Raw genomic sequence first — 72,089 nt, 5'->3', positions numbered from 1 at the left:
AGTACAACTATGCTAAAGATAAAATCTATGTACAATGTAACACAATTACACTAGAAATAATATTTATATTTTTAAAAATAAAATGTAAAAAAATGGAAAAGTATAAAACCAATAAAAAAAACAGTTGATCAACTGTTGAAAAAGTTTAAATTTCATGAACAACTTCTTTTTTCTTCAGTAGTCCAAAGACTGGTTTGTAAAATGCATCAGGGTTGTTTAGCTCATCTGCAAACATTTGATGAGGACACAGAAAGGTTTTTTTCCCCCCTTGATAACTCTTCCACAAAGGTCATATTTCTGAAGGTAAAGCAGAGCACCACCAATGAAGAGTCTGCTAAATGTTCTAGAAGGTGTTTTGCAGTCTTACAGGGGTGGTGATTTGTCTTTCTAGCAATCCTGGTTCTCCCTGACAGCTCTCTTGTCCTTCCAAACCTCAACTTGACCACCACCCTTACTGTTCAATGTTATTTATTGATTACATTGCAAACTGATGATAGAGTTATAGTACTTAAATGCTTCCTGGTCTGCTTATGATGCTTTATTGTGCTTTGTGAGGACAAAATATTTTTCATGCAGCAACTGTGCAACACAGTTTCAGAAGTCAGAGTGTTAATAAACCTTTGAAATTTACCCTTCCTAATGATGACTGTGAACAAGTCATAACCCTAACAAGCAAATTAAGGTTTGAGGCAGTTGTAAACTTTAGCTGAAAGTTGACATCTTTGGGGTGCCCAAACTTTTGCATAATGTTTTCCCCTTTTTTCTTCAGTTTTAAGTTGTAAAAAACAAAAATAATGCTTTAGTCTTGCTTACAAAAAGGGGAATGCTTCATTTTTAACTTTATGCCCTTTGAATTTATATATTAAACTCTTGTTCACTGAACTATTTACTGACTAAGGGCTTAGAGTTTTAATTTTGGAGTTTTTACCTGTGTCCAAAAGAGTTACCTTTATAGAGTCTCAAATCTAAAGACAGGAAACTTTGTTGTTGGTGCATATGCACCAAATAGCATTTTGGAGGAAGCAGGTATAGCAAGAGCTTAAAGTCTTGCCTCCTACTCAAGTCATTTGGCTACTGTTGAACAGTTTATTCTTACTGCTTTAGTTGTGCATAATAAGGACACTTGGAGGGGCATGATTCAAAATAACATTTCAGGGTTTCAATGTTTCAATGCAGAGGATGTTAATTACAGGTAAATGTCAAGCCATCTATTTAAATGTTGTTGATGTTCAAAAATGCTTTCCTTATTCAAATTATGTGGTGTTGCAGGTGTAGCTTGGGTGGACTTTTGTGAGGACATTGAAAGAAACTTACTGGTGGTCTCAAACATGTTCTGGTAAAAGGGTATGAGACCACATATAAGACCTAATAAGCAAAAGTAAGAAAGTATTGATCTCTACTTGGTATATTGTTAAGAAATCATTCCCTCCCTCAAAAAACAGTGACATCTCTGTTATTTTACAGTCCATCTCTGTGCCTGAGGTTATTATGATGGTTTATTTCGCAAGTAAGTGGAAGGCTACAAGGTGTAAGGGTTGTGTGATCTGGTTGTTGTATGAGCACAGGGAGAGTTTTCTCCACTTTCCTGGCGGTATGTCGAAATCTGTCATACGGTGGTGGTCAGACTCTGTCAAGGGTACATCTTATCTTCACTCATGTCTAAAATGATATTAAGATGCAGCAAGAACTTGAGGTAAAAACTTACTTATTTGATATTGTTGCTCTTTTTGCATCGCCTGATCTGGACCTCCAACATGTACTTAAACATTTAGCTGCAGATTGTGAAGAGCCTGGGATCAGTGCTTACAAGGCTGGGGGTCTGACACCATGGATCTCTGCCAGACAAGATGGATGCTCCCCACATGTAAAATTCCCTTCAGGGATACTTGCCCCTATCAAGGAGTTTATTTGTCTTGTTCTTTTATTAATGAGTTCTGGAAAAAAGAGAAGGTGAGACTGAAAAACACATCAGACCAAAGGAATCATTGTTACAGTTACTGAAACAGTTATGGTATGAGTCTTGGAGTAGTGCTGAGCTATGTGAAGTGATTTTTGGACAATATAATAATAACCCATGGTCGGGTCGTACCAGATCTGTATCAGAAATGTCCCATGGAAAACACAACCTGTGACAGTCTCAGTACCAACTAGGTGAGAGTATAAGACCCAGTTGGCTTATGAGTAAAGATATGGCTAGACTGAACTTCTAAACCTGTTGCCACTGCCATTCCCACCAGAACAAGCATGTATGTATATGTAATACAATATATGTATAAATAATTAAATATTTGGGTGTTTAATAGACAGTTCTTTGTAATGTCCATAGTCACAGCAGTGCTTCTTTACAATGTGTAAGATCTTATATATTAGTCTTTTTAATGGGGTAGCTACCAACTTAAACATTTATTGAACTACAATAATATTCTGGAAGCATACATATTCTGTATTTGCTTTCATTATTAACAAGGCGGTCATTCAATGCATACTGAATAACTTGGCCACAGGCCAAATCAAGCTTCAGAAGAGAGCATGTGAATGTCTCATTGGTATGCATATGCTTTAGCTGAAGAAGACTAGATATGAGAGTTGTATATGTTAAATTTAATATTTATCAAAAATGGCCTCTGGCTAATGATATTAAATCAAACATATGTGTATTTGGTGTTTGATTATTCATTTTTTAAGAAGAGGTTGCAGCAAACATGATCATAAAAAAAAATGAATCATTTTGATTCAAAGAATGATCATGTTATCTGCTTGGTATAGCTGCATGACCTATTGGTAAATATAAAAATAGAAGAAAAGTTATATACCTCTTCTTTATCAGATGCTGTTCTTCCACTGCAGTGAGAGGGTTATAATTTCCCGTAAGGGCACAGTGCCCAAAGATGCCAAAGGAATTCCCTCTTGAGGCAAAGCCAAATGTCACTTATAGTGAAGGGGTGACACTCTCCCCGGCCTCCCCCTAGTTTATAAACCTAAGAGCATGTAAGGCCAAATGTGGACTAAGGACAAGCAAAATGTTTGTGCTTGATAACTAGGACATACCAGGTCACCATTCATTAAACTGAAGTGGTACATCTGCTTACAGTATATGGGGGTAGTGTGGATTTATATGTGTTCATTGAGTGGTGAAATGTTACATTTAATTTTTTATGTTGCATTCATGTTATTGTAAGATTAGAAATATAGCTGAGTGTAAAACTGAGTTTGGCAATACATGTTTTTGTTGTTATTTCACAGTATTTTTGGCAGGGTCTCTGTGCATGTTGACACAGCTTGAATCCTTGCCATGTTTTTAACTCCTGAGAGCAAACCTTTTGTGTTTAATCATTAAGCAACACACGTACACACTGAGTGACATCTACTTGCATTACACTCTTACATTACGTCATGTCAAGAGTAAAAGAACATGTAATTGAGTCTATTTGGTTAACAGTGGAGTAGAATCGGGTGTAATAAAATGTCCTATTTTTCAATACTTACCTTTCTTGAATACATGGAAAACAGAATGGAATAAAATAGAATTTTTTAAATCTGTGTAAAAATTGCAGGGCGGAAAAAAACAAACACGGTTTGCTTAGGTAAGGCAAAGTCCATTAAGACTTTAGTATTTGTGGTGAAATGTGGGTTCAGGGGGCAATCTGGGGCAATGAACAAGCCTAAGGTTCACATCGAACATTCACACACAAATGTACAAGCTTAAAAGATAACCACATTTACTCACAATGATTAAAAGCTTGCTTCTCCAACTCCGGTGTTGGCATTACACACAGCTTTTTGCTCCAAACATGACACTTTATCTCAAAGTAGACGTTAAAGCATGTTATTATCATGACCCTTAAACCCATGACCCTAAAGTAGTTTGAAGAAAAGTGCTTATCTTACTGTATGTGCTATATTTCATCACAAAGAACTTCAGCGATAAGAAAACACTAATGAGGACAACTAGATTATAAAAATATTTTTGTCTAAAGAACAAAAAAAATCATTTTTGACTGGAACTTCTTACAAGTCTACCTGGGTCTTCAATAACTACCTGGACTCCATATTAACATCAATTAACATCAGCTATTATAGCTGAACTGCCTCCCACCCTACACACTGTATAAATGCAGATCATTTACTGCTTTCTGTTTCACCCAAATGAGGATGGGTTCCCTGTTGAGTCTGGTTCCTCTCAAGGTTTCTTCCTCTTACCATCTCAGGGAGTTTTTCCTTGCCACTGTCGCCCTCGGCTTGCTCACCAGGGACAAACTGACCATTTTGATTCATACAAATTCACATTTCATACAAACTTAAATAATTCTTTTGACTGTGTAAAGCTGCTTTGCGGCAATGAAAATTGCTAAAAGCGCTATACAAATAAAATTGAATTGAATTGAATTGAATTTTAGGTGGAACTTTTTTCAAATGCATAGATTGACTTCTGGTTGACTGGCAAAAAAAAGGTTAGTGTCTTACTATATATAAATAAATTTTTCCCACTTTTAGAGTTTTGATGTATCACACGGTGAATAAATAGGCGTTGAGATTAAAGACACTATATCTAACATGTTACCCATGCTAATTTTATGTGATTAGAAAAATCACATAAATGTAACAAACATTTTTTGACCTTGTCACTACATTTTTTACAGTACATATTTGAAAATAAAATAAAAAACTTTATTAGATGGTTTACACAGTGTGAGCTGACAAAGAAGTTTTGATGGTTGGGGCTGCTCTAAGGGGGCCTCTGACAGGCTCATTCCATGGTTCCTGAGCAGCAGTCCAGCATCGTCTCCATTTAAGGATGGTTACATAATATCCCTGGCATGTATTCTGTGGTTGTATTACAGAAACTTGCTTTACCACAACCAGTCATTACAAGTAACTGCGGCACCGAATGAGATTAGCATTACTGTATGGTTACAGAGGCATATTACAACATATAACATAAAAAATAATAATAATGTTAAACTTTCAGAATACAAAGTTAAAACATGCCACACCGTCTTGCACTATTAACCACAACACTTATTCTGCAGCTGTAATAGTTTGTGCTGAATCAGAATCCATGCATACTGCAATGTACTTATTTTCTTTGTAGTAAAACATAAAAAGTAATTGTTGCGCTTGAATGTCAGAGACCCAAAAGGAAATAGCTATGAAACTGATATATTACCAGTTGGGAAACTGATTTATCACCAAAATATACCTACCACCACCAGGTTTAGAGCCACAGGATGACTTGAGAGCAGAGGGGACAATAAATCTAAAAGTATGGTCTTAGATGTTATATGATGTATGTCTGGAATGTGGCCTTGTGCTCTTGAAAACTCATAAAGAGCAGAAAATTGACTAAGAGAAGTCAACACCAGCACAATAAAATCAGTGGTTAACTGGTACAAGACTTAACGTGGCATTAGTTTCACATAAACTATAGAAATTCAACACTGCTGATTTGACCTTTTGTATATAGATGTCAGTGCATGAAAGCTAATGTCTGGCATTCCAATCCTAAGGATCAAGCATAATATGTAAGGGGGGGTGGGGGGGGGGGGAGAGCAAGCGCAGGTTTATATGTAGAGGAACTAAAAAGCAAAATGCTTTTTATTAGTAACTTGCTCAGTGGTAACAGGAATGTAATTGCCAACACAGAAAAATAGAGGGCTATAAATTTAAACTAAAAGCTCAGTGGAAAAAAAAAGGATACTATGGAAAAGGTGTAAATTAAATTCAGCATTTCCAAACAACACAAATTTAAACTAGTGAACTTGTTCAAAATAACACCTGCAGAAACACATTGCTCTGCTCAGACACGTGTGATTGTGAAATACATGTATTGTTTGGTCCTGCACTTTGTTTTATCCGTTTAAAGTTTAAATCTGGCTTTCTTAATACTTTCACAAAGTCTGCTGTGTGGGGCTGGACGCCAGGCAGCAGGATCCCAAATTGCATATTTCTTTTTTGACTGACTTCCCAGAGCTCCCCGTTGTTTTATTGCTTTGTATTCTCTTTCTAGGAATGGAGTCCATGTACTGGAAATTTTGTGCAACAACATATATATTTATCAGTGATAATGACGAAATATTACTTAATACTCAATTTTTTTTTAAGATTTCAGCTTATTCATCTGTGATACTATATTATAAGAGTAGTTTATAAAATATATACATACTGGAAAAATTTATAAATGTATAAAATAAAAATCGAAAGAATGCTGATGAATGCTTTTACGCAGATGTTTATTTGGTAAATCTTTTTATTTAATAGTTGCACAGTAAAACTTAGAGATCAAAAAAAAGAGCCAGAGAAAAAAAATAGATTTTATTGTATGACTGTTTAACAACTTAGTATAGCCAGTGGTGGAAGTGTAGAGATATAGTGTTATTATCCCTGCATTGTTTAATATGTGATTTCGGTCAGTTATTAATGTGATCTTTATTTCCTCAGTGACACTTAATTAAAACCATACACAAATTGCTTGCTTTAATCTATTGCCATTATGGAAAAAAAAAATCTTCCATAAAGTAGCCCTTTGGGTACTACTATAAGGTCATGCAGGATTACTCCTGTCTGCAAAGTGCATTAAATTGTAACTCATTTCAAAACAACACATTCCATGTGGTGTGCACTTGAATTTCACATGCATGTAACATTTAATTTGCTGTTTGTTTAACCCTATGTTACAAATAAAAAAAAACCTTAACAACAGTAAAATGCTATTTAAGTAATCAATTTAATTACTTAGTCATTAAAGTTAAAATACATAATTGTTGTAATTTCATAATCAAACCTGTGTGTGGTATGACATACACCAGGATAACAAAACACAAATAAATTATTTTGGCTGAACAGTTAAAGTACACTGTGTTGTGTCAGGGGCTAGGTTGTGGGGTTGTGGGGCCTGTCTAAACAGAGATGCCCAGACCTCCCTTATCCTATCCCCAACCCCCACTCCTGCTGCTCCACAGGGATATCCTGGCGCCTTTCAGGCCAGAAGAGAGATAACATCTCCCCATTTAGTCCTTGGTCTGCCCTGGGGTCTTTTCTCCATTTGACATACCCAAAACACTTCCATAGAGCTCCTTACATCCTCATCTTTAGAGCAATGCTCAGCCATCAACAAAAGAAGCTCATCTTCACTGTTTGAATCCAAAACCTTGTTCTTATAGTCACTACCCAAACCCCATGGCCATAGGTCAGGTTTGGGAGTTAGATTGATGAGTAAACTGATACCTTTCCCTTTGGGCGCATCTCTTTACCACAACAGACTGGTAAAATATCTGCATGACGGCTGACACTGCACCAATGGGCCTGTCAATATCTGTGAACAAGATCCCGAGCTACAGTATGTACACTCCTCTGCTTAAGCCAGTATCTCATTTTCAACTTGAATTGAACAACCTACTCTTGTTCTAGTTGAGAACTGTGGCCTCAGATTTGGGATGCTCATTCTCATCTCAGCCACTTCAGACTCAGACATGCAAACCAGACGTGCAAACTACCCCAGAGCACACTTGAGTTCACTACTTGATGAAGACAACAGGACCATGTCATTGAGTAAGAAAAAAGCAATCCTGAGGTCAATTATTTATATATTCTCTGCCCCATGACTGCAGATAAAAATTCTGTCCATAAAATTCATAACAATTGATGACCAACCTGACAGAGTCCACCCTGCAGCAGGAATAAGTCGGTTGTGATGTTATTTTTGTGGACCAGACTCTCACTTTGGTTACAGTACTGTGCAAAAATTAGTGCCCCATCTTTTACTTTTATGTGTTTTTTATGTGTAAAAACATAAAAAAGTCATTTGTCATAAATATTAGGAAAATATTTCCACAGACAAACCACAAATAACCTTTTTAATTGTGCCATTATTTATTAAACAAAAATTTCATTTTTGTTAAAGAAAAAACTGTGGGAAATACTAAGTACCCCATAATTCAATAACTTGTAGATCTGCATTTAGCTACAATACCTTATAATAATCTTAATAGGTCTTAATAGGTCTCTCACATCATTGTGGAGAAATTTGGCCCTTTCTTCTTTACAACATTGTTTCACTTCATTGAAGCTTTTAGGAATTTGCATATACACAGCACTCTTAAGGTCCTGCTACAGCATTTCAATTAGACTGAGGTCTGGACTAGACCATTTCAAAACCTTGGTTGTTTTGGTTTTCAGCCATTCTGATGTAGATTTATTGATGTGCTCTTTGTTCTGTTCCATGACCCAATTTCAACCAAGCTTTAGCTGTTGGGCAGATAGCTTCACATTTGCCTCTAGAATACACTGGTATACAGAGGACTTCATGGTTGACTTATTGACCGTAAGGTGCCTAAGTCCTGTGACTGCAAAACAAGCCCAAATCATCAACCCTCCACTGCCGTCCTTTACAGTGGGTAGGAGACATTTCTGCTGAAATGGCACTGGGGATTAAGGCTAAACAATTCCACTTTGGTCTTATCTGTCCATAGGACATTGTAACTCTTGTGTTTTTTTCTCTGAGCATTGTATGGTCTGACCTTGAGTTGAACTCCTAAGATGTGTCTTGAATGCTTCTCACCTGTGAATATTTTTTCTCACTGTAGAATGTTGAAATCCAAATTGTTTGAAAATGGTTTTGTAGCTCTTTCAAGATTGTAGTGCAGCAACAACTGCTTATGTTGTTCCCCCTTGGCATTGTGGTAACAAACACCTGAATACTCCAGATGTCTTTTATAGAGGTCTGCACACCTGCTAATGAGCAATTAATCAAGGTCAGATAGTTAGCAGAACCTGGATGCAACTTACCCTCTTTAATCTGATGAAGCAACAAGGGGGTATTTAGCATTGCCCACATGTTTTTTTTTTTTTTTTGTCTTTTTGGTTTAATTTTTATGTTATTCATCTGAGGTTGTATTTGTCTAATACAAAGACCCACTATGGTCAGATGATTTTTTAAATAAAAAAACAAAACAAAACAAAATAAAAACATAAAATTTTACCATTTTACCATTTTTTTTTACAACTTTAAAAAGACATTTTACCAACTGTGAACATGAGTGTATAAAGGGACCTACAGTATTGGCCATAATAACAGGCCTCCAGTCTGTACTCCTGAAGCATCCTCTCCTGGTTCCCACAAGGGACATGGTCTTATGGCTCTTTCAAATCCATAAAGTACCAACTCCCTTAAGCCCTCCATGAGCCTTTTAAGGGGTAAAGAACTGGTCCATTGTTTCAGGGCCAATATGAAAGCTGCTTTGCTCCTCCTGAATCTGAGAATTAGCTAACACCCAGACCCACCTCTCCAGTACAAGGAGGCTGAGTAGTGTGATTCCCTAAACTAGGAACGTACCTTCAAGTCCCCTTCTTAAATATAAGGTCCCCTATCCCAGTTTGCCAATCCAGAGGCACTGTTCCCTAGAATTCACTTAATGCTAAAAAGATGTGTAACCAGGACATCCCAACAACATAAAGAACTTGCAGAAACTCAATGCAGATTGGAAGCATCCCAGGCAGTTGTGTATACTACCTTGGTAACCTCAGCCCAAGTGATTGACAATTTCTTCTCTGGATCCTCCAGCTTTACTGTATGTTGGTGGGATTCAGGAGGTCCTCATACACTATTTATGTACCCAGGTAAGGTCAACAGTTGACCTCAATCCCTGCTATAAACAGGAATGCACTGCTTCCCCACCTGAGTCGCCTGATTGTTTACAAGAATCTGTCCAGAATCTTTATGAAACCTATTTGAGGTCAAACTAAAGTAATTTTCCAATGACCAATCAAATTCTTTCCATTCTTTTACTTCCAATACTGCCATTGGTGCACTCCAATATTACTGCTTCTGGAGTCTCACAAGCTTACCAAGATTGAAAGGCATCCGTCTTCAGCCGGATATATCCCTTTAAGCCTGGTGTTCACCAAGGGGCTCAGGGATTACCACAACAACAGGTACTTACAACATGACAGCCACAGCTACACATTAGCAGAACATCACCCATTCTGGTTTAATGTTTACAGCTCCTGTCAGAATGCAGGAGGGCCTCTGCCAGATACTTATAGCAATAGCTATTCCACATTTTCCCCTACCATCTGGTGGTGCTCATGTGACGGCTCAGCTCCCCTTTTCACCTCAGCATTCAGAGCATATGGTCATATGGTTCAAAGAAAGCTTTAATAGGTTCTGACAGGTTCTCCAGGTTCTAATACAAAGTATACTTAGGAACACCCTTATGTTCAAACACAGTGTTCATTATGGATAAATCTTGAATATTACAGAAATCTAATAATAATAATAATAATAATAATAATAATACACCACTCTGGTTAAGATTAGGCAGACTGTTCCTCCCACCTCCTGCACTAGTTCTGGCTCCTTTCCCATCACCACGGTAATTTTGCTAAAGCCAGTTTGAGTAGCTATGGATTTGTCTGGCAAAGCCTCTGACTTCAACTGCTGTCCACAAAGCACCAGACCCTTCCTACTTATTCTGCAGGTGGTGTGCCCACAGGAGTACTGGGTTCTGAATAAACACAAATAAAGATACAAACAGGAAGGGCACTATGTTGTTGTTTTCTGTAGAATGCTTGCCACAAAGCTTCATGTCAAGAATAGGTGTGTGCATCAGTCTCATGGGACAAAACCCAAAAGGTATATAACATTTTCTTCTTTTACAGTATGTGGACCTCCAATGCCAGGTATCAAACTTTTGAGTATGGTGGTTTTGCTAAACTCCTACCCTAATTAAAACTCAAAAATTGCCCCAAAATATTAGAGCTAGCCTCATAATTTCATGCATTAGACAAGTGGGATGCAACTTTGACCCTTTTCCCTGTTTTTGCCCATATAGTGAAGTTACCAGAAATTGCGGCCATAAATCTCTTATATACTGTAACTGTGTGCTATATTGTCAAAAGTAAAAAAAAAAAATTATCAGGAAATTTTTTTGGTTAACGTGAAGTCCAGTCAAGACATGTACAAACCATTACTAGCAATTTCAGTCCAAAAACTATTAAACCAGGGTATTAATAAAATGTTCTTACTATTATTTTTTATTTTTCTTAATATTAAAGTTTCTTACAAAAAAAAAAAACATTGATGTTTTTTTAGTAAAATGTAACATAATTAAAAAAATTACTTACCTGATTCCAGGTTTATTTGTAAACACACATAAAGTAATACCCCCCCATGAGGATATTGTAAGATTTTCCACTAGATTTTAAGCATGGCTTTGAGAATTCTTCTCTGAAGGAATTTTTACGTGGCACTATCACCCTAGCTTGCTCATCAGTGACAAACTGATAATTACTTTTTGCTAACATTTTTTCTATTTTCTATCCATGTTGTTTGCTTTGTGACATTGTCCATTTTGAAAGTGCTAAATAAATAAATCTGAATTAAAATTAAATTTATTCTTCTATTCAGCCACAAGAGCATTGAGGTCAGGAGGCCTGGGCTGCAGTCAGTGCAATTAATTTCGAAGGTCAGAGTCTGTGCAAGCTACAGTACTTGAGTTGTTTCACACCAACCTTGGCAATCCCTGTCTTTATGGACCTCATTTTATGGACAGGGGCATTGTGATGCTGGAACGTGTTTAAATTAGGCCCCCTTTAAATTCCAGTAAATGGAATTTTCTTGACACTTGAAAATACAAAGACATTCTAGACCACTGGTCCCCAACCTCCGGGCCGCGGACCAATACCGGGTGGTAGATGATTTGGTACCACGCCTTACAGTAAGACTGAAGCATATACATTATTTATTACAGTTTTTCTCGATTGCTTAAACACTATAACCAGGCTTTTAAACTAAAATTTCAAAACCGTAACGCTATTTTTCAAAAAGCTCACCCATTTTCCTGAACTATAAACACTATTCCCTGCTTTGACACATGAGTCAAATTTGGTGAACTGTTACTGCAAAACTCTACACACAAATCCCTACATTTTTCAGTGCTTACACCATGTAGTCATTTAGAAAGCACTAGCATTCAATAATGTTAACTTAAGTCAGCATAGCTTGAGCTCAATTAGCACACAATTAACCAGGTGGAAACACTAGGAGTCAAAATTTATCACACACCAATCAGAACCTTCGATGGATAGATAAAAGGGCCAAAGTCAGCTCATTCAGGTTTGAAACAATGGATCCGTAGAGATGCAAAGGAAGAGGATGTGGTGGAGAAAGAGGACGTGGTGAAGGAGGAGGACGTGGTGGAGGAAGAGGACGTGGTGAAGGAGGAGGCTGTGGTGGAGGAAGAGGACGTGGTGAAAGAGGAGGAGGAGGTGGTCTAGGACAACAGGAAGGTGGTGGAGGAGGAGGGAGAGGTGGAGGAGGAGGAGGACGTGGTTAAGGAGGTGGAGGTGGAGAACGACGGCGACAAGGAAGGGGAAGAGCAAGGGCAAGAAGACAGTCAGTCTCGGATGAAATTCGAGCCACTTTAGTTGACCATGTCCTTGTCCATGGGATGACTATGAGGGAGGCTGGGCAACGAGTACAACCAAATTTGAGTCGCTTCACTGTTGCCTCCATCATCAGAACCTTCAGGGAGGAAAACAGGTAGGTGTACTTGCAGTAAGACTGCTTTGTACAGTAACTTTTAAGTTACTGAACTTATGTTTCTTGAGTTTCAGTATGTTTCCATTATTTTCCTGTAAAAAGAATGTGTGACAGTTACAGTAATGAGTGCTTCTATTTTTGTAGGACACAGAGACGACCACCTGGTGGAGGCAGGTTAAGGCTTTTGTCGGAGGATCAAGAGAGGGAACTTGTAAACATGGTAATTGCAAATAATGTAATCCGCCTGCAAGAGATTCAAAGGAGAGTGATTGAGGATGATCATCTTTTTCGAGGCATAAATGCCATCAGCCTCTCCACAATTGACCGCATCCTCCGAAAGAATCAATTCCGGATGAAACAGGCATACCGAGTCCCTTTCGAACGAAACTCTGACAGAGTGAAAAACCAACGTGTGGAATATGTTCAGGTATGAGTTTTGATATTGTATAAAGTATTGTGTACCATCACAGCATGGCAGTTTATGCTGCCATTTCAGCACTCTTGAACTGTGGTTCAGGGTACCGATTGACTCTACTGTGTTATGTGTTTTGCAGAGAATCTTTGAGATTGAAGGACGGCCTGTTCCCCATGAAATAATCTTTGTGGATGAGGCAGGTTTTAACCTGACCAAAAGAAGGAAAAGGGGGAGGAACATAATTGGCCATCGGGCTATTGTAAATGTCCCTGGTCAGCGTGGAGGGAATGTCACTATGTGCGCAGCCATCAGCCAATGAGGGGTACTCCACCGCCATGCCGTACTAGGACCCTATAACACTATGCTTCTCCTTGCTTTTCTTGATGGTTTAAGACAACATATGTTCCAGCTGGACTACAGGGAACCAGCACAGCCAGAGCAGCCTCACTACGTTGTTGTGTGGGATAACGTCAGCTTCCATCGCGCTGCTCTGGTTCGTGACTGGTTTACCAATAACCCAAGGTTTTCTAATATCTTTCTGCCTGCATACTCTCCCTTTCTAAACCCGATAGAGGAGTTATTTTCGGCATGGCGGTGGAAAGTGTATGACCGAGAACCTTATGTCCGTGTTCACCTCCTTTAGGCCATGGAAGAAGCCTGCCTAGACATATCAGTAGATGCATGCCAGGGGTGGCTCAGGCATGCAAGAGGATTTTACCCCCGCTGCCTGGCTAGGGCCAATATAGCCTGTAATGTGGATGAGATTCTCTGGCCTGACCCAGACCAAAGACAAGATGCTGAGGTGGAATAATGTTTTTTGGTGTGTGTTGTACTGTATAGTACATGAATAAAAATGTGCCACTGTGCATACATTGGTTGTGTCTTTTGTGTTCATCATGTGAAAAGGTTTTTGAAGGGGAGAACCATAACCTAATTGTTTTGGAACTATTGTTTTGAATTAATTGTACCAGTGTGCAAAACTCTGTTGTAGTGTGTGTGTTTTTGAGGGCTTGTGTTTGATGTCTGAGGGCAAAGTTTGGTTTTTCAGAAAGAGTGAATAGTTTTGAATGTAGAGCTTCATTTTGACCTGAAAATAGGATGTTTGGGAAATTGAGTGAGATGTTATGGATTTGTGTTTACTGTTGTGAGAATATGAGGCATAGTTTCAAGAAATGTGTTTTAGCAATCGAGAAAAACTGTAATATATATTTGATTTTGTTTTCATTTTATTGACTATCAGAGTCTGCAGATTGTTTTATTTTGAAAAATGATCAGATCGTCTCCCATTCACATGCCCACTCTGTATAATAAATTTTGCCTTAAAAGTGTGTTTGAAGCAACTTCAGATCTGTTCTGGATTAAAATCAAGGTGGAATATCCTGAAATTTCTACAAAAGCACTAAAAAACCTGCTTCCATTTTCAACAACCTGTCTTAGTGGCATGGGGTTTTCTGCAGTGACAGCAACGAAAATGAAATTACGAAGCAGATCGGACATGAGGGATACACTTCGGGTGTCACTGTCCCCCATCACTCCTAAATAGGATCGTCTCGTCACAGGGAAACCAGCTCAGGGCTGATTCTGTGCTATGATATGTTATATATGTTATACATTTTATTATGCTTTGTTACAAGCACATGATGGCAAAAACATGTCCGTGGTGCAAAAAAGGTTTGGAACCACTATTCTAGACCACTGTGCCACTCCAACTTTGTAGTAAATGTATGGTAAGGGCTCACATAGGTGTGAACGTCAGCTGTCAAGGTATGTTTGGTCACAAAGAAAGATTGTCAGGATGTTCCACAGATTCTCTTGTTCAAAAAAATTTTTTTTTTCCCTCTGCCAATTGCTAATTGTTAATATTATTTGTGAATCATAAAAAAAACAGTTTTTCAGTGTTTCTGGGGCATAGTAGTAGTGTCCACATAAGTTCAAAAAAAGACCACAGAATTAAGCAGTTCTTTAGATCTGATTATTTGTAACCCAACTGTACTAAGAAATATGATCATGTATTATAATAATAATAATAATAATAATAATAATAATAATGACAACAACAAAACACAGATAATAAATCGTACAGTGTTTATTCAAATTCAAATTTAAATTTTATTTGTCACATACACAGTCATACACAGTATGAAATGTAGTGAAATGCTTATACGACTGCCATTGACCCTAAAAGAGAATTAAGTTTACAAATAAGAAATAAATATGAATAAAAGAAAATGATAGAACATTAAATAGAAAAATTAAATTAAACTGGAAAAAAATATAACTAAAAATAAAAATAGAAATGTGCTAGGAAAAATAGAACTAAAAATAAAAATAGAAATATGATGTACATAAAAATAGAAATATACTGTACAATTTGAAATATACTGTACTATATATATATATATATATATATATATATATATATATATATATATATATATATATATATATATTTGAAATATACTGTACTGTTTATCTGACTTTTCCTGTTATTGTTAATGTTATTGTTTCCTTAACAAGAAAAAAAATACATCAACCATAAACGCTTGGACCACAAATGGCAAAATTCTTACAGGATAAATCTTCTTTGTGCTACAACACAGCAGTTGGCAGTGTTACTGTGACAGCGCTACCAGGTCAAATGAGGACAACACAATTCCTCCTGAGGCAGTGCTCAGGAAAGACTAAGCATGTAAAGCATCCAGCACAAATGTTCTAAGTCAGTAACACTTTTTGCAAGGCTCGCTCTCTATCTCATCTTACAAGAGCAGTCAGGCGCTAATCAAACTAAAAGCTCTTCTCGGTCATGTACATTGGAATGTAGAGACTGTAAAAAAAACAAAGAAAAAAGGTTAGTTGAGCCTTTGGTATTCCATGTCTGACAACGGTTGCTCTCATATCAAGCTAGAGGAACTAGGGCAGAGTGGCTTTTGAAGCATTCACTTTGTCATTTTTAGCAAACATGAAGAGCAAAACATCCCTGGAGGTAAATGAAATGAAGGGGTTCTGCTTGCCTGGATCAGACCTTTCCATGGTAAAGCACCGTGCTCACTGACCCCATTTCCTCAAAGCTTGGTTAATTTTTTGAAGCGGTTCCACTCAAGTCATTTGGACAGTGACCTGAAATTACTCCAAATTAACTTGTGACAAAGAAATCCATTAAATATGCTTTGGTTTTCCAATGGTAAACTAGGGCAAATAGGGTGAGGAATTATGAGCTTTGTCATTGTTAAGAAGATTCAGGTCATCAAAAGAGGTGCATTCTTAGAGGGATTACCTAAAACAAAACAACAGAAAGTTAAGCTTAGTACGCCCACTGCCATTAGTTAAAATGTTAAATATATATTTTAACGAGTGTTAAAAGTATCATCCACAACTATCATCTATTTTTGTCATATTGGTATAGCTAAGAAATTCTTGGTTCACTGAATATCTTGATGCATACTTGTGTTTACTGTACTCTATGCCAGTGAAAAGTTAGTGTAGTTAAAAGAAAGCTTTAGATCATGTGTTTGTCTCCTTACTCTATCTTTTAAAATTTTAATAAAAACAAAGATTTTACTTAAAACAAGTACAGTAGTGATCATTACATTTATTATTATACTACTTTTTTAAAGTAAAATCTTTGTAAATTATTAAAAATAATACGTGATGTGGAAATAAACATATATAGAACAGTACCAGTACCAAAGCAAAATATCATGTTAACTTAATGAACTGAATAAAAACTTTTTGCAAAAAAATTGTTTGAATTTTCTGCATTGCATATTAATCTGAATTGGAAAAAATATAATACCTGAATTTTGGCAGCCTGAATTTGTGAGAAATAATAAAAAATAATAAAGATTATATATTACAATTTAATAGTTATTTTATTATAAGGTAAATATTTTGCATTTTAAGTGTTTAAAAATTCAATGACTTCAAATGCTGTAAGGATTTTTTTTCCCATTAAGATCAAAGTAAAATGCAGAAAAACATTTCCAAACATTTTTACTCAACAAACTTTAATTCAGATTATGTCACTCAACACACTACTTTGTTTTTACAATTTTTTGCCCTGTTTTACTTTACCATGCAATATTTAACTTTATTAAAATATAATGTATGCCTATGTTATTGCAGATGAATTCAGGAGCAGCACCCCCCCCCCCCCATTCAAAAGGTTACGAAAAAGTGACAGGAGGTTTGTTTTTGTTTAAATTTTGCTCTGAATGACTTTTTAATTAAGTCAATAGACCACAGACACTTAAAAAATATTATAAAAAAGCATAATTAAGTGTATTTTTATGAGTACTATTCTGGTCAGGGAATGTAAGTTTTGAATTAAACAATTGTATAGTTTAAATTTAATATCCATTATGTTTGAATAACTGGCCTATTTTTATCTTTACTAAGCAAAAACATGTTCATATTTCTGATTAATGTTCAAAACCAATTTTATTTGCAAATTTTCTCCTACTTGCTAGCTCTCCTATTACACAACAATTACAACCAGTCTGGATTCTTGTTCCATGATTAAATTTGATATTGATAAATTTCAGCACTGTCAATTGTCTGTTATGTGATAATTGTTCACTGATGGATGAGTTTGGCATGGCACAAAGGGAGAAAATGGGACATCCATTGGTGGCTTGTTAAATTGCTGATCTGCCTGTGACGTCATGCACTTAGGGAAGTAATAATCAGTCTTTGACAAACCCCAATAGTGGTGCCATGATATTTCAAAGCACCATTTAGCAGAAACAAAAAAGCAGATTTGAAAAAACAATCGTTACAAAGAAAGTCTTTGTTCTACACTATCTCTTTAGCAGTTAGAAGATAATGAATATATTTCAGTGAAGTTTTAATAAAACCACAAACCACCGCATTTAATATTGAACAGAATATTCTGGCAGTGACATGTTGTAGGAAGGCAAGAAACCTAAGCAGAAGTGGAAAGGAACCATAAAAATATAATATAATATAATATAATATAATATAATAGAATAGAATAGAATAGAATAGAATAGAATAGTGGTAGGTATTTCGCCTGCCAATTGACAGTGGGCAAATTTTTACAGCAGCAAAGAAAAAAAAACTAAAAATGTGCAAATATAAAGGTGGAAAAGTACATAATATAAATAAAAATATAAATACAATATAATAGTTACACTTTCAAATTAATTACATTTTGTAAAATTGCACAGTTTAAAATTGTGTTAATTCACCAATAGTTTCTATTCTACAAAAAATTTAAGTTATTGTAATATTAAGTTATATAATACTGCACAGTTTAAAATGGAGTTATTGCACGGTTGCCATTGCACAAAAAATTAGGTTATTGTGAAAAACAGTAATAACCATAATATGCATATCATGTGATTTCTGGTTACTGTCTGGTCAGATTATAAATTGATCTTCATTTGACTGCATGGGTTTTCTTCAAGTTCTACACAGTGTTCACTTACCTCCCTAAAAATATTGCCATTAAGTGAATTGTTCACTTCAATGTTGCCCTAGGGGATACGTTGTGACCAAAAGACTGGAGATAATTGTTTATTAATTATTTTTAAGTTTATAGACCTCCTAAGTATAATAACCAAAACTACTACTACTACTAAAACTACTACTACTATGACTACTACTATTACTAGTAATAATAATAAAGAAGAGCAAACAAGAAAGAAATCAAAGAAATATAAACCTCTAGTTTGACCTTTTTCTCCATATAATTGCGTAAAATTCAAATTAAATTCCTAAGTGTTAGGTCCTTATAGATCTCTTTTACATTATTATTCTTTTTTTTTACTTGTTTTTTACTTTTGCAAAAAAATGAAGTTATGTTAATCCCAATGTCACGTCAACGTGTGCCTTATCCTTTATAGAGGGTCACTCTGATCACGTAGGAGACCCTCTCTGTATCCTTAACTCTGACCTGCTGTTAAGGTTACAGAAGTTTTGAAATATTACCTTGACCCTATACATGTGACCCCACACTAAAACTCATGTTTACTTTTTCAGTGCGTGTGTGTCAAAGTTCTGTCATGTTAACAACCTCTGCACATTTACTTTAGTGTTTTGCTGTGGCCCCAGGTGACTAATATTTAGCTCACACAGCGTTCTGTTCTGTCTTGAGAGGCTGTATATAGTAATGTAGAAATCATTTGAACATAATGTACTGTACTAAAATGAACTACATTTAATATACATTTGTATGTGTGTGTGTAAACAGGTACAGTGCAAATACCATCGTAAAGATTAATATAGGAGAGCCGAATTGAGTATCTTTATTAGAATTAACAAGCAACCTTCACTTGAAAACAACTTGACCTAAAAAAAAATATTGAAAGAACACTTTATCGCAATATTTGGACTATGCTGCTGTGGTGTGTTTTCAAGAAGGCACTGTTAAATCACAATGCTGAAGGGCACAGAGAAAGAAATCCTTACAAAGACAGAAGAAACACATTCTTTCCCACTTTGCTATCCTATGAGAATATTTTAAAACATAAACAAGGTCTGTATCTCTGAAATGATAATTAGTTGAGAAGAGCAAAGCAGACAGTGATATCTTACTTTTCTGGGCTGTAAAACTTCTGCATTTAGTGGCATTGGATTTCAGACCAAGTTAATATACTGTACATAATCCCAGAATTGGAAACAACATGAAAGAAATGTCGAGTCAATGTATGTAAGTGAGTAAGACCCAGCTTACATCCCAGGCTTACTATAATTTATTTAGACTAACTGAATTTACTGTACATAAACTATACGTTTACTGTACCAGTTGTACGCATTGATGCAGGCATTACAGTTAAGCATTGTTTTAAATTCAAAGTAATACAATATATATGTACTAGATTGATTAGAAAGGTTAGGTTTATTTATATATTAATTAATTATTATGTGTTTTTCATGCCTTATCACAAGAGAGTATTTGCAAATAATGTAATATGGAAATATTATGGACACAAAACAATGAAATGAATTTGGAAGTTGGGCCAAGCTTTTAGTCTGCATGCCATGTTGTTTTTAGTTTGCCAGATTTATTCAATTATTAATCCAGAATCAGTGTCCAAATCAATGCTTTGTATCTTAGTCACATGCCATGTACCTGGACGTGCAATGTGGTTTTCATTCATGAAAAGGCACAATGTGTGCTTGGTAAAAAAAATACAAACCTAAGAAGCTCAGTACGAATGGTTATGATGCCTGCCCCACCTCCCCATAGGCATCTGGGGTGAATAACCCACACCAACCTTTAAAACGCTTAGAACATACATTTTCACAACTGCTTATTTATTTACATTTTCGTTAATGTTTCACACATTTTATTGGTCGCCCTTAGTCACACAGAAAGCTGTAGGTTGTACAGATTGATATGCTAGTGCCTTATATGGTTTGTCAATAAATCCTTAGTGTCAAATTACCAGCACCGAATGATTAAACTAAGACAAGTGCATGGTGGACAAAACAGCTACCAAAGTGAATCGTTAAGTTAGGTGCCAATTAGCAGTTTTGAAGCAATAATAACATACAAAATCCAGGTACAGGTACCTAAAAATACAGGCAAACAGGACAGCTGCTAAACACCTCTAAACCAAAGTCTTAGAAATAACATTGTGCGACTCAATCTCAGCAATGTCTAAATGACGTGCGCTTCATAAAGCTAAAATTTATGGCAACTACACCATTTGTTACTTTCTTGTATCCAAGCAACCTGAAACCCTAAGCATTGCATTTTTCAAATTTTTTCCCTACATCTGGATATATTTGTATTTGGTTAAGGGCCAAAGACACCTTTTGTCTGTTTGAAGTGCTTCACACTTTAGCGTTAGTTTTTTTTACTGAATTTCAAGGAATTTCTGAATAATTATTTGAATAAGCACAATAATCTTTTATGCACTGGCGGGATGAATATGGACAATTTTAAGTATTTAATCGATGACTTTGGCAAAAATTTGGATATGTAGACAGATCAAGCCTTGCAAAACAAAGCTGATGGGTACATAACTTCCGACTCTTTGATGATGTACTGCAAAATGAGTCATTCTACTCTGTTTCAACACTCCTTTTTGTTTTTGTTTTCTGATGTTATCTCACTCTTCAGTTGGCAGAAATCATACACACTCAATAAAATAGTTGTCATTTCACCTCAAGCTGAGGTCAGCCTGAGCTGGATGTGGTTGATTGACATCTGGTAGGAAGTGGAGTATGCACCATGTCCAGGACCATATTAAATGCATTTCTGCTATAGAAGCAGTAGAAACAACATGTTCTTTTTATGAAGTGAACACATTTTTGAAGACATACAGCCTGGAAAGGGTGGAGACCCAGGGAATACAAATTCAGCTGTGTTGTAATGTTCATAGGAATCGAAAGGTTCATTTCCATGCTGTACTGAGCATTCTGATTCCATCTTATTCAGGTCTGTGCTTTGTGTCACATCGACCTTGGCTGAACCCAGTTTGACAGTACAGGCTTGTCACATGGAGTAGTGGCTCAGGAGGTACAGGAGCACGGAGGGCACAGAAGGACAAGCAGCATGTGCCTTGCACAGCATGGCATCTCTCTGCTGTGGGCAACCAGACGCCCTCTCCTGCTGAGCACATGCTGCCCCCCACTGAGCGGATGGAGGCAGTGAAGGGACAAAATAATAATAATAATAATAATAATAATAATAATAATAGTATAGATAGATAAATGTATGTAACACAAAAACAGCTTATATATACATATACATTGAGGTCAATAAGTCTTTAATCACTCTGTAATTTTGCAAGTTTTCTTACTTAGAAATCATGGAGGGGTCTACAATTTTCAGCATAGGTGTATTTCCACTGTGAGAGACAGAATCTAAAAAGAACAAATCCGGAAGTCACATCGTATGATTTTTTTAACAATTTATTTGTAAATTACTGTGTCAAATAAGTATTTGATCACTTGCTTAACAGCCAGATTACTGACCCTCAAAGATTTGTTATTTTGCTGAAAATTGTAGACCCCTCCATGATTTCTAAGTAAGAGAACTTGCAAAATCACAGGGTCATCAAATACTTACTGACCTCACTATATATATATATATATATATATATATATATATGAAAGACCTTGATCAGAATATAAAAGACCTTGATCAGAAATCACTTGATGAACACTTGCTGAAGTTGTGTTATAAAAATAAATTGACAGGAGAAGTCACAGCATGTTTTATAATAAAAGCATACACACACAATGTGATAAGAACGCACAAGACTGGGAGTTTACAGCTGCGTGGCCATAAGAAAACCACATGTTAGATTAATTGTCTTCACTTGGCTAGGGAGCATAAAGATGGCATCAAGTGATGAAGGGCAATTTGTCAGGTCCAGGATCAGTGACGTTATTTAGCGATAAAAAAGCCAGAACGTACTGAATGACCAGGTTATCATATCAAATTTTTTCCATGGCATATTCTAGGACTCAAATCATGAAATACTAGCTCCGAGGACATGAATTGGCCACCAAATCAAAGCTAAAAATAGTAAAATGTCTGGACAGTGTAGTTTTACTTTTGAGTCAGTTATTGCTATGATCTTCCTCTCATATACTGTCTTACTCCTGCTATACACATGATTTTACTTCCCATCACATTACTCCCCACAGACTTAGTATGCATACTCTCCATTGATGCATCTTGGTTGTGTATATTCACATATTCACTTTATGGAACGGAAACAGCACCATGCCTTAAGCTGGGATTTTAAGCAGCACAAATATAATATATATTTCTTATTTTTGCTTCTCCTCTGAGTCAATGCTTTGAGTGGCAGTTGAAAGATCAGGTGAGGTAAACTAGAAATTACCACCTGCCACCAGCAGGGTGCCATGAAAAAAAGAAGACGGAAATAGCTCTACTTACAAGCTTCTGCTGAAGAGATAGAGAATTATTTCTGTCATAATGTATTTGTTTCGAGAAGTAGGCTAAGTCACATCCTCGATCTTTGATCTGGCGTAGAAACCATACTCTGTAAGGGGATTTCCATGCATATATGCACACTATGCTATTTTTAAAACGGATGAGACACACAGATACAGACAATGCAGATATAAGGTCTAGAAGCTTGTTTTTGTGTTTAGGCCACTGCATTAAGGAGAAATACACTTAGGCTTCAGCTGTGGAAAAAGAGCCAAAGAATGAACACCCATGTCTGTTTCATGTGACTGTGTAATGCTACCTTTCAAAAAGACCCAGATGTCTCTTTGTGTACTAACTCTGATAAACGTCTTTGGAGTGAAAGCACATTTTACATGATCCACTTGTTTAGCTCAAAAGCAGGTCTGTGAAAAAAAAAATCCCAGTGCGGGATACTCAAAGTTATAGCCTTTAGAAGCAATATTTGTAATTTATTATTATTATTATTATTATTATTATTATTAATAATAATAATAATAATAATAATAATAATAATAATAATAATAATAAAATAATAAAAAAATAAATAACTTGCATTTTAGAGGGGTAGCAGAGAAATATGGAGTTATTTACATAATATTATACAACAACACTGAACTCACTGAATTCTTAAATTCGGTTAGTTGGAAGGTGTTGATTAATGCTGTGTTCAAATGTCTCCCTACTCACTATTCCCTTCATTAGACACTGTGGCCCCAATCAGTCTACCATTAACTATCTGCAAGCTACAAAGTGACTGATATGAATTCATGACAATGATAAGTGGAAGACTATTTTTCATACTGTGTATGAGTTCTTTTAAAAACCCAGATGTTAATAAAATCCTTAGAGACATTTAATTTCATTAGATTTTCTAAGCAACAAAATCTGTCATTTGGCTGTCATTGAAAATACCCAGGGTCAAGATTTGTATGCTTTGTCATGCTTTTTTTAAGCGATTCATTATAAACTTTAGCTCAGTTGCTTCACCCTTATGTCATGTTTTTAAAAGGAAGGAAAAACAAACTATTTGCAACACACATGCCAAAATGTCATTTTCCTCCCTCATAAATGCACTTGCTACAGTCCCTATTCTTAAACACTCACCCTTCCATATGGCATCAAAATGAACAACCAACCAAACACAAACTCCTGTCAGTACAAAGAAACTATGATGCAGATATTTCCAGAATTTATACAGAATTTATACCTAAAGCCTCAAAAAATGGAATCACTTTCTCTTTTTTTTTTTTTTTTTTTGGGGGGGGGGGGGGGGCTGTAAATGAACTGTTTATGAATATGAAGTAACAAAATGTGATCCTTAGTGATCAAATTAGTCCCCGTGTCCCACAGATGTTTATTCCCTCGAACCTCTGTGGGCACATATTTCTCTAGCTATTGGTCACCCAGCAGTCACAGTCTAGCTGCCTGCTGATGGGTATTCATGCTCCATGGTAGTTGTTATTTTAGAAAATCATGCTCATTTTCATTTTAGGACTCTTCCTGCTGGCAAACTATTACCACTCTCAATTCCTCAACCTCCAGGGTTGCACCGTGACATAGATATCATTATAGCTCTACCCCTCTTCCAAGGCATGAAAATTACCCTGTTGGTTGTGAACTAATTTTCTAAATCCCTGCATCTGTTTATTTCCTGAAAACCCAAACTAAATGTCTTTAATTTATAACGTTCACTAATAGTCAGACTTTCTACTTGTATCATTTAGATAATATGTCCCTTTGGCAAGTCTGTTTTTGATGGGTTTAACCTGCATCTGCCATTTACGTCATACATATGGTGTAGTTTTGTATGCAACATAATCTTTTTATTAAATAGTGCACTTATTTGAACATATTATTATTCTATAGTAACAACTAATTCAGTGGGACTTGTGTAGCAGACTCTAAAAAGTCTAAACACAGATGTTGCTCTTATCGTCTTTACAAAGACCTGGACAGGGTGCCAGTTCATTGCAGGGCACACACACAAACACACAATACAGGCAATTTGGGAATGCCAATTTGCCTAATCTGCATGTCTTTGGACTGTGGCGGGGAAACCAGGGTACCCGGAGGAAACTCCTTAAGCACAGGGAGAACATGCAAACTCCATGCACACAGAGATGGAAATCAAACCTGGACCCTGAAGGTGCAAGGCAACAGTGCTAACCACTAAGCCACCTTAAACATTATTGTATTATTTAAAATTTGTAATTACTGTATTTAACAAATAAATACAATATTCTTAAAACAATGTAAATGTTTTTATATTGTTGAATTTTGTAAGGAGAACATTTGTTTAACATTTCCTTTTATGTCAGCACTTTAAAAGTTGTGCCTTTAATTTTTTCAGAATTTCTTTCTTGACTTGGCACTCTGCAGTTCAACATGAAAAACTGGATATTTTTAAGTCTTTAATGTTAAAGGCTTCTGAGGGAAAGGCTGTTATAGCTGCTATAGCACAGCTAATAACAGGAACCTTTTATTGTACATTCCTCAACATTCTAGCTATAACTGGGTAAAACACAATTTTTTAATACATGAAAAGTGGAATTGTTGGTAAATTGTTGTCTTACATTATAAGCGAAATGAAGCACTTTGTGACATGCTGTTATAAGAAATTGTTTAGCTTTGATATGGTGGTGTCACAGTACCACATTTGTTATTTCCTAATAACTATACATGTTTATTTGCACATTCTGTTTGCTGCATGTCACCAATTATCTTTTTTCTGAATAAATAAACACAGTGTGGTAAGCAAACTAATTTACAAGTTGACAAAGACAGCAACAGAATGCCATTTTTTGTTACTTTGCACTTAATTAAACAAAAATAATAATAATAATAATAATAATATTAATAATAATAATAATAATAATAATAATAATAATAATAATAATAATAATAGTAATGCTTAGCTATGCCATGCTGCTATTTACATTGTATCCATAAATTGGATGCACCTTATACAATACAATACAATTTTTATTTATAGAGCACAATTTAAAAACCACTGAGGTTGACCAAAGTGCTTTACAACACTATTAATAAATACGCAGTAAAACAGACACAAATTATAAAACATAATATCACACAAGCTGTAAACACAGGCGAAGTTCCTAAGGCCAAAAACACAGAGCAATAGTTCAAGAGATGTTGAACGCCAAGGAAAATAGATAGGTTTTAAGAGTGGACTTAAAAACAGACAAGGTTGGGGCAGTTCTGATGTGAAACGGGAGATCGTTCCATAACCTTACAGTAGTTAAAATAATAATTGCTATTTCTAATATTGTTAATCTCAAATGTCAAGAACTTTGAATGTATCTCACCAAGGCCATCAAATGCTATGATGAAACTGGCTTTCATGAGGACCTTCCTAAGAAAAGGAAGTCCAAGAGCCACCGCTGCTGCAGAGGATAAGTTTATTAGAATTACCAGCCTTAGAAACAACACCTCAGATTACAGCTCACATAGATGTTTCTCGGAGTTCAAGCAGCAGACACATTTCAACATCCACTGTTCAGAGGAGAATGCATGAGTCAGGCCTTATGGTTAACTTGTGGAAAAGAAACAATAACTTGGGAATGACTGTGCGTCCTACTCTCACCTTTTCCATTTTCCCGTAACAAGCCTTTCAGACAGGGGAGGATCCTTTGACCGCTCATAAAAAATAGTGTGGTAAACTTACTCATTTTCAAGTTGACATAGACAGCCACAAAATGTCCTTTTGTTTTGTTACTCTGCACTTAATTGTAGCATTAATAATAATAATAATAATAATAATAATAATAATAATAATAATATTAATAATAATAAATCTAGTCTAATAACACAATTTATCTGTTATTTGCATTGTACTGTATGCATAAATTGAATGCACCATACTTTATTTAAAATAATAATTGTTTTTTTAGTACTGATTTATAAGATATTGTAAGCTGTTCATTAGGTATATGTATTGTGTGTATATGTTTATGCTTTATGCTATTCTGTTTCTGTGGAACATAATCTTTTTATCTTATCCTTTCCTTATCCCCTATTGTAGGATTGTTTTGGCAGTGCTCTATCAGAACAGAGGGGGGAACATGAATGGTCATATATCTGCCACATGGGGGAGACAAAGCACAAATGATCGAACTCATTTTCATGTCAAGATTTACATTTCAACCCTTATTATATTTGCCATGTTTAACATAGATTTAAAATGTAAAATAGACTGAAATGAGAATTCATTACTTAGTAACTAAAAGCAGGATTATTTTTTTTTATTATGCCTGTTTATTATTTTAAACTGTCCATATAACACAGAACCTAAATTCATTTTATAACCCAGCTGACCATATGAAATCATACCTCTACATTACCACTCATAAGTTTGGACTCCTTCAGCGTTGTTTCTTTATTTCTATTATTATTGTTTTAGTATTTTCAACACTATTCTTCCGTATTTGTATGTACTGAGGAAAAAGGTGAAAAGGCTTGACAGCGTCTCTACCACCTCAGACGCTTGAGAGACTTCAGACTGCCCTACAAGGTGCTCAGGAATTTCTACTCCCGCAACATAGAGAGCATCCTGACCGGAAAACTCAACAACCTGGTTTGGAAACAACACCATGCAGGACAGGCGAGCTCTACAGAGGGTTATGCGATCAGCTGAGCGCATCATCCGCACCGAGCTCCCTGACCTGCACTCGATCTACAGCAAGCGGTGCTGGACAAAGGCCAGGAAGATTGTAATGGACCTCAGCCACCCCAACAACGAACTGTTCTCTCTGTTGCGGTCAGGAAAGCGATTCTGCTCCTGAAGGCCAACACAGAGAGACTAAGGAGGAGCTTCTTCCCGCAGGCGATAAGGTCTCTCAACCACAACACAACACAGGACTAATACCATCTTTTAAACTTCCAACATTGGATGGACAACCAAGGACACTATGGACACATTCATACACACTTGCACTATATATTTATGTTTTAATTTCTAGACCATTGCACAAGACACTTTAATATGTCACTTTTCATGCATATTTGCACACCCATAGTCACAATTTTTTTTTTTTTTTACAAATTTCTATTTTTTTTATATTTCTATATTGTAATATTTTTATTATGCCCTTATTTGTAGTTAAATTTATTTTCTTTTGTATTTCCTTTTATTCATATTTATTTCTTAGGTATATGCTTTTATTTTTTAAGGTCACTGGCGGTTGTATAAGCATTTCACTGCATACTGTGTATGACTGTGTATGTGACAAATAAAATTTGAATTTAAATTTGAAATTTAAACAACACAGAATATGTTTTATATTGTCCAAAGTAACTACATTTAGCTTTGGTGAAAGCTTGGCACACTCGTGGCATTCTTTTGTCAGATCCACAGGGTAGTCACCTGGAATTGTTTACAGTTTAAAGGTGTACCTTGTCAAGAGTTAATCTGTCACATGTCTTGCCTTCTTAATGTGCTTTAGACCATCAGTTGTCTTGTGCAGGGGAAGGGCGAGTACAGAGTCAAAAGCACTATTTGTGCTACTACAACTACTGTACAAATCCATATTATGGCAAGGAATACTCAGTTAGATTTGATTTTTTTTTTTTAAGAAATGAAGGTCAGTCAATCCCAAAAATCTCAAGAACTTTCAATGTATCCCCGAGAACAGTCACCAAGGCCATCAAATGCTATGATGAAACTGGCTCTCATGAGGACCATCCCAGGAAAGGAAGAGCAAGAGCTACCTCTGTTGCAGAGGATAAGTTTATTGAAATGACCAGCCTTAGAAACAACACCTCAAATTAGAGCCCACATAAATCCTTCTCGGAGTTCAAACGCCAGACACATTTCAACATCCATTGTTCAGTAAGGGGATGCATGAGTCAATCCTCCATTTCGACTTGCGGCAAAGAAACCATCATGTTGGAATAACCCTCCCTCCAACTCTCACCTTTTCCATTGTTCATGTAACAAGCCTTTTTTAGACAGGGGTGACCCTTTGACCTTTGAGGACTCAAATATGAGAAACTTACCAACTAACCTTAGACTGAAGAAGATACTTGAAGGAGTAGTGAACAGTATCTATCTAACAAGAAACAAGTCCAGTTGAAACGACTCAACTTCCAGATGCATTACTTAAAAAAGAAAAAAACAAGTAGAAGAGAGTTGCTTGGGCCAAGAATCACAAGGAATGCAGAGTAGATCAGTGGAAAACTGTCATTTGTTCTGATGATTCCAAATTTGAGATTTAGGTTCTAACCGCCATGTCTTTGTTAGGCATAGAGAGATTGTACAGATGGCTCCTGAATGTGTGGTTCCTACTGTGGAGCATGGAGGAGGAGCTGTGATGGTGTGGGGCACTTTGCTGGTGATACTGTTGGTTCAAATTGAATGCACACTTAATCAACATGGCTACCGCAGCATTTTGCAACAATATCTCATTCCTTCTAGTTTGTACTTAGTGGGATCATCATTTGCTTTCCAATAGAACAATAGACCCTACACAAACCTCTTGGTTATTTAACTGCTATTTGTCCAAGACGGAGAGTAATAGAGTCCTGCATCAGATGACCTGGTCCCCGCAATCACCTGATCTAAATATAATTGTTGTAGTTTGGGATGACTTGGACTGGAAAGCGAGGAAAAAAGCATCCAGTAAGTACTTAACTCCTTCAACCATGTTGTTAAAACCATTGTGGGTCACTACTCTGTGAGACTATGACTAAGTGAATGCCAAGCATATGCAAAGCTGTCATCAAAGCAAAAGGTGGCTACTTAAAAAAAAAAAAAAAAAATAGAAGAAAAATTTTAGGTTACTTAAAAAATATTTTGACTACACACTTTCAAACCATATCGGTGGCACTGTAACTAAGTGCTTAGCACTGTCATCTGGCACCTTCAGGGTCCGGGTTCAGTTTCCACCTTGGATTTCTTCGCACACTCCAAAGACATGCAGATTAGGCTAATAGGCATCCCCAAATTTACACTGATAATTCTATATTTGTTCTGTTTTAGGATTAATACAATTATTTACAATATTGAAATGCATTGAATAAGAGGGTGTGTCACAACTTTTGACTGTTAGTGGATATAATAATCATGCATACTATGATTGACTAAAAAAACTTGTGAACTATCTGTTTGTGTGTGTGAGCTTGCAAAGTACATTTATGTTTAAATCTCATTATTGACATTTGACATTTACCAGTGCTATTAACAGCTATAAACTACCCTACTTTTATTCTTACATACAGTGTACACACACATACGTTAAAATCGAGCGCAGGCAGCTTTTTCTTGGCGTTTAAATCCCAACGAACGCACAGAAAACGCTTCTAGTGCGTTTTCTTCGCGTTCATTTTATGCTTCGGAGGACCGTATATATTCCATGATCCTACATGCTATACATAGAGAAATGCGGGGAAAAAAGCCAAATTAAAGTGATAAGTAGTCTCTCTTCGGGGCTAACACCAAATCGCAATGTGGCATTGCACCAGCTGCAGCAGACAATCAAAAGAAAACTGGAAACTGACATCCGACAGTCATTAGAAAAACTTGCGCGGAAATTTTCGCATTTCTTCATAAACCACAAAAAAAAAATTCCTTTAATTTTGTGCAGACGTTGTGCAGTCAAAGGGTAAACCCAGTAGCGGTGGCGATTTTTTCTCTTTCTACGTCACTGTATTACGAGAATTTAGAACAAGAAGATTAATGTATAATATAGCAAATTTGTCCATAAGGAGGCACCTCAAATAAAACGACAAGGGCTTTCATATCCAGTTCCCAACACTGCCTCCACAGGTTAACACACAAACTACAATTTGGGCTGCAGGCTGGCGTTAGACAGAGCCAAACGAGCGGCAGTTTAGAAGTCAATCGAGCGCCACTACAAAACGCAACGTCTAGGACGTTCAAAGCACGTTTGTTCATCCAAAAATTTAACGCCCGCGTAAACAAGGCCTAATGATTTAGCATTTATTTAAGTGATAGATGAATGACTGTCCTGTCTAGGTTTATAATCTGTTTAGTCAGTCAGGGCACACCTTCCTCACCTGGTCACTAGTATAGAATTATCTTTTAACAATTGTGGGCTAAGCTTTATTTTAACTACAGCTACGTGGGTTGGGGGATTTTCCTACTGCCATCATGTAGGATGAGGTTTAAGTTTTTTTTTTTTGCCTTTGTGTGCATCATTGTTTTTAACTCCTAGGCCCAAACTCTACTGATGTGAACATTGTATTTTCACTTAACTGTTTCTCTTTATATGTTTCTCCTGATAACTACAAACGCTATTAAAGTCTGTAAACTGGAAAAAGTTTGGCTTATGAGATTTATACAAGAATATATAGACAATGTAGTTAAACATTTAGGTCTCAAGAGGTTAAATCTACTGTGGGCAAGTTACCAGAAGTCTGTAGAGTGAATACAGTAATGAGGTTAGTCTTGGCAGCTAGACCAAAATAGAATTGGGGAGGTGCATTTTACTAGTAGACATAGTAGCAGATGCAGAAAGATACCTTAGTAATCAAGGCTCAATAAATTAAATAAGTGAAGACCTTATTTTGTTGTTGTATTGTTGATGTATTAAAATATTTAAATCAAGGGGAGAATTTCCACTCAAATATAAAGACGTAAGTTAAATAAAAATTATTAATTTATGTTAAATGTATTAAATAGAGGCTAGGGTGGTGTAGTGGTTAGCACTGTCACCTTGCACCTCCAGAGTGAGTAAAAGATAAAGTGAAAGAGACGATGAGTGAGTGTATCAAATAGAATTTATTAATCAAATTAAATTGATTTATTGTAGTCGACATAAGATCCATGTAAAAAAAATTAAGTGTGGAGAGAAAAAAATAAATATAACCTATTCCTTATTTTTATATTCAGAGGAATTTGTATAATAGAAAAATTAATTGGAACCCTTCTCAAACAATTTTGGAAGGTTCTGTACATGCAATAAATGGTAGGGTAGAAAACAGGTTGCCCTGCATTTCATAACTTGGAAAAATATGTCAAAACTCAGGTGGAAAAATAGACATGCAACTTTTACAAAATGTAAAAAATAATAAAATAAAAATACAGATAAGAATAAGTAGAATGGCATGATAAAGCAGAGTACCTTGATAGTGAACTAGTATTTTGGTAGAAATCGAACACTTTCACTAAAATTAGACTCCATCCTGACCACAGATTTATGGGCATGCTTTTATGTAGCGGAAGTGGCAATGACAGGAAGATGAACAAAGAAACATGCTAGAAAAGTTATCTGTATGCTGCATGCATCTCTACATGGCCCAGATACAGTAGGACTTTTAAGCCAACTAAACATTTCTACTCATCTTGTGACAGCTTGAGCAATTCATTGTGGAGGAGTAAATATTTTATCAATGTAGTGATAATGTGATGAAAGTCTTATCCATGAATTTCTGTTATTCAGTAATTACATACATTAAATTATTTTAGAATTCCCCACTTCTTCCTTTAAGTGCACCCACAGAGTTAATAGACACACACATGCATGCACACACACACACACACAGACACACACAGACCTACACGCACAAACACACTCATATATCACACACATATCACAAATGTTAACACTCACACACTCACATCTCTCTCTCACACGCATGCAGAAACACACACATACACACATACACCCACCCACACAAAAATCTCACAAATTAACACAAAGACTCACACACCACACACACAAAAATGCACAAACACGTTTTCTTGTCACTCACAGACTGACACACACACACACACACACACACACAGAGTTGACATGACAAATATTTGGGGCCCAAACTGCCATCGGCTCTATTAGATCATATTTTGTGTATAGTGTGCAAGTTGTGCAGTGCACCCAGGGGACGTTTGTAGGACATCTCAAAAGACAAACGTGGTTGTGTAGTGTGTCCGGGTGGCGATGGCGTATCTCAGTAACCTGGAATCTATGTTGAAGTTCTGTTGAACACTGAAGGCACATGCATGCATGCAACTATAAAATAAACCACAACATTCTAGAACAATTAGGTCAACCAAACTAGTACACACAAGCAACATGTGGCATGGCATGGGAGTTCTGCTGGACACTTCTTTGACAATATTTAAAAAAGATGGCAAAATGTTGAGGGACCTTATTTTTGTCTTGACCATGGGGATGGAAAGGGCCATGATGATGATGATGAAACTTTCTGTTTGTTGTTTAACTTATTGGGTTTCAGTAACAGGGTACCATGCCTTGTTGTATAATTACCATGCCCTGTTATATAAAACAACAAAAATGTATAATTATTGTGTGATATATAATTATAATATAATTATTGTGTAATCATGCAACAATGTTAATTATTATTGCTTAAATAAGTTTAAATTTTAAATGAATATTCACAACTAAATGACAAATATAACAATTTGACCATGCAATAATTTATAACATAATTATTTTTCAATTAGCGTATGTGTCATACGGGATAAAATTGTTGTTTCATTCTCTTTGCACATACATGATTCTTACCTAACCTGTATCACCAGTGCACAACTGCACTTTGTACTGTGATAAAATAGTAAGTTCATTTTATTTAATCTTACTCAGTTGATGATTTTTATCTAAACCTCGTAATAGGTGAAACAAAAATAGACTTAGCAGGCAGGTATCAGCCAAAAGTTTGGAAGATGAGTAGGGACACTATATATAAAGGATGAAAAAAAGGAAGGAAAGAAAAGTTGTTGTTTTATCTCAGTATTCAGACTTTTTTCTCCATATCATTCAGATTTTTCTAAGAATTCTTGACTTTATTCTCTACAGAAGATTATAAGCAAAAATTCACAACTTTATTTATTTTTTTAAATGTTGGCCCTAATTCTTTTCAGTATGGTGGTGTAGCCATCACCGAGCATTTTTTGAATTCATGACCTCCTAAGCACTAGCCTAAAGGCTTTGCCCCTAAGCGTGTGTGTGTGTGTGTGGGGGTGCTCTGCGATGTACAGTATTGCCATTCTGACCAGGATGCACCCCACCTCATTCCATAAGTCTCTAAGTGATTGAGTGAGTTATGTATTTAACCTAAACTGTCACTGAGTTTTGAATTCATGATTGGATTCTACTTTTCTCCACAGTAAAATAAATAAATAAACAAAAACGACAAAAAAAATTGTTTCTTCAATGCAACATGACTTGTGTCTTGCATTGTTAGCATGCACTGCACTGTGAATTGCCTATTCATTGGTCATGTAGCACGTGCTTCACACTGTCGGGTATTTCTGTGTACTATATTACTGTGCTGTTATGTGTTATTACTATGGTCCTGAAGAGACACCGCAGTGCATTGCGAATTGTATTGAAGAATGAGACAAATATACATTTTGGGTCGATTTGAGACACACCCTTGAGACTGACGCAACACTGGAAAGTCATTTCAGTGTAGCGCTAGCCGAGGAGCAGGAGCACGCGATAGGGGGCGTGTCCAGGGGAAATTGTTACGTAGGGACGCAGCGATTGGCCGTGGAGATTTTATCCTCTGTGATGTCAGCACACACCTCCCGCTCTGACAGCTTGGCTTAAACCGAAGTCAATCCGGCAGGCAGGGGGAGGCTGGGGTGGATTTTTCCACTATAACACGACAGGAGAGTGAGAGAGAGAAAGAGAGAGAGAATCAGTCCGCCGTACAGGTTGAGGTTTCCATCATTTCAATGTACATTTTTTTGGGGGGGAAGCTGAATTTAGATTCTGAGGACTAAGAGAGAAATCTTGCACCGCTGAAAGGTTACTTAGCGAGGATAGCCAACAGCTAGTTTCTGCCCCAGTGTAATTACTGCTATCTGGTAAATTAAGTTATTTGTTTTTTATATAAATATAAATATACTTTAAGAAATTAAAGACTCTTCGACTGCCAGAGTGTGAAGACTGTTTTGGAGAAGGATGATGGACTTCGTTGCGGGCTGTTTGGGAGGTAGGTGTGCAGCCGGTTAGCTCGCGCCATACATTAACCTCACTTCCTACAACAGTCATCTCACATCACATTAGCGCGCGCTCACCACTGAGCTCAGCAGCTAGTTAACAGGTCAGGGGTAAAGTTAGTCTGGTCAGAAACACAATATGACGGTGTATATTTGTCTGGTTTTACCTTCATCTGTATTAAATTTATCTGTCTATGAGCAAGGTTCTGCTTTTGAAATCACCTTTGACATAACAACAATAATAATAATGATATAATTGTATAATAACAATATGATGGTAAGACCATGGGGAAGACACTCCCAAGTTACACCCAAAACATTCTAAAAGAAAAAAAGGATTGACATTCGTAAAACGTCCAATTTTCCAAGTTTTAAAAAGAAAAGCAATAAATTTCACACACTAGTTATGTATTTAATGCAGCGTAGTGGTTAGCACTGTCGCCGTGCACCTCCAGGGTCGAGGGTTTGATTCCCGCATTGGGTCTGTGTTTGCATGTTCTCTCAATTCTTGGTGGGTTTCCTCTATCCAGTTTTCTCCCACAATCCAAAAACATGCAGATTAGGTTAATTGGCGTTCCCAAATTGCAAATTGAGTGTGTCTGTGTGTGTGTGCCCTGCGATGGATTGGCACCCTGTCCAGGGTGTACCCTGCCTTGTGCCTTAATTGGGTTAGATGATGATGATTGAGTGAGTTATATATTTCAGCCAAACTAGTGTAAGTGTTAAGTGTCAACTTCTAATACAGACATAGATAGATCAATAGATAGATAGATGAAGTGTAATGCGTTGATGTGATCTGTAATCTGTTTTGCTGAAAGTAAATGCACCGTACATAATATAGTTGTGTCCCTAAATGCACATGCTAGGAATACTGAAATCACATGCTGCTTCTGATTTTATCTATTTATTTACTTATTCATTTATTTCAATTTGTGATTTTTAATTGATCCAATTTTTGGATGTTTGGGTTCATTTGTATGTAGACAAGGTGGGATGTAGGTTTTTGAAGAGCCTGAACAATCATCACAGCCTATAAGTATCTGTACAATGCATCCTTTACCAAGAGACTCATTTGCAGGTGTTTAAAAAATTATACTCGCTAGGAAGCCTTACTTTGCTGTTCAGTTATAATTAGAATTTAAAAAATTAAAAGTATTTATACAGTATAGTGTCAGATTTGGCATTTTGTAGTAGGGCAATTTAATCAAAACCAAAACCATTTCAGTCTTTATAATAAATCTTTAAACCATATTTGTTGTTTTATTTTTGGCATTCTTAACAAAATATAACTATTTATCACACCTAAGTTGTATACATTTATGTTCTTCATTTGATTCATCTAAAGACAGTGAACCACATAAGTGTATTTGTCAAGCAGGTGAAATGAATCACGCTAAAACATTCGTAACGGAGGTCAAAACAATTATGCATAAAGGTTAACAGTTCTGATACAGTCAGTTATTTAAATAATTATTTTTGTATTTTTTCTTACACCCAACCCGTGTCCCGTGATTGTGGGAAATCTTTGAGAGTTGCTCAGAAATTTGGTCAGTGTTCAGGATGGCTTGCCACAGCTCAGAAGAAAAACACAGATCTATTCTGGAATTCTAGTCCAGAATTCATACACTATTTACAAATATTTACTTATGAATCTTCCTGAAATGTTGGGATGGGTATCACCTGGGAACACCTTATATGATATTATCACAATACTGTACCTAGGTGTCGGTTCAATATGTATTGCGATAAAAAAAAAAATTACTTGAGATATTTATAAAATCATTCAAACAAAACCACGATGGTCCTTCTTTGAAATGTTACGAATAGCACTTTCGTCTTCACGATTACATGGCGACATCAGACAGATTATGGCATGTTTCCCAACCAAGACAGCGTAAACTTAACTAGTCTGCAAGGCTATATTTTAAATTAGCATGTACAGTAGCAACCAAGTCCACTTTACTAGGTGGGATGAAATGATTTTAGGTAGACTGTTAAGCTAAATGGTTATTTATTACTAGCTTTAGTGAAATAGATGACATGAAATTTTTGCACCATCTACATTTAAATTTTAATAAGAAAGATGAAACGGGAACTAAAATAAGTCACTGGTAACAAGTAGCATGGATATAGCATGAATGAAAAAATGAAAATTGATTGCCTTTTTTGTGGTCCATGTCCAAAAAGCGTAGCAAGGCTTGACAGAATTTAATTTTTTTTATTTTTTGAAAATTCATACAGTAACATATTACGTGGTTCTGAGGTACTCCAAGTCTAACCAGATGGGCATGAGTTTGACCAAATAAAATGTAAAATTTTTAAATTTTGTAGCTATTATGTGGCCAATATAAAGGAGATTAAGGCATGTGACATTACAGAGATGAGCAACCAAGAACCCTCAAGAATTTTAATTCAGCACTGTTTCACAAATAGTGAGAGGATGTGAGAACAGTTTATGGTAATTTATAGCAGGAAGATATAAATCACGAGATTTAAGTCTCCTGAAACTTGTTTAGTTTTTCTTATACAGAATAACACATGGCAGCACAGTGGTTAGCATTGTGGCCTTGCACCTCCAGGGTTGAGGGTTTGATTCCCACCTTGATTCTCTGTGCGTAGAGTTTGCATGCTTTCCCAGTACTTGGTGTGTTTCCTCTGGGTACCTCGCTTTCCTCCCACAGTCTAAAGACCTGCTAAGCTAATTTAATGATGTGTAAGGCATTTCTTAAATTGCCCGTAGTGTGTGTGTGAGTGCTTGTGTGCCCTGCGATGGATTGACACACCACCTGGGGTGTACCCTGCCTTGCACCAAAGACCTTGTGAGCATGTACAGGATAAGCAGTAGAGACAGAGAGAGAAAATAATAGACTATAGCTGTTGAAGAAAAACACATCTGTGGAAATTCTGTGAAAATTCAATTTGGGAAACACCCCAGGCCTGCATACATCTGTTTTTTTCTTAGTAATTAACAAAAACACCTAATTTACATCCATCACTAGGGGCTTGAGCTTCAGAGAGGATGATGGGCACCAAGTAGTTAAACTGTGTTGTTAATTTTAAGCTTATTTCATAGCTTTTGCATGTATCAATTGTTAACTGTCAAATGCTTTACTGAATAGCAAACTACCGAAGAAACACCAGCCTCTTTGTTAGCTACCTATTGTACCCATGCCTGGGATTTCCATGCGCTAATAACAGTACAACCAGTTTCAGCCAATATTAAATGCCACATGTGTATTTGTAAAGCAATAATAGGTATTTCTTTTATAAAAGACCACAAGGGTCCTTATGTCATACATCTGTTTATCGTATAATGCAAATTAATCAGGCCATTCCTCATAAAGCACTAAAATCTTTTTTTAGTAATATGTTTGGAAAAAAGTAAACTTAATTAAGTCTCACTTCCTCCAGTGAAAAAGTAATTTCCTCTTTATGTCCAGTCAGGTGGAATGGTGGTTTAAGCGGTTTAAATAACAGGCTTTTTTTAGCAAGTTTTTGTTTTTAACCAGCCAATATATTTAATACACTAGTTTATTTGCGTACTATATTGTGAAATGGCTTATGTCAGTCGCCAGCAAGAACTGGGAGATTCCCGAGTTAGGTTTAAGGTTTAGTCTGTGGGAGGATTTTAGCTTCCTGGTATTTTAAAGTGCTGACATAAATCCAATATTTCGTTGTGGTGACTTGACTTGATACTTTTCTCACGCTTAAAACACATACATGCCATATTGCTTGTCTTGGCTTGTAATAGCCTGGGCAGTGTAGAAACAGAGTAACTGATTACATTATTTTATAAATTAATAACTTCTTGTTATTGTTGATGTTGTAAATTGCTGACTTGGGATTATGGACAATGATTAATGCCCAGATTGTGTGGGAGCAGACCATCTTGAGAAATCACAAATCAATGCAACACTACATCCCGAGACATAAACAAATTGTCAGACTGCATTTCATTTGGGGAAACAGGTTGAGCCTTGCCCTAACTTCATCACTATGCTCTTAGCATCATGCTTAATCAAGCAGGCTGTGGAAATACTGCTGACTAACAATTACTGTTCTTTTGGCACTGCATGGTGACAGCAGAAAGCAAAATGCACAGCTGCCATGTCTGTGGCAGCCCTAGGAACAAAAAGTTGGCTCTGTCACTGTGCTGCTGCATCGGGAACAGCATTAAGCAGAAACTCCCAGCAACAGAAAGCGAGATTGCCTTAACAATGTTGGATGAAGATAGGTTTACTCTCAGTGCTGAATCATGAGTCCGCTCTAGCGTAGAGCGTTGATAGTCTGCCATCAGAACATTGTGGTGTTCAGAATGTAATGCAGGAGTGTAGCTCAGTGACACAGTCATACAATATACAGTATTTCACAGTATAGTTAACCGAGTGAGGGTTCTGTACTATTTTAGGATGTATCAATCATTAAAGAACACTAAACCTGCACCCGGCACACATGCTAGCTGTTGCAGACGCAGAATTACTAAAGCTTAGCTGCAACTGGTAGAGACAAAGATGGCCTGGGTAGTGAACAAGAAGATGAAGCCATGCACATCAGTAAATGTGGCATATAAATGCATACAAAATGTATGACCCAATATGGATGTGGATTACATCCCGAATAAGGTGTACACTTAATATAATCATCCTTGTGTAACTGGCACAGAAATACAGTCAACACTTCTGCAGGCTTTAACAGGTTTTTAAAATTAAAAAACTTTTACAATAAATTTGTTATTGTTATAGTTAATACTCGATAACAGTCCTGACAACATTACTTAGGAACACAGTGTTATGGTGCTATGATGTACAGTACTTTACTGTACTGTTTACACTACAAAGATTGGTTTTGCCCCACATGAATGTGCATTCTTTTTTGAGTATGTGCACAAGCAACCAGCCACATGATCTGCCATGATCTGCTAACATGATGAGCTAAGATCAAAGCACGCTGTGAAGAGTGGGATTCTATTGCTCTTGTGCAGACATGGTGGGTGTACTTTGAATAGGACGAATGCAAATCCTTAGAAAAGTTGCAGGAGAAAATTGTAAGACAGCATTCCATTTGAGGAAACCGGTTGACGCAACTGGTGCCTACGTTGAAATGCTATCATTTCCCCCTGTAATTAAATACATGTAAAAAAAAAATTGGAATCTCTTTGAGTTCTTGTTTTCCTGACATTACAAAAGACCTCATCAGTCACCTCTATATACTGTACACACTGTATACATTTAATTCATGTCAGAAAGATGTATTTCTACATTTCTCTTGCTGTGAAACATGGATGATTGCTTTCATAGCAGAATAGCAGACACTTTTCGGCGAGCTTTGGGCCCCAGGGTGTCCACAAAGTGTAAGCAATTTGCCTTTTGCAAATTAAATTATAAAGAAACATTGTGCAAAAAATAACTGGTGACAGTTGTGGGATTGTTTCTTTAGATATGTAGGCGGCTAGATAGGTTTAAAGAAAGAATGAAGCGAAGAAAGGAAGAAAAATTAGTTACTGTTTGAAAAAAAAAAAAAACAGTTTGAAGCAAACCCAGGAACTCATTAACCAAAAACAGGTCAATTTAGCTCAGGGCATGAGTTCTAGAGCTGTGACTGGGTATCGTTTAAAAATTTTCAGTGTCAGATCTGAATCAGTACCTTGACTTGGATACAGGTCCTTAAAAAATACCAATACCAAGAGAAAATTACATTTTACACGTTACATACTGTATATTTAGTTGTATTTTCAGCAACTTGGCATTTTACCTCAAAGCAGTTTCCCAACTTCATAAAACTCATTAATCACAGATCTGGTGACATAATATCAATTACTAAATGCAACAAAAGCCAGAATCCACTTGAGAAACCTGATCTTATCATATGACTGCTGTACTTCCTTAAGCACCAGTTGAGTTCATAATTTGATTTCGCCATCTGTCTCTATAGCCGGAAGCTAAAGTTGCACCCAAACAATGTCTAAAGTCACTTGGTTACTGGCACCACACCTATTTTAGTTCTGTTAAATTTAGTAAACAACTGGTACACGTTGGCCAGAATTTTTGTTCGCTAAACTTTATGGCTAAATTTCAGCCATACTGCCATCCCCAATAATATTGGATAAGGAAAATCCAGTTGTGGAAATTTTTAAGTTTTGTAATCTTAGTTAGGCTTGAATGATAAGAGGAAGATGGCTTTTGTTTGTTCTTCTTTCCATCGGACACAGTGTGACTTTCTGCTCTTAACTTTAGTCCAACCTTAGTCATTCAGGTTGTCTTGTTGTTGGTATTGGCAGCAATCTATTTTTGGTATGTTTTGCACCGTAACCTAATAAAATGATCAGTGATGATAGAACAGAGCCATTGGAGAATGATCATTAGAGAATTTTTATATGTGCTGGTATGGTACACATTGTAGTCAAGCCTCTCAAAATGCGCACACACTCATGAGCCCCGTCTCTGTGCGTTGTAATAAGCCTGCAAAATGCTTATTGTCTTGCTGATGCTGAAGAGTTTTACAGATGACACACCTTGGTACCATATTCCCAACAATGTTTACAATGCATATCAGATATAATATGAACAAACAATGGGTGTGACTTCATATCTTGAATGTATGGTGCTGATGAGATTACTGTTGAGTATTGAAATGTAGCAACAAATGACAAGACATTTTTCCAACATTTGATAGATTCTCAGCAATTCAGTCAGTGATGTACAGTATCAAAGCCCCAGCCCCAGAAGGGGAAAAAACAGTAATCAGTTAAATATTGCGGGTCTTCATTTAAGGTGACTCCAAAGTATATAAATTCATTTTCAGTGTATATGTATTTAAGGTGGTAGAATGTTGCACTTTCTCTATAATCCTACTCTAAACTATTCACACAGGCAGCACAGAATAGCACAGCATGCTAGGAGTAGAATTATTGGCTAAATTTGCTTAGAATTGTAATAAACTCTTAAAAAAAACATAATATCGAATCAAGATACTTATAAAATTGTGATATAGAAACGCAATACAAAATCGAATCAGCACCTAAGTATTGGTAATAATATCGTATTAGGTGGTCCCTGGTGATTTACATTCTTACTAGGGTATAATTCATTGATACTGTTAAGGCACCTTGGCACTATATTCCCAACTGCATAGATGTGCGTATAATTTTGTCCCTGATGATTGCAAAACAAAAGAATCTTCCCCACATTGGTGCAAGACTCACACAGACTGATTGTACTGACCAGTCCATACTACTGAAACAGATGATGTAGTATACAGGATGTCCTCAACCACCAATTGAGGGTATCTCTTGATTTTGTTATCTGACTAGCCAAACAATATCTAAAGTTACTTGGTGGTCTCAGTTTAAGTTACTGGTACGACACCACATTTTAGTACAGTTACATTTATTAAACATTTTATACAAGTTGGCCAAATTATTGTTGGCTAAACTATACCTGCTACAATCCCAGCCATAGTGCCGTCCTCTGTAATACCAGATAAGGGTAAATCCAGGGGTGGAATTTTTGACATTTTGTAAATTAGGCAAACTTGGATGATAAGAGGAAGATGGGGGTTGTTTGTTCTTCTTTCAGTTAAACACAGCATGACGTTCTACTCATAAATTTTAGCCCATGCACATTCATTACTTAGTGTTTTGTTAAGTTGATATGTTGCTGGTATGTTTTATATCCTGCTCTAAGAAAATCATCAGTGATGATGAAAACACAGCCATGCTTTTGATTGATTGAAAATTTAATTTTTTTTGTAATAAGTGACCTGAATGCTTATTGGCTCGCTGATGCTGATAAGATTTACTATTAGGTATTAAATTTTATTAACAAATGAAAATACATTTATGGTATACAAGTATGGTCCACAACCCTAACCTCTGTCATAATTCATAGATAATGCTGAGGCACCTTGGTACCATATACTGTATCCCAACCATATGGTTGCTTAAAATGACTACAAAAGCAAAATAATCTATTCCACACTGGTGCAGGACTTACAAACTGTGCTGACCAGTCCATACTAGTGAAACATACTGTATAATGTAGTACTCTAGATAGTAATATATTTTGTATCCAAGAACCATACATTTCTTGAAAATGTTTACTATGTGTATCAGATATAATATTAACAAAGAGTATGATGTTACAGTATGTCTTGAAGATATATTTGTGATGTATTTCTGTTGCTGTGAATTGCAAATGATTATTGGTGTAACAACAAGCAATGTTGGATAAGCCATTTTGAATTTTGCCGATAAAAAGCTCCTGAAACATTGAGCAAAAAATTTATTATCAGTTGTGGGATTGGATAGGCAAGCAGGCATTGTTTTCTACATTTACAGTGAAATACAGTTTTAGCTCAATGTACAGTCAAGGTAAAGGGCCAGCTCTGATTCTCTACTCTTTTTCTTTATTTTCTAGTGTACTTTGTATGCAGAATTGTTTCTGTCTTTTGGATTTACACTGTTTTCTTTTACATATCTCATGTTTGATTGAAGTTGTTGCTGCCAAGGGGTCTGTACAACCAATTAGGTTTAGGGGCAATTACTTTTTCACAGGGTTGGACAGCTTTTTTTCCCTTAAAAAATGAAATCATCATTTAAAAACAACATTTTGTATGTACTCTGGTTATCTTTGTGTAATTTCATCCAAAAATTTGTTTGATGATCTTAATCATTTAATTGTAACAATTAAAAAATTAAAATAAACAGGAAGGGGTGGACACTTTTTCACGGCACTGTATCTTCTTTAATCTACTGTAATCTAGTGCTTTATTTTGTTATTCTAATGATTGAAAAGACATTAACAGTAACTAGGATTGTGCATGATTGAGCCGATGAAAGTAAAGAGTAATGTTGCTGTACTGCAGTCCGATTTTAAAGTTCATCATTTCAACAGCATGCGACGAACTCACTAATAAACAAACCTTGAAAGTACACAGATTAGCCACTTCCCATCTGATCCAGAGCTAATCCTGTAAAACAGACAGGTATCCACACTGTATCCAATTTACTTTACAGATTAATAAACACTCCCACCATGTACATTTGTCAAGACACTTAAAACACACACATATCGAGTGCTTTACGATGTTTGTTTAGAGAGGGCTAATTACACCAAATTGTGTTTCTACTATTCAGGTGCTGCTGGGGTTCTAGTAGGGCATCCTTTCGACACTGTAAAGGTGAGTGCATTGATCTTGGTCTTTGGTTATCAGTTTTTATCATATAAGTAAATCTTTGTCTGTTTTGTAATACGGAATTAACCAATATTTGTGAGCAGCAAATATTAACATTAAACATTTTCTCAGTTTAAATACTTTATTACAATAAAATATATTAAAAGGTTAACTTAATGTTAATTACTACTATGTCTTAATAAAAGATTTTGTGCACTAATTGCCCTAAGGCTAAATGTTTTTTTTTTTTTTTTTTTTGTAATACCTCTATAGCACTGTGTTTTATTTTTTACAGGTCAGGCTTCAAGTGCAAAATGTCAGCAAGCCTCTGTACAGGGGAACCTTTCACTGTTTCCAGTCCATCATACGGCAAGAATCAGTCAGTACCGTTTTCTTTGTTTGCGTAATTAAAATCAGCAAAAGCATTTTGTTGGTCATTTAGAACCTGATAAACTATTTTGCTGATAGGAAATGCCTAACTGGTAATAATGTGTCTAGTTTCATATCACAATAGCTTAGGACAGTACCAATGCCATGATGATGATATCATGCCATAACAGCTATACTTTCCTTACAGATTATGGGTCTGTATAAAGGCATTGGTTCTCCTATGATGGGCCTGACTTTCATCAATGCCATCGTATTCGGTGTGCAAGGCAACACAATGCGTTTGCTGGAAAAAGACACTCCAACAAACCAGTTTCTAGCAGGATCAGCCGCTGGAGCTATCCAGTGTGTTATTTGCTGTCCAATGGAACTGGCGAAGACACGCATGCAGATGCAAGGTACTGGTGAAAAGAAGTCCACTCGTAAGATGTACAAAAACTCGTTAGACTGCCTGGTCCGGATATACCAGCGCGAGGGCCTGCGAGGCGTCAACAGGGGCATGGTTACCACATTCATCCGCGAGACTCCAGCCTTCGGTGTATACTTCCTGGTCTATGATGTACTAACACGCACACTTGGCTGTGAGCCTAATGACTCATACATGATCCCTAAACTGATGTTTGCTGGTGGTATGTCAGGCATTGCCTCATGGCTTTCTACATATCCAGTGGATGTGATTAAGTCCCGACTGCAGGCAGACGGTGTTGGAGGCAAGTTTCAGTACAGTGGCATTATGGATTGTACACGCAAAAGCTTAAAGCAAGAGGGCTGGCGTGTGTTTACAAGAGGCCTGACATCCACTCTGCTCAGAGCCTTTCCTGTCAATGCAGCTACTTTCGCTACCGTAACACTCTTCCTCATGAATGTACGGCGAGAGGAAGCGCCTCAAGATTGTGAAGCTGACCCACAGCACCATTCTGCATTACAGCAGCAAGCACAGCCTACCAGCTTGTAACAGTCTTGAGTTTATGCTAAGGCTGAGCAGCGTCTGCCCTCTGTTGGTGGATTATTCCACCCAGTCTGAATATCTGTAGAAAGAATGAATGCATTTGCATATATTTTTTTATTTTATGATGTGAAGTAGAACGGTTCGTAACGAAGGGATTTTGATTGTAATTAGCTGTTGAAATAGTTTTCTTCCTTTTACGAAATACCAGTCGGCAGGAATCTGACTTTTAATACTGCTGTCTAGATCTACTGTCTTTTTTTACACTGCGTAAGTATGAGTACTGCTGCTGATGCTGATATTGCACAAAGCAAGAAAGGGGCAACTGCTGTAGTAAATGGAATCCACCACATCCTGTTACTGAATTCATGACTGTGAATGGTCATGAATTAATATGTAAAAACTACGTTTTGAGGTAAAGTAGTCCATAAACAAATGTGAAAAACAGACGGTATAGTGCACTTTAGGGTACGTCCTTAGTTGTGAAAGCTGCAGAGACACTTTTTTAAGTGACTATAGAACATAGGCTTGTAAAAATAGCAATGTCTTTGATTTCCATAGTGTAAAATTGCTAACACATTTTGTCACTTTTCCAAAGCAAAATTCTATGTACTGTATTTACTCTTTTAATCCAGTGATATTTTTTTAGCATCAATACTGATAATATTTACAAAATAATGTTAGATTAGTTACCTGTGCTGGTTTCCTAGAATTTGGGTAGCTTATAGTATGTTGAAGTAATTAAGCTGTAGAAAATTTTAATTTCACCATAATACCATACGTTCTGTGATTTAATGCATGTGAAAGAACAGGATTTCTAAAGAAACTGGAAATTTGGAAATTTAAGAATTCATGTCTTTTTCATGCAACAAATTTCACAGACTGTCTTTACCATTCAAAATGGATGCAGTATTTTGTATAGTCTGTATTATTTGTACTTGAGACTTTTGATCTCGTTAGATAACCATGGTTACTGTGGTAACAGCACGTTTCTTTCTGTTGTTGTTTTTTTTTTCCCTTTTTTAAATCAATACAATATTGTTATGCTCTGTGTAAGAAGAAAATATGGGTCTGGTCTAACTGAAGCCTGTTTTATGCCCCAGTACTACTGTACAAAAAGATTTTATTTCTTATACTGTATGTACATGACAAAGCTTATCCAAAGCCTGTTGGAGCTGTATGTGTGTGTCAGTGAGATTTGTAAGATTGGAGACTGTTAAGGGCAAATGTGGACATTCTGTTAATAATGTTGTTAAAATGTACTCAAGAAACCCATTTATTACAGTAAGTCTGCTATTGTGTGCAAACTTATTCAGTTTGTATATTTTCTGTATATTCCTCATTTAGTTTGTCATTACTTGTATGTTGTACTTTATGTACAATTGTTGCATTCCATTAAAACTTGAGCTTTAAAATTTGAAATCAGTCTGATTTATTTTAGTGTTATATATATATATATATATATATATATATATATCTTAAAAATAAGGAGTCAAATCTGCTAAAGTAGTTGGTTTTAGATTTAATTTTACACATTTATGGAATTTACACATACACTTCTTTGCACAGGTTGCTGTGAGAAAATGAGATTTTGGTTGATGTACCAAGTTGCTTATATGATTAATATAATGTCTAAGTATAATTAATATATCATTTGATTTGTTTTTGCTGAGCATTACTGAATGGCAGAGAAGTTGAAGTAGATAGTGTAGGGTTTCAGTCAGGAGGGACGTAAGTTGTGTTTTATGCTGATTCATCAACAAAAAAACAAAAAAGATAATCATACAGAGTGACACTAAAATGGGTCAATTTCGTGTTTACTTCCATAAAACTACTAAAGTACAATTGGTAGAATTTTTATGACATAAATTGCAAATTTCTGTTTATTTTTGTTTATTTATTTAAGTAAAAAGAAAAAAAGATCAATAGTTCATTGCTTGGTTATAATTAAAATGTGGTTGAAAGTAAAATGCATTCCGTTTCAGAAAAGCATAAATTTAAAACCTTTTTTTTCCTTTTTTAAATCAGGAATAATTTCACATGATGTAGTCTAAACTAATCTCAGGTAGCAATAGATTGAGCGATATTCATACTGTATGTTGGTTCTTGCTTGCTGCTACTCATCCTGGGATTTTTTACCAGGCACACCATCCCTAGTTTTTGCACGTAGCTTGTTCACCTGGGATTCGGCAATATCTGCACGCTCCTCTGCCTCTTCAAGCTCATGCTGTAGTTTCCTCAACTTGGCCAAGTTGGAATTTGATTGCTCTTCTGCCTCTTCAGCTGAATGCTTGTAGGACTTCACTTTAAGCTGGAGCTTGTCAACCAAATCTTGAAGTCTTGCCATATTTTTGCGATCTTCTTCGGTCTGGTAGGTGAGCTCCTTAATGCGGCGCTCATACTTGCGAACCCCTTTAATAGATTCTGTACCTCGTTTTTGCTCTGCCTCCAATTCATTCTCAAGATCACGGATGCGAGCTTCTAGTTTCTGAACCTGTTTCTTTCCTCCCTTCATAGCTATTTGTTCTGCTTCATCGAGCCGGTGCTGCAAGTCTTTAATCGTTTGCTCCATGTTTTTCTTCATTCTCTCAAGATGAGCACTGGTATCTTGCTCTTTCTTTAGCTCCTCTGCCATCATAGCTGCATCAGTTATTGCCTTTTTTGCTTTCTCCTCTGCATTTCTGTTCTCTTGTACCAGCTCTTCCATCTCACCCTGTAGCTGTAGTAAATCAGCCTCATGCTTCTTCTTTTGGTTGATCAGACTAGTGTTTTGAGAATGCAGTAGCTGCATCCTCTCTGTTGCATCTATAAGTTCCTGCTCAGCCAGCTTGCGCCCCCTCTCAGTTTGCTCCAGGATTGCTCTTAGCTCTTCGAGCTCTGCTTGAAAGAGGTTATTTCTTCGTTCTACTAAAGCAACATTCTCTTTGAGATCTTCATTACTATGAGCAGAATCATCCAATTGAAGCTGAGTGTCCTTCAAATATGCCTGGACAATCTTTAGTTGTTTTTGTGCATCAGCTGCTTGTCTGTTGGCTTGATTTAGCTGGATTTCCATCTCATTTAAGTCTCCCTCCATCTTTTTCTTAACCCTCAATGCTTCATTGCGGCTTCTTGTTTCTGCTTCAAGAGAACTTTGTAAATTTTCCACCATTCTTTGGTAGTTCCTCTTTGCCTGCTCCATCTCCTCATCCTTTTCTGCCACCTTTTTTTCCATGTCTGCCTTTACCTGATTGAACTCAAGTTGGGCACGAAGGATCTTGCTTTCCTCATGCTCTACAGAGGCCTCAGCTTCCTCTAATGCAGATTGCAGCTCTGATTTCTCTTGTTCTAGTTGTTTCCGAAGTTTCTCCAGCTCATGAACACTCTTACCCCCTTCACCAAGCTGATCTGTTAGGTCTGATATTTCTTCTTGCAGATTCTTGTTCTCTCTTTTGATAGTCTCAAGTTGATCAAGAGATTCTTCATAGGCATTTTTAAGTTTGAACACTTCAGTACTTAGGTTTCGTGCTTCCTTCTGTGATGCTTCCAGCTCACACTGTGACTCTTCATACTTCTGCTTCCACTCTGCTATGACTTTGTCGAAGGTTCGTTGTTTCTTGTCCAGTGCAGCGGACGCAGCATTTGAGCGCTCAAGATCAAGCATAAGATCTTCTATCTCATTTTGCAGACGGTGTTTAGTTTTCTCAAGGGAGGAGCACTTTGCATTAACTGCTTCCACTGCTTCTTCTGCCTCTTGGAGCCTTTGAACAAGTTTTTTCTTGGCCTCTTCCAATTCCTCTGTTCTCTGAATGCCATCTGTCTCATACTTAGCTCTCCATGTTGCAACTTCAGTATTTGCCTTGGAAAGTGCTCGCTGAAGCTCTGCTTTAGCCTCCTGCTCCTCCTCAAACTGCTCTCGCAGCAAATCACAGTCATGACGAGAAGACTGCACTGCATGAGCAAGTGCATTTTTTGCTTTGACTTCTTCTTCAAGTTGCCTTCTCATGTCATCTAACTGTTGGGAGTAGGAACTTTTTCCTCTTGTGAGTTGAGAGATCAGACATTCTTTTTCCTCCAGTTGCCGTCCAAGTTCCCCATTTTCAGTTAGCAACTTGGCTCTTTGTGTTGAGAAGTCATGAAGAGCTCTCTGAGCCTCTTCAGCCTTGGACTTATATTCATGCATCTGATCCTCCAAGGAACGGGATGTCTTTTCAAGATTTACCTTGGCTTTCACAATGCTCTCCATGTTTGAGGCCAAGTCATCCATTTCCAACTTTAGCTCTGTCTTCTCTTTTTCTAATTTTTGCTTTACTCGTTGTAGATTGTCAATTTGTTCACTGAGTTCAGCCACACTATCAGCATGCTTTTTTCTCAGAGCAGCAGAAGTGGCTTCATGCTGTAAGGTAGATTCCTCAAGATCCCTGCGTAACTTCTGAAACTCAGCTTCTCTTTTCTTATTTAGCTCCACTTGGACAGATGTGGCTCCACCTGCCTCCTCAAGTCGTTCACTAATGTCTTCTAACTCACGAGAGAGATCACTTCGCTGTTTTTCCACCTTTGCTCGGGCTGCACGTTCTGCCTCTATCTCTTCCTCCAGCTCTTCTATACGAGCTTGATTTTCTTTTAACTTTTTTTGGAGTTGCACTCCTACCATTTGCTCATCTTCAATCTTTGCATTGAGTTGGTTTATTTCAAAGTCCTTCTTCTTCAGTTTCTCCTCTTGCTGTTGCTTATCATTCTCCAAATCCATTATATTCTCTTGAACTAATTTAAGGTCTCCCTCCAATTTTCTCTTGGCACGTTCAAGATCCATCCTAATCTTTTTTTCTTGTTCTAGAGACCCTTCAAGGTCATCCACCTGCTGCTCCAGCTTAGCTTTAGCTTTTGTCAGTGTGTTTGCCTTATCTTCTTCACTCTGAAGGTCATCTAGCGTTTGCTGCTGAGCCTCCTGTAGAGCTTTTTTCTCTTTCGTGAGCTTCAATATGATCTCATCTTGGGAGGCCATTTCCTCAGTGAGGTTCTTTACTTTATTCTCAGTAGCATGTTTCTCTTTTTCAACCTTGGCTAGAGTTAGCTCAAGATCATCAATGTCTTTCTTTAGCTCAGAGCATTCATCTTCCAGCTTACGCTTTTTGGCTGTGAGCTCAGCATTCATCTCTTCTTCATCTTCAATCCGCTCAGTCATTTCTTTAAGTTTTGCTTCAAGTTGGATTTTGCTCTTTATCAGCTGTTCACAGCGCTCTTCAGCATCTGTCAGTGTATCTTGTTCTGCCTGCACCTGGAGAAGCAAATCATTCTTTTCTTGAAGAAGTGTGACCATTTTTTCCTCTAACTCTTTTCTTCGGCATTCAGATTTATCAAGAGCCTCTTTTATTTTGTTAAATTCATCCTTCATATTTGCCATCTCTTTTTCAGCCTCAGCACTCTTGAGCAGAGGCTTTATTTTAAAGAACAATTTCATCCAAGGCCAGTTTTTCACACTCAGGAAGGAGCGAAGGTTCCACTGAATAACCATTAGTGCATCTCTGCGTTCTACTAATTTTTGATATTCTGCTCTCATTAACAAAGCACGAGCATTAGCTTGTATTCTGGTAATGATACGGGCAAGTTGCTCATCTCTCATTTCTTCCAGTAAACCCAGCAGACCAGCTTTGAAAAAAACTTTTGTGTGACCAAATTTGTACTGTGTATGGTCAATGTCAAGTGATCCCAGGAGCTTCTCAGCACTTTTTTTGTTTTCAATGAACTGGCCTTCTGGGATAGCAGATGCATTCAAAATTCTGTACCTCTGTTTGAAATCACCATAGAGAACCCTGTTTGGAAAACCTTTTCTGCAAATTCTGATACCCTCCAGGACACCATTACAGCGAAGCTGGTGCATCACAAGACAGTTGTCCATGATTCCAGGAGTCTTGCTCTCATTGGGAATCAAACAGCGAACAAAATGTGGATGAGTAGTTTTGAGATTGGTCATCAGTTTGTTAAGATTTTCTCTGTGCAGGGCAGACACAGTCTGAAAGGATGAACCTTTCTTTTTACCCCCTTTTCCTCCTGATTCAGCTGCACCTGCGTAGCTGGAAAATAGTTGACTTAGAAGCTTGAGAGATGATTTTTGATACAGCCCAACCACTGTTTCATTCAGTGGATCTTTGTTCTTAACAAGCCAGCCTCCAATATTGTAATCTACGGTGCCAGCATAGTGAACCAGAGCAAAGTGAGCATCTGCCTTGCCTTTGATAGCACGTGGCTTCTGGAACATGCTTGATTTGCCCAAATGATTATCATAAAGCTTTGCCTTGAATGTCTGGTCACTGGCCTTTGGAAACATGCACTCCTCTTCAAGGATAGACATTATCCCAAGAGGCTTCTCGATCAGATCAATGCAGGCTTGCAAGTCCATCCCAAAGTCAATGAACTCCCAGTCTATTCCTTCCTTCTTGTACTCCTCTTGCTCTAAGACAAACATGTGGTGGTTGAAAAACTGTTGCAGTTTTTCATTTGTGAAATTAATGCAGAGCTGCTCAAATGTGTTGAAATCAAAGATTTCAAATCCAGCTATGTCCAACACACCGATGAAATATTGGCGATGCTGCTTTGTGTCTAAGGACTGGTTAATTCTTACAACCATCCAGTTAAACATCTTTTCATACACTGACTTTGCCAGTGCGCCAATTGAATAGTACACTTGATCAACACCTTGGCCTTTTGTGACGTATTCATTTCCTACCTTAACCCTTGGATGGCAGAGTCCTTTTAGAAGATCAGCAGAGTTCAGCCCCATTAGGTAGGCTGACTTGTCAGCAGCTTCTGTACCATCTGGTTCAGCCTGTTCTTCACGCTGTTTTTGTTTGAATTTCATGTTGCCATAATGCATGATAGCTCCTGTGAGTTTGTAGACTCCCATCTTTTCATCTGGGGTGAAGCCAAGCACATCAAAGGCATTGTCAGTGGCCATTAACTCCTCGCTATCATTAATGGACGGAACAGTTACTTCTCCTTGGGAGATGTAAGAGTAATCATATGGATTGTTTGTAATCAGCAGCATATCCAGCAGCTCAGGCTTTGCATTAGTCAGTATCTGGTAAAAGATGTGATAGTTCCTTTCTGCCTTTAGCTGGAAGGTCACACGTGATTTTTCGAGCAGGTATGTTTCAATGTCAGCAGAGGAAAGTTTACCACTCGTTCCAAAATGAATGCGAATGAACTTTCCGAAGCGAGATGAATTGTCATTTCTCAATGTTTTGGCATTGCCAAAAGCCTCCAGTGCTGGGTTGGCCTGGATGATTTGATCTTCCAGTGTCCCTTTGTTAGTGTCCTTCTTACCCCCACTTGCTCCACCAGCAGCTGCAATACTTGCAAAATACTGGATAACTCTTTTGGTGTTAACAGTCTTCCCAGCACCAGATTCTCCAGTGATGAGGATGGACTGATTTTCCCTGTCCGTTAGCATGTATTGATAAGCATTATCTGAGATTGAAAAGATATGTGGAGGAGCTTCAGATCTTTTCTTACCCCGGTAGGCAGCAACTACTTCTGCATCATAGACAGGTAGCCATTTATAAGGGTTGACTGTCACACAAAACAGTCCCGAGTAGGTATAAATCATCCATGCTGCATAGCGTTCTTTGAGGTTAAACAGCACTGCAGGCTCATGTAGGAAGGTAAACATTGCCATATCTTCGATTTTATCGAATTTAGGTGGGTTCTGGGGATGAACATCTGTTTCTTTAACAGTTACCGTCCTTCCATCTTCTGTCTTCACAGTTGCCTTTCCCTCCTCCTTGCTGATGATTTGTCCTTTGACATATTCCACTTTTTCATCCACTACAAAGCATTCAGTTTTAATGTCAAAAGGTCTAGTTTGAGCTTCAAGTCGTTCTTTATCCGACTTCCTCAGGAAAGGAGCTGCTTTTCCAAACTCTGCCATAATAGCATCACCCATTGTGAACTCTTGATTTCCGCAGACGCTATGAGAATTGGTGGACAGCGCTCAAAGCTTTGGTCAGGATCAGGAACTGTGGTACACTGGTTCTGCACTCTCTTTATAAATGATTACTAAGTACCAAATAAGGACATGTCTGGAGGCATTGGAAAAAATAGGACAAGTTTATCAAGGCTTTAAGTGGTGTGAGGGGCAAGAAAAAGACCTTTAGGTGATACTGTCCTTATTAGGACAGCTCTCACCTCTTCCATAGTCTCATCTGGTCAATCAATTGTCAGCTCCACTGGTAGATCTATTAATCTTAATTTTTTTTGTTTTTTTTCATAAATTGATTATGTTTATAGCTCTCATTTGCATGTATGTATATAATAATAAACACTGGTTGGGCATGTAGATGGCCATAGCAAAACAGTCAGGACTTTAGTACAATTTAAACCAGATATTTGTGTACTGTTTATCTTGACATGCCAGAAACCACTTAATTTATCAAAGGTTCCTCTGATGGATTCCACTGACACCCATTACAGCTATCATGGTACAAACTGTCCTACCCCATGCCTGAACACCGCTCCCAAAATAGCATATAACTGTCAGCCATGACTTCTTATTCCATAGTTCCTCTGGCATGAAAATCTCAAAAAAATTATAAATAAAAAAGTCTAACAGCTTTTTAGCAGTTTACTGTGTGCTTTTATGATGGCAAATTGGCAGATTTGGTAATATACTTATATAGTCTAAGTACAAACTTGTAACTGTATAACAAGTTGTCATTATGTCTTCAGTATTGATTTAGTTAAAATCTGCTGTAAAAAAAATCACATTTTAAATTTGAAAAGACTATTAATATTTCAACACAACTATGTAATTGTACAAGATTTGTAATTGTGAATAATTTAATGATTAACATACATATACATCATTATCTCGCAAAGTTCCCAAGAGGCCTTCTGAATATTCTGTACTAAATATCCAGGCCATGTTTCCTATCAATAATTAACTTATGCATGCACAGAACCACCATTTCATGTGTTTTAATAATAGACCACTTTATGGAATGATGACTCCAGACTAACACTGTTAACAACAACCATATACTGATTCAGCATGGAATGACGTAGAATTAACACTGAAATATTTCTTTAAATCTGATAGAAAAAAATATAATGTAGAATACATTTAACTTTGAAATTCAACTGAACATTTCCTTGCCATTTCAATTTACATAATATTTAAAACGATTTACAGTACATATATTTAACAATTATGCATTAACAATAGTGTTGTTGCCAAAATGTCAGAAATAAGTGCGTTAATAAAAAAAAAATAGATGCTTTCAATGAGCAGATAAACTTATATACCCATTACTAGGGCATTGCTTTAAAGAGACATATTATCTTGTAAATTATGTATTCATTGTTTGAAAATTATTTGTACCAATACATGGCATTTTTACTTAGGACACCAGGTATTTTAAGGAAGCCCTAGTGTAAAACATTAGGGGCATTAGTGGCTTGGCTTGGTTTCAAACCTGCCATGCTATGCTCCTGGTTTTATTCCCCAAACCCAGGCCCTGGATGCAGAGCATCCTTAGTGCCAGTCCCAAGCCTGCATAAAAATAAGAACTGTTGTGTGGGAAAGGCCATTAGTGTAAAACCTGCGCCAAGTTAAATGTGCAGATCAGATGGTTTTTGTCACAATTACCCTTGTTATTGTTAAAATATATATAATAAACAAGTGAAAATGTTACACACACACAGATTCCATTTGAAAATACTGACCATGGAGGCCAGGACACTGACAAGCAGAAGGAGTTCACATTTACGAAATGCATGTTCATAGTTGTTTTTTGTTTGGTTTGGTTCATTTTTGTTCTCATGTACTGTACGCAGTGCTGTTGTGCTGCTCAGCAGCGAGACATGCGTTTCCGGTACTGCTCCACAAGAGGCACTAGACACCGAGGGGAGCCACTTTGCAGCAGGAAAGGGTGCTTGAGCAGATCAGTGGCACTTGATCTCTTCAGAGGGTCCTTTGTCAACATGGATTCCAAAAAGTCCCTCAGCACTGGCGAGATCTGTCAAAGATTGGGAAAAGGTTCATAATAATGAAATCTCTTGACAGCATTGGAATAATAGCTTCCATTAGAGTAAATTGAAGAATCTTACAGTATGTGCTTTATTAATGGTTTAATAAGTGGATGGGGAAATATTACATATTTATTTTCAGTGTAAACAGCATGTATTGTGAAGACTGTATTTTTAGTCAAGAGACCATTCTACTATAGTTTTATTTACTATATATTAGAATATTGTAAATGAAGGAAAATATTTTATATCACATAAGTTATGTTCTTGCCTTGTGTGTGTTTCTGACAGAAGGTGCTGGTTCATCTCTCAGTCTCTTCATAGCAGCTATTGGTGTGTCACTGAAATATGGAGGCTCTCCATCCACCATCTCCACCACCATAATGCCCAGAGACCACACATCCACCTACACACACATTTATTGCAGGATTTAATCATTTTGCTTTTCACTTAATCATTGTCATCTTCCTAAAAAGTGTGAAAAATAATGCATTTAAACTAAAAATGCATCAATGAAGTGTTTTTCCTGTGCTTTTCCTGTGAAAAGGTGAGAGGTTCTAGCAAATGCCAGCAGGCAGTTCCTCTGTCCACACCCCCAAAATCTCAGCTCTTCATCCAAGAGAGTAGAAAATAACTCAGGAGATAAGAGATGAGTATTAGCTGTCAGTGTCAAAACATAGGTTCCAGACCCTGGTTTAATAATAGTCACTGACAGACACAGTGCTGATAACATGACCAGATCACAGGGAAAAGTTGTTTCCTACATACTAGCATGAAAAGATAATCTGGATGTGTATAATACAGCACAAATAAAGGAATCACTTTACCTTTTTTTCAATAAAAAATAAATAAAAAAATAATTGGTTAGTACAATTTCTTTACCTCTGTGCCATATGGGGTTTTGGAGATGACCTCTGGAGCCATCCAGTATGGCGTTCCAACTAGGGACTTCCTCTTTGGAATATCTTTGCTGATTTGAGCACAGAATCCAAAGTCTGATAGCTTTATCTTAGGGAAAAAAAAGAAATATATATATATATATATATATATATATATATATATATATATATATATATATATATATATATATATATATATATAACTTATATAGCTATATATATAACTTATATAGCTTGTTTGTTCTTCTGATATTTCTTAATGGAAAAGAAAGTGATATGCGCAGACATTTGTCAGCAACTTCCATTAAAAGCTACACTTACTCTCCCATCCAGTGTTAGTAATATGGAGTCACTCTTGATGTCTCGGTGGATGACTCCTTGTGCATGGAGATAGGCTAGAGCCTGTAGGACAGCGTCACACACTGTAGCTATCTGCTCCTCTGTCAACCTGATTGTACAAGTGCACGCACGTGCGCCCACAAACACACAAACAGTGACCGACAGATATATTAGCTAGGACAGGTACTGTAACTCCACCATAAAATACAAAACTTCTCCCTAATACTGTCCTCAGGGGAGTGTAAAGTAATGTGAAGATGAATGGGTGTGAGCAGCTAAGTTAATCTACTCTATGTACTCGCTTGTTAACATAATCTTGTTTTTCTGCTTAGTCCAGTTTGAGTAACAAGGGCTTCAAATTGCAGTCTTTGCACAGCCAATAGGAATCAAGCCATGGAATTGATAAGGCATTACTATGTATTTAAAATACCTTACATAGCCTTCCATACTGTGAACAAATACTATCAATTGCTCTGAGCACAAATGTGATTAATTCTAGAGTACATTCAGTTCTAAAAGAAAAAATAATGATGATCTGGACAAGTAAACAGGTTTATTTGTATTCTACACCAAGCTGCACCTTAATACAGCAATTAAACCCAGTCTATTTTATTTATATCGGCTACTCGACTGGTGGAGCTCACTGCATATTTTATGAGCTACACATCCCACACAGGTGCAATTACTGACGGTAGTATTTCTGTTTCACTGCTGATCAGATATTATTCCTCTGATGGACAGTTCTTAGAATAGCAGTGACACTGTCAATGTTTCAATGACACAATTCTACTAAGTTGAGAAAAGTTCCCAGTATTATTTAAATGCATTCACTAGGCTACTTTTCTCTGTTAATGTTTTTGTGCATGCAAAAAGAGTCCATTTATAAGCCACACCATCTGTGCATACTAATTGCTGGATATATATTTTTTATGGTATGCATATATTCAAGAAACAAGCACACTATGACATCAGTGTCACTGACTTGCCCGAAACGGTCCACCATGCAAACAATATTCATGCTTCTATATACAGTAGTAGGCATATTGGTATAGCAGGCATTTCTCCAGGTCTGTGTGGGCCCAAAGCTCTTAAAATACAATCCTTCATTTTTTTTTGTCTCTCACCTAGTTTCAGATACTACGTTAGTTAAAGCGCCACCCTGCAAGTACTCCATTATGACCCAAAGTTCCTCCTCCACTAGAGCACTCTTGTACATCTCAACCACATTCTTGTGCCTGTAGTCTCTCATGATAACCACCTAAAAAAATTAAAATTTTCAAAAATATTAAAAGCTAATTCATGAAATGCAAAGTTATCATCTCTCAACATTTAATATTTCTCAATGAACAATTTCATTGCATTCACATCATGTTCATAGGGCAAAACCCGTTAGGACTGTAATTAAAAACATGACATAAAGAAGAATTTGTCACATTTTTCATATTAGAGTGAGGAAAGAATTATGACATACTTCATTAAAGAGGAGCTCTCTCCTTTGCTGTCTCCTCAGATCCATCATCTTCACTGCTACCTGTTTGCCGCTATGTTTTTCCCGTGCGATACAGACGACTCCGGTTGAGCCTTCACCGATTTTCACAAAGTTCTCCAAATAGGTGCGAGGATCCCCTTTGTCCACCACCATTTGCAGAGCAGCCTTGAACTGTGCATGAGTGACCGCAGGCTGCTCACAAATTATGGGTGATTGCTCTGCTCTGGTTAGAGTTGGAGAGCAAGCCCCAGGGATGTAAGTGGCCGGGGAGCCTGTAGGTGAGGGCCGAGGCTGGGTGGGACTGTCCTGTATAGAGGGGACTGGGGCATTAATTGAAGATATGACTGTTGTATTGCTGGAAGACTGTGAGTGAGAGTGGGTGTCATATGCGGATTTTGGACTGCTTGTCCCATTGGGCTTTGAGATTGCTGGAGAACCTCCGGAGTTTGTCTATTATAAAACAAGGGTAAAGTAATAGCTTCATATAGCGCTCAAAAACTAACAACAAAGACTAACTGAAAAAAAACTATAGAACTGGAATGATTTTTTTTTTCAACATTTTGATTCACTTACTGCTCCTTTAAATTTGACATCAACATACATTCTTACCTTCAAGTTGAAAGTCAAATATGGCCTCCTAGGTGTCATCAGAGAATTTGTCCTTGGTATGATCTTTGACTCTTGACTTATTGTAGGAGTATTGTAGAGGCAGGACATGGGTCTTTGGTTAGTCTTACTGACTCTCTGAGCCATTCTAGGATCATAAGGTCTCTCGCTCTGAGCATATTTGCCTTCTTCAATTACTCCTGTTAAACCTAAAATGTCCCTTGGCATGAGCTGTGGCTTCTCCGTAGATGCCAAACTGACTTCGATTATAGACCTGGCTCTTGGGGGCAGCCCATTAGGTTGGAAAGTGGCACTATTTTTGGCACCTGGTCGAGGACCTCCGCTCTCATTATAGACCTGTTGGACCCAGTCCTTTACAGACTGGCTATTTTTCTGTCTATTCTCATTAAGTTCCTGATATTGATATGTTTCCCCCTCAATGAGCTCACCAAGGCCTCCCAAAGACTTTGCTCGTTTCCGAAGTGATGGACTCATCCTCCTGAGTGAGTTGGAGCTGGTAACAGAAAGCTTGGTCATTTCAGCGATTGCTGATGCAATGTAGTCACCATGTCCTATAAAACTGCCCCGCACAATTTCCTGTGGAAAGGGAGCAAAAAAAAGGAAAGAATCATTATTGATATTATTATTAATTCTACTATAAACATTTCCCAAAACTACATAACTACAGAATGAATATGTAAAAGCAATTTAATTTACTGCATAAAAATCATCCTGCATAAAAATAGTTTAATGCAAATCACAACCTGCAGCTAGGTTCATAAATCCTGCACACACAAAAAATGCTTTGGTTCGTGTTAACATTATCCCCTACCTGTACTACATATTCCACACGCTGATCTTTTAGATCTAGCAGATCTAGTGCTTTTTCATATCGATTAGTGCATCAGCCATAGGCAAAAGGACATTTTGGCATTTGAATTTTAAATTGCAGTTTTCTAGAGAGATATACTGTAGGTTTAACAAGAACTTTGTTGCTTGTGTTTTTTTGTATGTAGTCATCATATGAAGCCATTTAGGATGAGGAATCTTTTGGAAGAGGGCTCATAATATAGAAGAAGCGGAAGAAGAAAAAAAACTTTTTTTTAACCTTTTATACAAATAAGAACTGTGCAAATGTTCATTTTATTTCTGGCAGGATACAATTATATGCTCATTAGAACTCAAATGCTTTTAAACACTAAAATTAAAATAAGTGTACATTTTAGTGCACACAAAATTGCAGTAAGAAACCTAAAAGGGTGTTTAAAAGTGTGCCTTTGTTTAAACTTTATTTACTATCTATTTAATGCACATTATCAAAAGCATTTCAAGCTTTCTTCAAGATGTGAGAGATAGCAAAGTTTTTGCATCAGAGAAAAGTAAGTTAAATGTAATTTGTTTTGTTTTTACCTTTGTGTGTGTGATATAAGCTTGTGTACTTATGTTTAAATACTTTTAAAATACTTTTACGTTTAAATTATGAAACCGGAATCAAGTTATTGCGATAGGAAGCTATTGACGGCTGTCTTTTTGACAAAACATAGGGATACCATTTAAATATTATAAAGGGTACTTTAGGTCCTGTAACAGATATACGTAACTGTATACTGTATTTATTTCTGTGCACATTCTACTCAGCAGATTGTATACTATATTACAATAGTATGGTTTAGTACTGTTATAATTTACTATCATGTAGCAGTAAAATAATCTATTGTATTGACATCCCACAGGGAGGGAAGTTGATTTCCATAGCTCATTCTGTCTTTTTGCCATGCATTTTTTTTCTGCCTTAATTTTCGGCAACTTTTCCCCGAGCTCGTTTCTCATTAAAAATAATCCTTGAAATATGAGTTTCACGTTTTGTAACTTTGTATCTATTACAACACCTGGAGGCCAGAGGAAATTAAAAAAAAGTCAAATATTGTCAAAACAACATTATATATTTTCCTCACAATCAAGACACTACAGTATGTTTGTGCAGCGTGAGTTTAGAACAGATTTTCTCTAGTTAATCATAGAGGCAAGAAAACTTGCCTTTCAGGTTCGTCAATCTAGTGCTTTTATTTAAAGTTGGTCACTTGTACGCTTACTTTTCGTCTGCCATATCAGTTTCTCTTGACTACTGGATGCTTTTTCCTTCATGTTTCATAAAGGACTATAAATAAAATAATTTTTTAAAATAAAATTAGCACAACCTACAGTACATATTAATAGTTTAGATAATAATAATAATAATTAAAAAGTCAGTACATATACATATACTAACATTGAGTGATTTGTATAGGCATAGGTATATTGTCATATTCACTGAATAGAATAAAATGGAATAGAATTGTTTAAAAGGTTTACTGTGCCTATTATTACACATATATTATATTTTTAAAAAGAAATTAAGCACAATGTTGTTCTTTGACATTAACAGATTATAGTACATTTCCCTTATAAACAAGCAGAAAATGAATACTTATTTTACACACACACTCAATCATGTCTACACACTTTCTTAATGACCAAAAAAGCTTTTAATGATGTACCTTCTGCTTACGCTGCACATATGTGATGTTGGAGGGATCCACCAAAGGCTTGGGTCTCTTTAGTGTTTCTATTACGCTTTGCCATTGTGGTGGTAGTCCTACAAAACAACCCCGAGCAGGATCATAAGACGTGTGCACCCGGTGCTCAAAGTTCTTGGGTGCCGAGATCTCTATCTTCCTCTTCTTCTTCTTTTTCCTTTGGAACATTTTAAAAGCCTTGGGGAGACAGAAATAAATGCTGCATTTCATCTTCGCAAAAACACAACAAGACTGAAAACTCACACTAGCTTGACACTGACAATTGACAACACCTTACAACTACTACGTCAGAGGAAAAAAAAAAATCTCAGCCAAAAACAATGCAGCCCAGGTGAACACGCAGTTCTTGAATTCATGAAGGAGGTGGAGAGAAAATTACACACACCCAGAATGAAACACAATCCTCTGAACCTGAAGTCTGTGGTCTATAAAATAAACAGCTTTAATAAGTTATGTTTTAGGTTGGGTTTGTTAGACAAAGCACATGATGTCTGTTCAGAGTTGCCTTTTGCTACACAGCTGTTAACACTCTGCTGGACCGCCGCAAATGGAGTTAAGCGTACCATGACCTTGAATAACAATAAAAATCGACACTGCCCTCAAATTTTTCACTGGTAAAATCAATTGCTTGCCTGCAACAAGAACACGTTACAGTCAGTTCCTGACTGATTACATTCCTGATTTCTCACAACTGCTCGTAATTATTGGCAGTGTTCTTATCCCAACCCAAAATAAATGAACAGATGACACTGTCAAGCACTACACGAGTACAAATGTAAAGGCTTAGTTAAGGTGAATGTATGAATCTGTGTTTATAATCATGAACTGATTTCTTAAATTTTGGACTACATAATACATAATAACTTTATGAAGTCTATGTTAGTAAGATGGGAGAATGCAACACCAATGTGCATCTTGGTTCAATGCATACTGAGCAATCCTTTAGGTTGGAAAGCTTATTTAAATAGTGCTCACATCATCTAAAGTAATGACAGATTCTTTAGACATTTCACAGTAGAGTATAACATGTTGATATACTGTGTCCATAACTGAATAATATCTCCAGGCCATATCCGTGTTTAAGTAGGCCAGTCAATATTTACTCACAAGTGAACATCAAATAGTGCAGGATGATCATGCCATAAAGCTACACAGGATATGAGATAAAAGGCATATAGGAAGAAAAGCCTGAACGAAACCTGAGTTACTTCTAATACACAATTCTACATTTTGTAAACTTTTGATAGTTAAATCTAAATTATGTAGTTTGTGGATAGTAATAATAACAATGCAAAAAAAAAAATACATATCTTACGCTATAAAAGTCCATACATTATAAAAGGCCCATTATCAAACCTACATACACACCAAATGTACCCATAACAAATTTTTACCTTGGTATGGGTACCATAGTACCACTAACCCTAACCCTATTTTCGACACTACCATAGTACTTATTAGCTGATATACTACAGGTACCACACTACGGTACTTGGTTCTACCATGTACTGTCATATGTTACACACCTATCAGAATACTGTCAGAAATGTTATACAAGTTTTTAGTAATATTTATGTAGTAACCTCTGCAGTGCCAATTACCTGTTTCAAAGCTTAATACACATTACTTTGGTGAATACAGTGGTTCTTTTTGGGGACCACAGTGTCTACCAATGTTCAGAAAATAATGTGGTACTGCCTGTACTATACCATATACTATACCATTAGCATGTACAAACATACCATATTAGATATCTGCTATACTTTTGTAGCAACTGTGGTACCCAATAAGTACCATGGTATTCACCAAAGTACTATGTATTAGACTATGCCGGGTACCATAACACCCCTGTCCTCTGCACCTGCTGACTCATCCCTGTGCTGAACAGGACTCCATGATAACTTGGACAACTACTGTTAAATTGCTTATATAACTTCCAGCAGCCTAACACACATAATGTCGTTATATCATTTTTGCTATCCGTTATCACCAAAATGAGGATGGGTTCCCTGTTCAGTCTGGGTCCTCTCAAGATTTCTTCCTATTGCCATCTCATGGAGTTTTTCCTTGCCACCGTTGCCCTCGGCTTGCTCATCAGGGACAATCTTACAATCTCATTATTATCTAATTATTTTTTGTCCCACTCATACACACTTCCAAGATTTTTTTTTCCATTTGTAAAGCTGCTTTGAGACACTGGCCATTGTTAAAAAGCGCTATATACTGTAAATAAAATTGAATTGAATAACAGCTTAATGGTCCTGAAGAGGTTACTATATAAATATTACTATGTATACCATATTATCCTGGTACAGTACAAGTTCCATAGTATCACACTACTGCACATGGTAGAACCATGTACCATATTCTAGAACTCTAAGAATACTGTTTATCCAAAGTATGTACCATGGAACAATCATTTAACATAGTGTGGTACATGTACTACGGCAAACAAGCACCATAGTACTGTTAAATATGAATATTTCTTACATACCATAGTACTTTAATTTCAAAATAAATATAAATTAATCAGGAAAAAAAGAGTGAGTGTGATGATCTGTGAACTAAACTTTCCCTATCAAAATTAGTTACGTGCCAAAAGAAAATGTTCTTACTCATTATATCACAGGACACAACTTTGTAGACTTAGACTGAAAGGTTAATACATAAAGTAGTTACTTTTGCTGCCTTTAAGTTTGGGTACTGACCCCAGTTAGAATTATTAAATTTTTTAATTTTCAGCACAAACTTTGTCCTGGTCAGGTGGATCCAGAGCCTCCGCAGGATCCACCACCAGGATGGCTCTGGGTATGATGTGGAAATACAATCTTGAATGTGGAAATGTGGAAATACAATCTTAATGGGATGCCAGTCAATCACAATGGATCAAACTCACACTTGCACACTCATTGTTTCCCTGGGGCCAATTTATTGGGGACAATGCACCTACTGGTACTGTATGTATGAACCTCATTAAAATCCACATAGACTTGGGAAAAATGTGAAAAATTGACACAAGCATTACCCCATGGGTTCAATTCCTGCCTCAGGGTCTGTGTGCATGGAATTTGGTGGGTTTTCTCTGGGTACTCCAGTTTCCTCCCACAGTTCAAAGTCACGCAGAATACTGTAGGTTAATTAGTGTTTCCAAATTGCGCCTAGTAAGTGTTTATGCCCTGTAATGGATTGGCACCCCATCAGGATGTACCTTACCTCATGCCACACACTCCACACTATTTTTCATCTAAAGGCATTTCTGATTATTATAAATGTACCTACACTTGTTGTCCACTTTATTGGGAACACCTGTCTACCTACACATTCAAGCAGTTATCTGAGCAGACAATCATGTGGTAACAGCACAATTCAAAAATCAAGGTCAACGGCCTCAGTTAATTTTTCCATCAAGCATCAACATGAAAAAAAAAGTGTAATCTCTCTGGGACTCTGGTCGTGGCATGAATGTTGGTTCCTGAAAGGGTGGTTTGAATATTTCATAAAATGCTTAACTTTTAATTTCACAGACAACAGACTCTAGAGGTTCCACAGTATTGTGGGGGACAAAGAAGAAAAAGAAAGAGAAAGAAAGAGAGAGAGAGAGAGAGAGAGAGAGAAAGAGAGAGAGTGTAACAGTTCCGTGGACCTCTGTTGATGAGCATGAACAAAGAAAAATGTCCAAATTAGTTTAAGATGCCAGCATGGATATAATAACTTATATAATTACTCTTTTCAAAAGTGATGCGAAAGTGATACAATACAAATCTCAAAATGGATGAGCTACAACAGCATTGGGTTACACTCCACTCAGTCAAAGTAATCTAATCGCTGTTGAAACATTGTTGAGATCTGTGAAAAGAAGATCTTTTTTTTCTCGCCCCACTTTGGTCTTTTCATCCCTCAGGTTGACTTTGGTTTCAGAACTTTTGACAATTAACTTAATATTTCTTTGCAAATTTCATTCAGAGTTGTTGAAACACATATACTGTAAATGTTAATATCAGGAAATGTGAGGTGAAATTCCAATCTATCCATCTTTCAATCCTAAGCGTAAATATTGTATATAGCCAAAAAAAAAAAAAAAAAAGAGTTGCTCCTACTATTTCAATATTTTGAATTAGGGACTATATAATTTTAAGGCTTTAAGGGAGGAAAATGGAGTGGCAATACCATAATAACTTACCTCTATGTTCCTGTTGGCCTTAGGTGTTAATTAATGATGGAAGTTTTTCACTTTTTACATCATTAGACCATTATGCTTTTATAGCTGTGATCCAACCAGTCATCTAAAAGGAAAAAAGGGTATTGGATAAACAAAGACTGCATTTCTATATGTTACTATGAAATAGGAGCAGGTCGAACAGTTTGTAGAGATCTTAGTCTACTTATTATTGTTGAACTTTTTTTTTAAATCAAAAACAGCAATAATGGACGAAATGAATGAACGAATATACCCTGCCTGGTTCAAAATAAAGGTGCCGTTTGGATTTAAATAAGCAAATACGTCAGAGACTTTAATTGTACAATTCCTGCATTAATGTGTTTCAGCTGGCAGAAAACTTAACTGATGTAGTAAATAGCTTCAAAGTTCTTAAATGGCTTTGGTAGAAGATGTATAATGTGGTTGTGGAAAAGATAATAAAGAACATCAGAATTATCCAAAAATGACCCTGCATCAAACAAGAAAACATCTGATAGGATTGCTAACTTTACTGGACTTGAGTAAAGAATTGTCCAACACATTATTAAAAGAATAGTCCTGAATCATCCTGAACAGCTTTACAGACAATTGTGACTGGAAAAGAATCAATAATGGAGATCACTTAAAAACTTTGCATTGTAAAAAAAAAAAAAAAAAATGCTGCATTATAAAAGATCAGCAATATAAATTATATAGTAGCTATGTTTAATAGTAAAAGAAAGAGCAGTTCCACAAATACAGAACAATGTGATGAGAACTCACAGGAACTCACAGGGACTAAATAGTTGTGTGGCCTAAGAAAACCACCGGGTCATAAGAGAACCACTTGTTAATCAAAGACAAGGGTTCAGTTTGTAAGGAAGCATAAAGATTGAACTTTGGAGCAATAAAAAAGGTCATGTAATCTGATGAGCCCAAATTGACCCTTATTCCAGCAAATTGGGCTTGTCAGGTTTAAAAAAAAAGCACATGAAGTGATGTGCCCATCATGCACAGTGGTATGGGGGGGATGGTTTTGGAGGAAGAGGCATCTCCCCTGTTGAAAGAAAATACAAAAAACCATCCTGTAAAACCACCATCCCCCTTACCATCCCCTTTATATTAATAGTGATGTGTATTATTTGTCATGAAAATGAAATATTAAAACAGTCTATGTATAATCGTCTACGAACTATAATTAACGGCGAAGCTCATGCAAGTTTGTATCATTTTTTGCGCTGTTCACATTTTCGCAACGGCCAAGAGAACAGTTTAAGCACAGCTTCTGACAGATTTCAAAAAGAAGAGAACTGAAGGTATGATACATACACACAGATTCTTAAAGGATTCAGTTTAACGTTCTTTACCCAATTTGTGTAATTTCATTCTCAATTTATAGAACAGGTTTTGTTTTTTTCATTAGACTTTGTAGCTTCACCTATATGCTTAGATTTTTTAATAGTAATTTGATGATTTGTGTGTGTGTGAGTGAGAGAGAGAGAGAGACTGGTGCGTAGTCCAATTAAATTAAATTATTTCATTACTAATGTTTATGTAGATTTTTTATTCCACTCATATAATCCTCCCCAGATGAAAATGATCAAACGAGTTTTGACCATTGCATGTTTTTTGTTTTGATGGCTCCAATGGTTCATTTAATTAAGCTTACATTTTGTTAATTAAATTGTTCTTAAACATTTGACATATTTTGCCATCATTTTGCATGGTTAGTTGCAGGACATCGTCATTGCCATTTCTACACAAGAATTTAACACAGATACCTAATCTTAACCCCAATGAAGTTCTTTGATATGTGCTGTAGAAGACACGTACATATAATTTGTGATATCATATTCATTTAAATTTATTCATTCATTCGGTATGTGGTTGAACAGTTGCCTTGCACCTCTAGGGTCCAGGTTTAATTCTCAGGTCAGATTTGACATTTTCCTCCTGTGTTTGGCGGGTTTCCTTTGGGTGCACGGGATCTCTCCCACAATCCAAAGACTAAAATTGTGAGTTTGTGTATAAGTGTGTGTGCAAAGGATTGGCACCCAGTCCAGGCTGTACTCTTCCATGTGCCCTAGGTGGGAAAAGCTTTAGGCCCCCGTGACCTGGGTCCTGTATACAGGATAAACAATATAGACGATGACTGAGTGAGTAAATCAATAATTCATCTGTTGGATTTGTGCACAAGCTGAGATACAGTAATGTTCCCAATACATTTTGCAAATATGTTATTTGTGTTAGCTAGCCTCAAATGTAGTTAAAAACTTAACTTAAACAATATTTTTCACACAACACACACAACACACACATACAACACACTTGCTGGGAGTCATGCCGAAATACCTGTAATATGGAAACTGTAATATCCTGTAATAACCTTAACTATCTAGTTTACAGGTATTAATAATAACACTCACATGCCTTCTAAACCGAGCACTGAGAGATCAGTAATCCTCCGCTCTACATCTATCCATTCAGCACACTTTTTACGCGCTGTTGGCCTCATATTACATCATACATCAGAATCACAATAAACTGGTGTTTATCCTGGAAACACTGGGCATGAGACAGGATTAGACCTCAAACAGGATGCCTGTGCATCATAGGCCACATTCTCACACGGACTAACTGACAGGGATTTTCCCTCCTAATCCAAAAGCAAGATCAGCTGTGTCTGTGCAGAACTTTATACACAAGACGGGTAAGATTATATTCATTTATAAGTAGGCTTTTCCTTTTATTTAAACGTTATATTTGTTAAACAGAAAGAAAATCCTATTTAATAAAAAAATAATCTATTTAATAAACAAATATACATTACCTTAAGACTTTTAAGTTAGAATATGCTATGCTAAACCAGTGGCGTCTTGTTTCGATTCCCGCCTCGGGGTCTACGTGCATGGAGTTTGCATGTTCTCCAAGTGTTGGTGGGTTTCCTTCCACAGTCCAAAGACATGCAGATTAGGCTAATTGACATTCCCACATTGCCGTAGTGTGTGAATGAGTGCGTGAGTATGTGTTCTGCGATGGATTGGCATGCTGTCCTACCCCACTTTGTGCCCTAAATCTCCTGGGATAGGTTCCAGGCCCACTATCACCCTCCATACAGGATAAAGTGATAGACGATATAGATGATATGAGTGTTCTTCCTATGTTTAACTGTTGGAAATCTTGTTGCCATAGAGCTGGTATAACAAACCAAAATGAGCACTCAAGATAAACGTAATATACTGAATCACGCAGCTGTTATGACTCCTGGTGAATCTATGTTTCAGCAGCCAAACTGGTTCAGCATCACATTATCTACAAACCAGTTGCGGATCATTCCTTCTCTCTCTCCTGATTTGAACCCTACTGAAAACCTCTGTTTTTAATTAGTTAGGGCTCTCAACATAAACAAAATACAATGTAGAAACTTGAAAGGTTCTACATGAAGGAGTGGTCGAGAACGCCTGTACTACAATCTTTAACCTTTTAGACATTACATGAAAAGGTTTAAGTTGTATTATTGAGGGTTCATTGAATAGCGATACTAAATAAAACTATTCTTTTAAAGAAAAATACATTATCTATAAAAATAAAAGTAAGGTTTTGTCTGTGCATTGGTCAGAACTATCATATCTTTACATTACAAACATTGAAACCAGTCTCAGAAAAATTTCAATTTATAAGCAGTTACAGTATGTGCTAGGTTACATCAAAGCATCCAGCGCCTTTTCCTTCGAGGTGGGCGAGGTTACGTATACATGTCACTCAACAGAACCAAACCATGTTTACAGTATCGATCTAAATAATGAATAATTATAATAATCAAAGGTTTATCATATATACACAGATCATGCAGAACACACAGAATCTACTGTAATGCATCTACAAAGCTCCCAAATCATCACAACACACAAACGCGCGATAAAGCATGGCTTACACCAAAAATAAAGGAAACTATGAAAACTGAACCTCCAAGGATCAATAAATAGATCACTCACTCATCATCATTACTTCTTAATCCTGCATTCAGGGACGGGGGTGGGGGGTTGGCCTGGAGCCTATCCCTGGAGACTTAGGGCACGAGGAAGGGTACATCCTGGACAGGGAGCCGATCCATCGCAGGGCACACAAACACACACACTATGGGCAATTTTAGAACACCAATTAACCTAACCTACATGTCTTTGAACTGTGGCAGAAAACTGGATTACCCGGAGGATCCCACTAAGCACGGGGAGAACATGCAAACTCCATGCACACAGAGATGTGAATTGAGCTTGGCCAGGAATAGAACACAGACCCTGCGGGTGCAAGGCGACAGTGCTAACCACTACACCATCGTGCCACCAATGGATAGATCAATGCATGTTTATTCTTCCTGTCTGTAATTTAAAACTAGTTTGTTTCATATGTTTCAAAACCATAATTCTAATGACAAGCAGTGGTATAAAGTGTCATTATGAGATAAAACACGCGTTATTAGAGCAAACATAGCCGCAGCAGTTCGAAGTTAGGGCGCGTAAAATACCTGAACCTTTGTTATGCGCCAAATCAAAATGTTGACTAAAGATAATATTATGAACTGGTATGTGTCAGATTTAATAATTGACTTTAAACTAAGCTACTAAGAAGTTAATTGCTCAATGTAAACAAATTCCTGGACCTTGTCCATGAAACTTCACAAAAACTGCAAAGTTGTTTCGAAAGTTCTTCTGCAAAGTTGTGTTCTGTCAAAGATTCTACTAATATTAAGGCTGATTTAATAAAGACACAATAGCTGTTTGGTGAGCAGCTATATACAAGTCTAGTCCGAAAATTTAGTTCATAGAGACAACTAAGGACTAACTGTTATAAAAGATTAGATTTCCATTAGACCGCAAAAGGACAACTACAGTATGTGAATTTTCAACTGGAAAGGCAGTCAAGTAGATCAATTCAAATCAAAACTCTCTTTGTCTACATGCCATCTAACCAAACCTCAATATAAATATCTGCTCCCTGTCCTGGTAAGTCAGAATATTTCAGACATTGTCCCAAAAGAAATAAAAGTATATCACAGAGGTAAAAAAAAAATGTACCAGTTCTAACCGGCATTTTAAATAAAAAATGTGAAAAAGCATAAAACAAAGAAAAGATCGCCTGCTGAGTCACTACCTTTCCCGCATTTCGTTCTTCCCATTAAATTCAGTCACATGACCATCCCACTAGAAGATTTTTGCCTGACTAGCTTTTGTTCAAGAGGTTTTCGGCCATCCGTTCCCTCCTAAAACTTCTAACTTCTTAACCTGAATAAAACCAAGAGACAAAAAGAGGTGGGAAACCTTACCTTCCTGCCTAGATGTGGAAAACCAGCTTTAAGATAACTTGACAAAAGACATTCACACAATACCTCACAAACTGTCTGTCTTGCATGCACACACAACTGTGTTGGCTGCTCCTGTCAACATGCAGCACACAGGCCAGCACATGTTGGGATGAGTTGGGTGCGTTCTTTTGTGGAGGAGGTGTGAGGCTGGTTAAAGCGGCCCATGCCTGGTCTAATTCGTCACCTTTACTGAACTCTCGTATGTCTAAGAGGCCAGCTATAATTGCTTGAAGTGCAGTCAACACAGAAACCAGAAATTGTGGAGCATTGTTAGCGGTTGCTTAAAATTTAATGGAAATTGTGCATGTGTCTGTCAAAAAGAAAAGCTCTGAATAAAGCAGGTCATGTAATACATACTTTTAAACCTTTGAAATTTTTCAAATTTCATAATCTACTTTAGGAATGTTTCCAAAAAAAAATATATATATATATTATAACAGTTAACAAATTTGCAGTGACTTGCGTTTCTCATGAATCCACTTTTTTTTCTTTTCATCTGTTGAGTCGTAAAACAACCAGCAGTAACACATTTTATATCAGGATATTTTGCCACACCCTGGAGGTACGTCGCACTTGGGTTAAGCCAACTATGTGTACAGACAAGTACACACATGATACAGTTAACACAGCCAGGAAGAGTATTGGTGTTCGCTACCTAGCAAAGTTTATTTCCTCACATAAAAGAATAAAGACAAAACAAATCATTTGGAGTTGAATTTAAAAAAATTCTAATTCTAATCCCTAAATCTGCATCCTAAAACAAGATGAGCATTCTTTTTCTTCTCTTCCTTTCTCGTTTTTTAAGCACAACCATCAAAGATTAAATAAATACCCTTGACACTTACAGCTCTGAACCCAAATCCATAAGGAACCATTTCTATCCACGGGGCCCTTGAGATCCGTCAGGCGTTCCAGACCTTTGAAGCCGAATGAGGAGGAATAACTACTCGCTCACCCAACGACTATACTAGAGCAAAAGCTTCAATGCACTCAGAGCAAATGAGGAGTCACTCCTCCCAACAAACAAAGATGTAACACCTGTAGTCTCAACTGCCTCAAGGCTCACATTACATGAAAGGCTTAGAGGGGGAAGATTATTATTTATGACTGTGGAGACCGATTACTCGAAAGCATTATGTTCTCCTAAAACCTAATGCAAATTGATCAGTTATTAAAAATGCTCACTGGAAAACTTTAAACTGTGTAAGCTGTAGGTGCTTCTTGTTTAAAAAGCCCTTGTATAGGTGTGCATTTAATAAACGGAAAAAAAAGGAAACTTGAATGCAATCTCTTTCTAATAAGAATTAACGGCATAA

General features: G+C 36.8%; 4 protein-coding genes across 9 annotated transcripts; 2 read left to right on the top strand and 2 right to left on the bottom strand.

Moving 5' to 3' along the window:
• Positions 1–12,744: 12,744 nt before the first annotated feature.
• Positions 12,745–13,764, top strand: LOC128514648 (uncharacterized). Its single transcript, XM_053488441.1, has 4 exons — positions 12,745–12,965; positions 13,093–13,250; positions 13,347–13,446; positions 13,597–13,764. Exons 1-4 carry the CDS (start codon positions 12,756–12,758, stop codon positions 13,762–13,764), a joined length of 636 nt encoding a protein of 211 aa, XP_053344416.1. The 5' UTR covers positions 12,745–12,755.
• A 20,668-nt stretch (positions 13,765–34,432) lies between these two features.
• slc25a29 (solute carrier family 25 member 29) lies at positions 34,433–46,745 on the top strand. The gene is made up of 4 exons (XM_053489277.1): positions 34,433–34,812; positions 43,953–43,996; positions 44,286–44,369; positions 44,568–46,745. Exons 1-4 carry the CDS (start codon positions 34,782–34,784, stop codon positions 45,330–45,332), a joined length of 924 nt encoding a protein of 307 aa, XP_053345252.1. The 5' UTR covers positions 34,433–34,781; the 3' UTR covers positions 45,333–46,745.
• Positions 46,746–46,872: 127 nt separating this feature from the next.
• myh6 (myosin, heavy chain 6, cardiac muscle, alpha) lies at positions 46,873–53,298 on the bottom strand. The gene has a single exon (XM_053489270.1). The coding sequence runs from the start codon at positions 53,242–53,244 to the stop codon at positions 47,440–47,442; it is 5,805 nt and encodes a 1,934-aa protein (XP_053345245.1). The 5' UTR covers positions 53,245–53,298; the 3' UTR covers positions 46,873–47,439.
• A 637-nt stretch (positions 53,299–53,935) lies between these two features.
• On the bottom strand, positions 53,936–71,745 carry pak6b (p21 protein (Cdc42/Rac)-activated kinase 6b). 6 transcript variants are annotated; one of them, XM_053489272.1, is made up of 10 exons: positions 71,619–71,745; positions 65,415–65,517; positions 61,196–61,411; positions 58,662–59,255; positions 58,035–58,502; positions 57,688–57,821; positions 56,546–56,672; positions 56,208–56,333; positions 55,597–55,731; positions 53,936–55,315 (listed from the first exon to the last, which is right to left on the bottom strand). In XM_053489272.1, exons 3-10 carry the CDS (start codon positions 61,400–61,402, stop codon positions 55,148–55,150), a joined length of 1,959 nt encoding a protein of 652 aa, XP_053345247.1. In that variant the 5' UTR covers positions 61,403–61,411; positions 65,415–65,517; positions 71,619–71,745; the 3' UTR covers positions 53,936–55,147. The 6 variants fall into 6 exon arrangements, with proteins under 6 accessions (XP_053345247.1, XP_053345248.1, XP_053345249.1 ...); XM_053489273.1 differs by lacking the exon at positions 71,619–71,745 and adding an exon at positions 70,735–70,818; XM_053489274.1 differs by lacking the exon at positions 71,619–71,745 and adding an exon at positions 70,563–70,601.
• Positions 71,746–72,089: the final 344 nt, after the last annotated feature.

This window comes from Clarias gariepinus, chromosome 27 (genome assembly GCF_024256425.1).
Source record: "Clarias gariepinus isolate MV-2021 ecotype Netherlands chromosome 27, CGAR_prim_01v2, whole genome shotgun sequence".
NCBI classification, from domain to species: Eukaryota; Metazoa; Chordata; class Actinopteri; order Siluriformes; family Clariidae; genus Clarias; species Clarias gariepinus.
Note: the sequence above shows the minus strand (reverse complement) of the source record. Positions and strands in the feature narration are given on the sequence as shown.

What these genes read in the sequence shown, in the direction of transcription:
- myh6 (XM_053489270.1), bottom strand. Translation starts at nt 53,244, where the DNA reads ATGGGTGATGCTATTATGGCAGAGTTTGGAAAAGCAGCTCCTTTCCTG.
- pak6b (XM_053489271.1), bottom strand. Translation starts at nt 61,444, where the DNA reads ATGAAATGCAGCATTTATTTCTGTCTCCCCAAGGCTTTTAAAATGTTC. An exon ending in AAACCCCATATGGCACAGAG is followed by an intron (nt 55,732 to 56,207) that starts GTAAAGAAATTG and finishes ATGTGTGTGTAG; the next exon opens with GTGGATGTGTGGTCTCTGGG. An exon ending in CTGTCAGAAACACACACAAG is followed by an intron (nt 55,316 to 55,596) that starts GCAAGAACATAA and finishes AATCTTTGACAG; the next exon opens with ATCTCGCCAGTGCTGAGGGA.
- LOC128514648 (XM_053488441.1), top strand. Translation starts at nt 12,756, where the DNA reads ATGGTAATTGCAAATAATGTAATCCGCCTGCAAGAGATTCAAAGGAGA. An exon ending in CGTGGAGGGAATGTCACTAT is followed by an intron (nt 13,251 to 13,346) that starts GTGCGCAGCCAT and finishes TGATGGTTTAAG; the next exon opens with ACAACATATGTTCCAGCTGG. An exon ending in GCTTCCATCGCGCTGCTCTG is followed by an intron (nt 13,447 to 13,596) that starts GTTCGTGACTGG and finishes CACCTCCTTTAG; the next exon opens with GCCATGGAAGAAGCCTGCCT.
- slc25a29 (XM_053489277.1), top strand. Translation starts at nt 34,782, where the DNA reads ATGATGGACTTCGTTGCGGGCTGTTTGGGAG. An exon ending in CGTTGCGGGCTGTTTGGGAG is followed by an intron (nt 34,813 to 43,952) that starts GTAGGTGTGCAG and finishes TCTACTATTCAG; the next exon opens with GTGCTGCTGGGGTTCTAGTA. An exon ending in CCATCATACGGCAAGAATCA is followed by an intron (nt 44,370 to 44,567) that starts GTCAGTACCGTT and finishes CTTTCCTTACAG; the next exon opens with ATTATGGGTCTGTATAAAGG.